The sequence below is a fragment of the Lonchura striata genome, chromosome 3 (genome assembly GCF_050655825.1).
Source record: "Lonchura striata isolate lonStrDom1 chromosome 3, ASM5065582v1, whole genome shotgun sequence".
Lineage (NCBI taxonomy): Eukaryota > Metazoa > Chordata > Aves > Passeriformes > Estrildidae > Lonchura > Lonchura striata.
The window spans coordinates 16,603,010-16,675,098 of NC_140705.1; the positions used below are offsets into that span (position 1 = coordinate 16,603,010).

The following is a 72,089-nucleotide window of genomic DNA, read 5'->3' on the forward strand; positions in this document are numbered from 1 at the left end:
ATCCTATCTGTAATGATGATTAGGTGGAAAATTCATTGTCTAAGTGCTGATTTCTGCTTACTAAAAAAAATTAGGGAAATCAGTAAACTTCTGCTGCTATTGCAGTCCAGTCATTGGTTTCCTACAGTAAATGGCAAATCTGTTTTCCTGCAAGTGGCAGCAGCAGTAGCTTGCTTTCTTCCTTTGTTCTTCCACAAGCTTTAATTGTTCACATGTTCTGACAATAGTAAGAACTCCACACTACTCAGCTGGATTAAACAGTTAAGGGTAATATCACATTTTTATAGTGAAACAGGTAAAAATTAACAAAGTATGCATGTGCTGCACCAGAATTTTACATCTGGGCTGTGTTTATTGAAACAGAAAATTTGTTTTAAACAGGTATTTACTACTCAGAAAATAGCATGAAAGTGAGGAATATTTTCAATCTGGAAATTCAAAAGTAGAATCAGGCAACTCCAAATGACATTAGCAAATCATGTCTCCAGAGAACTTCTGGTTGTTACCATATTTCACATCCATGGCCACACAACATGATAAGAGATAAATTTCTTCTAGCTTAAGTTGGAAGTGAATGGTTCTTACACCATTTAAAATGATGGCTGAGACTCTTTATATTATGTCAAACACAACAATCACACTAACAGTGAGAGCTTTGAGCATAATGTTGTATGTTCTCATGGAAGGCAGACAAGAAACAGAAATTCTTTCAACAACATGGTGTTGCCCTTGGACATTGGACATTGCCCTTTCTGACTGGTGCTCGGTCTTGGTTTGAATATTAATCAGGCAGGAGAGGAGGACAGCAAACAATATACAATTTATCCCTTGAAGAAAAATTACTTTAGTGGTATGTTGTGGCCTGTGACCACATGAGATTATATTTGCACGTTTCCAGTGGTTGTTTATATCTGTCTATGTTTCAGTGGTCTGTGTCCAAAGAACATTGAACAAGACAGATGGATGCCAATATGTGTTTCAATGAAGTCTTAGCATAATGTAGTTTCCTGCCTTTATGCAGGCAGTCCTAAATGTCCACTAATTTTTTCCCTTTTAAATAATGGCATTCAACCTGTCTATATTGCAAAAGACCTGTCTATTGCATAAGAACTGTATAAAAGAAGTACCGGCATTTACTTTGAAAATATAAAAATGTTTAAAAGCTAAGGAAAAGCTAACAAGGAATTTAACAGAATTAAAGCCAAAACCCAGAAATTTCTCTGACAAGGTGCAGCTAAGGAATATCACTCCAGTTTCCAAAATAAGTGAGATATTTTTTGTGGGTGAGGAAGCAGCATGAACTGGAATCTGCCTGTCTGCTAGCCAATCCCTCCCTAATAACTTCTGACTGTGCTACTAATCACAACCAAATTGCACAGAGGGACAGCTCTCTCAAGTGTCTGAAGTTCCTTCATGTTTCAGTGATGAACACCAGAGAAATTGTGGTCAGATAATAACGCTGTTGGAGTCCACAGAATCAAATCTCAGATCTGTAAGAGAACAGGACATGTTTGTTCAATTACATAAATTACAGAGAAACCGAAACATTTTATGTACTATACTACCAAATTATGTAGCAGAAATTAATTTGATATGAATTGAAATTCTGTAGGAAAGTAAAATAATTATAAAAGGGGTTTTTTTTTTTGTATTTTTGAGTCCCTTTCATCTGTTCATGATAATGTGACAGTGTAATGTGACAGCATTAAATTTGATGTCATTACTTCCTCCTTTTAAAATAATTTGTGGTGGAATAATTTTTGCACCTAGTGCATTGCAATACACTACTCACTAGTTTTTGTCACCAAAGAAGCAAGGATCAGAGAACAACAAAAAGTGTAAAACAATGTTTTTTCTACTTTTTATTCTGCCACCAATAAAATATCATTTCAACTCAAATGGGAACTTTGGCTTGAATTCTCCCAGTTTTGAGGAAAGTTCACTAGGAAGATTGATCAAGATAGAGAATTCATACTGATGGGACTATTAACCTAGGAGCCTATGAAAATAATGTTTTATGCTAAAGGCAAATTCAAACACTTGTTATTACCTGTTGACTGTCCTCTGGCTGATACATTAAACACATTGAAAAGACTCAGTTCTGCATCTTGCAGAAAAAAGGTACACTCAGAATTTTTACATTATTTATGAGATAGAGTTGTTCCTCTTTTTGTCCAGCTCTAATAATGATTCTGGCTTTAGGAAAAATTATTTGCTGTGAAGCTGCCATATGATGCTGCAGATGACCGACCATGTGGTATACAAAGGGCCTTAAAAAAATGTTGCTTAAAGTAAATTACCTTCTTTTTGAACCCTCTAAAATTCTATAAAGAAATTTAAGCTGAGGCATTGCAAGCAGCCTAAATCCACTCTTCCTATGAGCTCATGGTTCAAAGGACACTTTAATGTTTTGATATTAAGTACTTGGAATTTTTTGTATGCGAAAACTTGTGTAAAGATCTTCAGTTTTTAAAGAGAACCTTTCCAAGATTTCTGGGAGATTGCATAAGCAATATATCTAGTCCTCAGAACAATCCCATAAACAAAAATCTTTGACATACAAGAGTCTGTCACATCTTGAAAGTGTTTATCTTTTGAGAATGATTTGTAGAATCTTTTTTCCATCAATGTGTCAAATTTTACTATTAGACAAACTTGTGCAGCCCTCACAAAATAAAAATGAAAGTGTTTTGGAAGGTGAAACTTTAGTTCTGTATGTTTCCATTAGTCTGAAATCTGAGTTGAGGAGAAAAATCTGCTGAAACTCCAGCTAGGATAAAAAAAAAAAAAAAAAAAGACCTATGAGGCCCAAGAAGCTTGTATTTACTAAATAAGTGTTCCCAAATCACTATTCCTCTACTTCCAAATCTATATAGAAACACTAAGACAGAACACATATAACAAACAGAAAATTGCATTTACTTGCAATAGATAATGGATAACCTGAGACAAAAATGCTCTGTACAAATGTTATCCTTACAAAAATCAAGAAGCACCTATTTCGTGAAGGTGTGTGTTTTGCAAATGACTTTTGGTGGTCTTGAACCTTGTCTGAAACCCTGTCTTACCATGCTCAATCATGTCAATATTCTTGAGCCCCTGAGCCTGTTTCTCACATTGAGTGAGCATAATAGTCCACTTGTACTTTCTAATACTCCACAAGAGAGTTTGCCTTCATGGGGTCACAACTCTTTTTATCAAAGATATTTTCCAGAATCTAAATTTAATAAAGATCAGGCACTGGATAAGGTCAATGTGTGCTGAGAGCAAAAAGGGAGTACACCTGAGAAGTGCCTGGTTCCATACGCTCAGTGACTTTATTGTATAAAGCTGTTATACTTTATATTTTCATTTTCCTTTATACTGTGAGGCTCCTGGAGTGCTAAAGAAAGGTGCTTGAAGATATCAGCATTTTTATAGAATATAAACAATTGTTAAGATTGGAAAAGGTCTCTAAGAACATCAAGACCTCTAAGATTATCTACTTACTTGCAAAGAAAACAATACAGAAAGCAGTTATATAAATACATTATTTTCTTTATATTGCTCTTATTAATTCAGACTCACCGATTAAAAACCTATTGCACATTAAGATACTTAAACAATATTTTTAACTCTTCTGTCATGGAACATTCTGGCCATTTCAGACTTTTTGTTTTCATGGTGCTTTAAAACAAGTACTACATTTCTCACAAATGTGACTGCCCATCCAAGTGATCCCCATAAATATTACTTGCTTCAGGATGTATCTAAGAAATGTCATACAGTACCTTGCCCCAAAATAAAATGATTCACTAGTCATTTAAAGTTTTCTTAAACAATATAAGCATCTAATAATAAGTAGAATATCAAAGAGTAAACAAATAAACCACAAATTAATAAACGTCTAAGCACAGACTTCATATTCAATCTAGAAGTTTGTCAGAGCTCTTTTGCTGTATTAGTTACAGAGTGAACAAATTATTTGAACCAGTTGACCAATTAGGGACAGATTTTAGGTAATTCTATGCCTTTCTTTTCATGACAGTATAGTGTTACTAGGCCTGTGGCATTTCTCTAAACAACTCTTTTCCAAAATATAAATTTTATCTGAGCAGAAGTGACAATTCCTGATATTTTTCAAAGAAACTCCTATGTAACACAAGAGCCCAGCAGGGCAGAATTTATAAAACCACAGGCAGTGGATGGTAGGTGTTCAGGGTAGTTCTGCTGGACTTTTAGAGCCAGGAAGACATCAGGACAAGAAGCTGCCTATGTTCCATTGGCTGCTGAGATATTTATACAGTACCTGTATGACAAAATTGCCAATTCTGGGTGTGTAGGAATCATTGCACATCGCTGCGTAGCTGATGTGCCTGATGCATATGGAACACATTTGGATGCACAGAACAAACACAAGCCTCTTATGAAGCAATTCCCAGTGTGATAGATGAACCCAAACATGATTTGTGTGTGTGCACCTATCTCTAGCCAAGAAATTCTGACATAAATTTTCAAACCTCTTGTGTATACCAAATAAATGGCAGTCATGGTCACTGTAAATTTGACATCTATTGATGCATAGTATGGACTTCTGCTAAAGCAAGTAGTCTTTCTACATTTTACTTTTTTCCTCTTTTTATTTTTTTTCTGCACCTAGAGCACTTTATCTTATTTGTATTCCTATAGTTTTGCTTTTGTGTGAAATTTTATTATGAAATGTTTTCTCCACTCATAAAAACAAGGATCTGGATTCTGAGGTTTTATTTAACAATATTAAAAACCAATGAGAGATTAATAACCAAACCAAAGATTTTCTTAAGATGAACAATGAGAATGCAGAAAAGGAAATGATATTCTATACAAAAGGATGACTTAAAGTCAGTTGAAAAAAAATCCCCATAACAATTTGCTGTAAATGGAAGAAAATTCCCCAGCTGCCTGTACCAACTGTTACAAGTTTAAGAGAATAAACTAGTTGCAAGATGAGGGTCAAAAATGTAATAAGGATTCAAATGTCAAGGAGATGTACAAAAGGTCAAGAGTTGAAAATCAAGGTACCACTGAGTTTAAAGTAATATTTTTTTTATTCTATTTGTCTATGTCAGGAAAATGGTTTATGAAAACTATTAGATTCTAACATGATGGTCTTCAAAAGAATGAAAAAAACCCAAAACCAACCAAACAAACAAAAAACCACAAAAAAATCCCCCTATGAATTAGCTAATGTAACACATTTAACTATGATATAATTAAGTTTCTTTCCTCTAGGAAATCAACCAGAGATTTAAATTAAAAAAAAAAAAAAACTCCAAGAAATTTCCACGAGGCTCTGGCTATCTGTGACTATCAAGTGACAATTTACTCTGTGGGCTAAAGGAGTGAAATCTGCTTTATGGGATTCAGACTTTACCCTAAACTTTGATTTGCTTTAATCTTTCATCTCTGCTAGAAAAAAAAAAAAAAAATCAGAATAAAAAAGAAAAACACAAACTGGAGTCAGTTTTTGAACCACACCTCACTATAGATTGGAAATAAGTAGTAGGCATGAAATAGAGTTGTGCTCAGTTGGGCATGAAGACAGTATGGCTCCAATCAGAATCTCCCTAACTGTACAGTTGTCTCCTGAAATGGCCCCCATTTACTGTAGCATTTTCTCAAAGCAAACACCTTAAGACTAGAAATCTTTTCAGTGTTCAGTGACTTTTGTAGATTTTTCTGGTGTCACCCTCATTTAAGGCAGTATCCTTTTCTGAGTAACTGCCTTAGTAATATCAACAGTGTCTTTGAGGAGGTCTTAGTGTATTTAGGAGGTATCCAGAGCATGAGTAGCTTGCTATTTAACCCAGAAAATTTGTTCATACCTATTTATATATGATACAGAAGTTCAGGACCAATGTCTGGGAATAAAATGGACAGAATTCTGGGATACAAATTCCTCTGAGCCTTGGCAGCTGCATTTGATGCCAGCAAAAACACAACCTTATGTTCAGAGTTAGTAAAGGCATGTTTTGGGAATTCGATCAGGGACAAGCCAATATGTGGGATCCCTGTGGTCCTAGCTACTTCTGTGAACGGGGGATGGAGTTTGTCAGTAACTTGTAGAAGGAAAGGACTTTCTCATCAGACAGGCTACTAACTTCCAGGATTCATGAAAAGTCAATTGGACCCCAAGGATCCAAACTACTTTGAAGATTATAGGTTAGGAGGGAGTGGAAAGAGAAGGTTTTAAGCCTAAAGCAAAAGAAAAAAAATAAGTACAAAGCTCTGGGAAGTTGTTTTATGGCTAGAATTATTTTGTGGTTTTTTTTCCTCTATTTGATTTCTTTTGTTTTCATCCAGGGGCTAGTCTCTGACAAGATTTTTGGCTTCATTGTGATGAGATTAACTGGTTTGGAAAACAGGAGGTACATGAGGGTGTTACTGCCCTTCTCAGGGCAGCTAAAACTTCACACTTTGAGCCATCCTGTGTCAGCTCTGAACAAGGAGAGAAACAGCATGGATAAGCATGCTATCTGATAGATTGGGGTTTCCGGGAAAACATACACTCTGAAATACCTGGCTCAATGACAGTATTTCTAAGAATTCCATATGTATATAAAACCTCACTTCTCAGCCTAACAAAGCATTTCTACAGTGAACACAGGGAGGCCTGACATTACAAATAGGAACAAAATACTCCAAAATGAGACTATGGGATGGAATTTCCGCTGAAGCCTTTTGTCATTTATTTTGCATGGTCTAAATTAACCAATTAAACATTTCAGAAATAAAATCAGTTGGCCTGTAAATTGTGCAGAATAAAATGTTTGAATAGCTGGGTTCTATAAATCAACCTATGTAATATAAGACACTAGTCCTGTTTTTACCTACCCTTTCTAAGGATTAACAAGGAACTGGCAAGAAGAACAGTAATGTTGATATGAGCTTCCAGCTGGGATTGATTACAGGCTACAGCCTAATGCAGTAATGTTTTGTGCTAGCACAACAGTTTAACTGGAGAGTGCTCACAATACATATCCCCCACCTTCTGCCTCATAAGTGCTGATATAAAGAAACCAGCTAATTTTGTTGTGATTCTGACCTTTGGTCTGTTAAATCCTGAAATTAATTATCTACCATGCACGTGACCTTTTACTGCTTAAATTAGGGTATATTTGTAAAACATATCTCTCGTTAATTGCTTTCTTTTAGGCAAGTCTTTTTCCCAGCCCCCTTCCTTACCCAAGCCTGAAGTGGAGCCTGAAGTGGACAGTATGGGCATAAAGAGATTGTAGGTATTGCAGGAAGTAATGAGGCTACTCTTCTTAGAGATTGCCCAAAATAAATAGAGAAAATTAAATGGAAGCTAATATCAGAAATACAATTAATGGTTTGCTCAGTGCGCTGAAATATTTGACAGTGGTTTTCATCATCAGAGAAATTCCTGGGATGGAATCACAAGGCAAGAAGTGTGCTGTAAGATGTGTCAACAGAAATAGCAGTTTACGACAACTGATTCTTTTCTTATATAGTCATTAATATTTCTGGATGTATTTTTAATAGATATTTTCAAGTAGCTGAGCCTGAAATTATTTGTTTCTGAATATTTCTGATTTGGAGGAATTGCATGCTGTCCAGAGAATCACAGAATATGCAGAACTTACATGAAATTGCCAAAATAAAATTCTGCATATAAGCAACAAAGTACTTTTCACTATCATCACCAAATACATTGTGGAAATTAAAGGTCATATTAAGGCCAGTGCTAACCTGAAATTTTGGGTCACTGTAATTGAGTCTAGACCTAACAGCAGCAAAAATGAAGTGCAACCTTTTCTCCTGGAACTTAAGGTAGAAACAGAGTGCAGAAAAGGGTTGAAATCCCTATAGAAAAAATACAAAAAAATGTAATGCTTCACATTGATATCCTTTTGGATGCAAAATCCATTATTTTACCCTTAAAATTTCTCAAAAGACAGTCCTCATGGATTCCAGTTCTATCAATCCTGTCCATATATGTTAAATAAGTTTAAGAACACGTGTGGAATCAGGGCATTCAGGCAATAAGGATGGCTCAGCCCTGGGTTTATCTTTTCTTGAAGGGGCTGGAGCAGAGCTGAGACATGCAGAGATTTCTGGGGATGTGCGGAGGTGGAATTGCAATGCAAAGTGAAATATAGAAGTAGAAAACTGGAGTTAGACTATGGGTTGGACATTTTGGTCTTGGCTGTTTGATATCTGTTAAAGGGCTGCCTCATATAACTGAATCCACAGGATGCAATCCTACCTAAATAGAGCCATGAACAGTATTACAGAGACATTCTAACAATCAGATTTTTCCAGTCCATTAACAGACTTCGGCATTTACAAGAGATAACCATTAAAACTTTTTTGTGCAAACATGAAAGTTTGAATCTTTTGTGGAGGAGAGCAAAAGTTTAGCTATTAATACTTCCTACATTTCCTCACACATTTCTTCACACATTAATACCTCGCGCATTTCATACATTATTTAGATGTGATTATAGGATTTTTCTGCATATTGTCTATCAATAAAGCTGTGTTTACTCAGAAAAGTTTTATTTGCCAAGCTCATGACAGCTGACTTGAAATAGAAGAAACAGCTGAGAAAAAAATTCTAATGAAGATTTCTGTATTATCTCCAAGAAATGTTGAGGACCATCATCCTGTACAGAGATCCATTTATCCACAGAGATCCACTGTGACTACAGTGACACCGTTCTCTTAGTTGAATCTCTTAAGCTGAATTGCAAGTCAAAAGGATTTTGAACCTACTAGTTTTGAAATGTTGTGTATATGGGGACCTTCTTATCACAACTTGAACAAGCTCTGATATTGAACATTTATCAGCATGTGTAGTCATAACCTTTACAGATATGATTCCGCACAAATGGAAAAGACTGGTGCTCTCTTTGATAATGGTAAAAGAAAATTGAATGGATAAATATAATCTTTATAACTAATAATGAGTATTTGAGAGCACATGTTGATTGTTGCAAGTATAACCACTTGGAATAAGGAAACTATTCACATGATTAGGTACAGTTCTTCAGCTGAGACATTTTAAAACTGGAAGAAATTACTTGATACCCATTCTGACTTTCTACATGAAACACATTTTATGAACTTTTGAATTAATTCTTAATTCAATGCTGATAGCTGATACTGCACTGGAGACTATATGGGGAAAATGCAAGACAAAACCTTATAGGAAGGAGACCATGACGTGTGATAAATTTTTTAGCTGATTGTGCTTCTCATCAACATGACCAGATGGAAAGAGCTGCTTCTCTCTCCTCATTTCCTAATACTGCCTAATGCACCAGGACAGGGTATTGGTGAGGGCCTCAACTCACTTCCAGAATGCTAGAATACCAAACTCTAGCTTGCTTTTCCAAGGAAATTAAGGGTTTATAATGGTATTTTCTCATTGCTTGTCTTTCTTTTCCTGGAGGAACAGTTTCTTTCTTCACTTTCTGTAAATGAAGGAGCCTGTTAATTCAGTTTCAACCAGAACTGACATGGATCCAGCCCAACAGATGAGGAGAGGATTTAGGAGAAGGAGAAAGAAGAAATTTGCTGGGATACCCAAAAGAAGCCTGTAACAAATCAGGCTTCACTCATTGTTTTTCTTTTTTTTTTCTTTTTTTTTTTTTTCTGAAGTCATCTGTGGCCTCCTCATCCTTGAATCATATCAACATACTTGTCTGACAATAAGTGCTTTCTGTTTACTACAGCATCAGAGCCAAGATAGTTAAGGACAAGAAAATTGGATTTTATTCTTCCTTATGAGTCACTAGTAAAAATGCCAGCTATGTGACTGTACAATCTTTATTATCAAAGATAATATAATAGAAAGAAAACAACCACATTTTCACATTCCAGGCTGTGTATGTACTTCTGGAAATTGGAAAGTTTCTCTCCAGGGCCATAAACTGAACACATTTGTACATATAGGAAACAAATGGAATAAAATCCTCAGTATCTTTTCTTTCCCTGACACTTGAAAATGCATGAAGTAGAACATTTAGGTACGCATCTTAATGGCTGGACTGAATAGTCCTTTGGTGCTGTATAATAATGGAATAATAGTCTACCTTAATAGCAACTCGAATTGAGGAATATTGAAATAAGGGGGCTAGATGCCAGGTTAATATCAAGAGACTGCACAGTACTAGTGCCACATGGCTTGGTCGACCACTGCAGACATTGAGTTTTGCTGGCAGGAGCATAGCAAGACTGGGCAGTAAGATGGGACATTCCAAAGCTGAATCTGTTACTCTCTGAATGAATCATTACTTACAACTGGAAAGCTGTTAGAGAATAACTTAGCATCCATAGCTCATTAAAAGCATCTTCAAAGTGAATATTAATTACATCTTGGAAAATATCAGTTTTCAACAGTTGGAATGACAAAGTAGGCTAATTCGGTGGGGAGACTTATCTTGCCCATCAGCAACCAGCCTTCCGCTTATGTTCCTTTGGACATCTCTTGCTTTACTTTCTTGTTGTTGCCAAGAAAACACTTCCATATTGCTGTACATACTGTACTGGACACTGCATGGCCATGTGCTGTTTACTGAATAAGAAAACCAGCCAATATCAAAGTAATTTTCCATACCTCTCGATTTTTAAAAAAATTATTTAGAAGTTAGTTATTTGTTCAGTTGTTGAGTTTGGGTTGGCAGTATAGAATTAGAGCTCTGCTGGGAAAAATTGGGGACTATGTGACATTTCTTAAACAGTTCAGACTAAATTATAAGAACAGATTTTTCTTGCCTTAAAAATATGTCATTTTAATTTAATAATATTTATTAACCTCTGCTACATTATACTATGATATTCTGATCATGGGACATTGCTTCTATTTCATCCATATACAATTATCCAGTGTGGCAATGGAGAACAAAGAGACTTGTAGAAAAAAAACATGCTGTTGAATGATATTTACTATTTTGGGAAAAACTACTTTAGAGGAGTGTATCATGAGTTAAATTCAGTTCTTGTGGTTTGCATCTTAGATGGGATCATGTCAGGGCTGGCAGCAAAATGCAGGACAGAGACTGTTGGAAAAAAATTTTATTTTGTAGGCTCCAAGAGTAGAGATTTAGAAATTCAATGTTTTTGATTCATTTTATGACTTATAAAATATGGGTAATATAAGCATTTGTCTCTATATTCCTTTCACAGCCTCTCCTGCTCTCCTCTTCATGGCAAGCTGTTAGGACACCCTTTGTCTAACTTTTTTTCATACAAACCAACATAGCCACAAAGAAAAAAACACAGGTTCATTACTAGTTTATAGCAAATGTAGATTTGGCTTTTTTAGTACTTTTGTTTCACAGATCCACAGGAAAAAAAAAATAAAGTGAAGAGCAATGAAAGGGAAAAGTGCACTTTTCCTAACTCCTAAATGAGACAACAATGTTGCTGCTTTCACTCAGCTCCTATTTCTGTTGTATAGTCTCGATCCATCCTTGGTGTTAAAACTGCTCTGCTCTGCTCCATTCCAGACCTGTCCCATGTGAGGAAGTGTAACTGCAAAGAGTCCACTGGGATACTGTAGTATTTCTAGAGATTTCTGGCCACTGACTCGGTAAAAATAATTAAACCAACTAAAAAAGCCATGATCCCGTCTTGTCAAGGCCCCCTGAAGTTCCAGAATCCCTTGTCAAGAAAGAGGTGCTATGAGGGTACCAGCTGATGGAGTAACAAGTTCAAATTTGCTAATTTGCAAGGCATGGTGTGAAACACATTCACACCAGCACCTAACCCTTTTTAGTTAACAGGACGCATATATTCCACCTAGAATAGGATGGAATATATCTTTTCTCATACTAGCAATGACATATTCCTTACAGTTTATTTCACAGTATTCTCAAGGATTCTTTCACATTTCAGGACAACTAAATAAGTACTTTTAAGAAACAATGGCATTAGATTCCCAAGTCTTAAATAGTTCCAGTATGTTTAGTTTTATTAAACAATCTGTCTAAGAAAATATACAACTATTTCATTGTCCTAAATTGCTATGAAAAGATGATAATTTTCAAGTGGAAATGTTCAAAGAAATTTCCAAAGAAATATGTGCATTTTGTATGTATTAACATTTCTCTATTTTTCCTTCATAAGACTGTTCAAAATGCTTTATAATTTCTCATTGACTACACCTTATTTCAGCAGCATCAGCATACTAGAAAATCCAAAAATTCTAGGGAATACAGAAAAGAGCTCTTTGATGCAGTCTGCCTCTTGACAGCCTGTCTATGCTACCAAGGAATTTCTTGTTTCCTGTGCCCAGCAGCCCATCCTGGACTCAATGCTTTTAACCCCTGTTCAGATAGAGAAAATGTGTCAGAGGCAAAGAGATTTCCACAAATTACACACACAGCCCAGGAGTGATCCACCTCCTCAGACAGGAGCAGGACAGCTGGGGACAGTTGAGGGCAGCTCCTGCCCCAGGCATCAGCACCTCCTTGGGGGTGGGAACTTGAGTCCTTGGGTGCACAGGGCTTGGTGGGAAAGTGCAGATGCTCCAGGGTTGGGATGCAGTGAACAGGAGATCAGCCCTGCTGTGGCACCTCTGGGGCAGGGATTGACTGGCTCCAGGAGTCTGACGTGGCATCCTGGGACATGATCAGGTAGGGGAAACTTTGCAGGGGATGGTCTGGGACACTCAGTGTCACTTGTGTCCTCAGGGCCCTGGAACCTCTCAGGGAAAGGAGAGAGACCACTCTAATATCAGCTGCACAGAAAAAACAAAGACTGCAGTCACTATTTTCAATATATTTAAATCAATGAACAAGGCGATTTGTACCTAAATAGACAAAAGAACCCATAATAAACAATAAACTATTACTAAAGACACATATATTCCCAGTGTGGTTTTGTTTTTGCATTTTAATAACACAAAAATACAAGTGAGGTGTACAAAAGGAAACTAAATCCACTTTCTTGCTGACAAGACTTTTTGAATAATATGGCTGTGGTTGATAAACTATCAGTAAAAGAAATGTTTCTACTCATTGCAGCTGGTTTTTTTGGTTTGGTTTTTTGTTGTTGTTGTTGTTTTTTTGGGGTTTTTTTTTTGCAGCATTTTCTTAACATGCACAATGAAGCTGTTCATTTAAAAGCAAATCAACAACAATGAAAAACACTCATCAGCCTGAAACAGTGGAAATAGTTTCAAAATCATGGTTCTACACTGAAAATGTGAGTTCTTTTGAGATATGTGATGCTGCTGTTTCTCTGAAACTGCACAAGTTCAAAACTAGTTTCACTCAATTTAACTTCCTATTGATCCTTTGGAATTACAGATATTAAACATTTGGTTTCACAACAAACTTAATGAACAATTCTGAGTCTCTTTATGCACAACCACTGGAAATGCATGGACCAGTTGGAATCAGAGATTACAGCAATGTCCCATTGGTCCGTAATTTTCTGGCAGCTGAGCGTCATTGCCTGGATATATATAATGACTTGTGCTGCAAGTTTTTCTCCTGAGAGTTGAATCTAAATGGGAACATCCTGGCTTCAGAGGATAAACCTATTGAAATAAATAAATCTATTTCTGTGGGATGTGTAAAGCTGCAAAGAGGACTTCAGTCCAGAGGACAGGCATTATGTAAAGACCTTTGGGTATATTTATGCTCTGAAGAAGAAAGAGATGATGAAATAGAAGATTTAAAGAGGTGAGATTGAATGTATGTACAGTGTAAAAGAAAGAGAACACTAAAGGCAAAATGAGAGGTCCAGGCTTTTTAGAGCAACATGCTGATGATTTCTCTTAGGCTAGAAATTTCTGTGATCCTTTTCTTGAGTCCAAGCCTATGTCCCAGCTCACAATATACCCAAACTATTGAACTCTTAAACCAAATGTCTGTGGCCACTGCTATGGTCAGAGGACTGTGAGGATCAGGTGGCTGCTCATGGCTTGAGGGGTATACTGTTTGCTGGATAAAAACTGGCTGGATGGCCAAGCCCAAAGAGGGGTGGTGAGTGGTGTAACATTCCATTGGCCAGTGGTCACTATTGGTGTTCTGCAGAGCTTGGAACTGGAGACAGTCCTGTTTAAATCACTATCAGTCATCTGGGCAAGGGAATCAAGAGCACTCTCAATCAGTTTTCAGGTGACCAAAGCTGGTGCAAGTGTTGATTTACTGAATCATATTAAGGCTCTGCAGAGGATACTGGACAGGCTGGATTGATGGGCCAAAGCTGGATTTATGGGCATGAAGTTAAAGATAAACTGATGGGTCCTTGGGTCACAACAACCCCCTGAAGAACTACAGGCTTGCAGATTATTGTCTGAAAAGCTACCTGGTGGAAAAGGATTTGGGAGTGCTGGTTCAGAGCCAACTGAACATGAGCCAGTGTGTGCCCAGGTAGCCAAGAAGGCCAATGCAGTCCTGGCGTGTATCAGCAATAGCATGGCCAGCAGGACCAGGACAGTGATTTTCCCCCTGTACCCAGCACTGGTGAGGCCACACTTTGAGTTCTGTGTCCAGTTCTGGGCCCCTCACTTCAAGAAGGGTGTTGAGGGGCTGGAGCATGTCCAGAGAAGGGCAACAGAGCTGGGGCAGGGTCTAAGTGTAAGCCCTATGAGGAGTGGCTGAGGGAGCTGGGGTAATTTAGTCTGGAGAAAAGGAGGCTCAGAGGGGACCTTATCACTTTACAACTGCCTGCGAGGAGCTTGTAGCCAGGTGGGGTTTGGTCTCTTCTCTCAAGGAACAACTGACAGGAAAAGAGAAAATGAGCTCAGTTTCTGCCAGGGGAGGCTTAGGTTGGATATTAGGAAACATTTATTTGCAGAAAGGATGGCCAAACATTGGAACAACTGATGATGGAAGTGCATTAATTACCAGCCCTGGAGGCATTTAAAAGACAAGCAGATGTGGCACTTAGGGAAATGGTTTAGTGGTGGACTTTTCAGCATTAGTTTATCAGTTGGATTCAGCCATCTTAGAGGCCATTTCCAATCTAAATGATTCTATGATTCTCATTCATGTCTGAGATGGAGTGTGAATGAATGTGAGCTGCAGTTGAGGTTCTTCCACCCTTCTTCCACAAAATGACTCCAGATCCCAGTTTCAAGGAAGCTCTTCCTTTCCTCTGTTTCTAATAGTCAGTACAGGCAGCTCAGAAATGTATTACTAGTAACTGTGTTTTACTAAAAACTTTATTCAGCATGAGAAGCTCATCTATGTGCTACCTACCTCCCCCAAGGTCAGGTCCTTTCAGAAACATTTAACACACAGGCATCTGATCTTAGATGTGAGAACCTAGTTCTGCAGATGAGGCTGATTACTATGCAGGCCAGTCTGTTGAAGAAGATGTTCCAGTTTTGGCATGTATTCATTAAACATAGAATATTCATCACAGAAAAGGAAATGTAAGTTGAATATACTGATACACAGATGTGCTTTTATGATTACACTGCAGGAGGAGAACAACAGTGTAAGGCATGAGCTGTTGAAGCTCTTCTGTGGTCCTGGATGTGTATGTGGGTTACCTAAATCCCTGCTGATGAAGCATTGTTTCAGATTCTATTGGCAGTGTTGGACCTACCTTAGTTAAACCTTGCTTCCACAGTTTAAATGTGACTTGAGTTCAAGAAGAGATTATCTTTTTATATCAAAAAATAAAAATAAGTCAGTCATATTAGTCTAGTTTAAATGATCTAAACTACTTTGAAATTGTCTTGTAAAACTGGAAAATTTGAGAGTAACGAAAGAGCAGAAGATCATGATATAGCAGAACAAATTGTCACAAAAAAACCGACCAAAGTCCCGTCTCTAGAGGTTTTAAAAGGCAAACAATTTTCAGGAACAGTTCAGGTATAGCTCCTCCTGTTTTCAAATAGAGAAAAGTCTAGATAATATCTGAAGGTATTTTTTACCCCTGTCTTCTTAAATTCCAGTAAATGGCCACTATCAGAATAGTATGATACCTGTGTTGTCTGCTATTGCCTTCAATATAAGAAAACATGTTCGCACTGGGGGAAAACACATTACCCCAACTGATAAAAGTAGGCTTATTTTTGTGAGATTCCTTGGGTTTCTTTGTGTAATTGTTGTACACTTGTGTGTACTGTAATATAAAGGAAATGTTAATATTACACATTCACTATAGAAGTCCAGATTCCGTGATGAATTATCTGTGGTGAATGTGCAATTTAATAAACCAGCAATGACATCTCTAGTTTCCTTCATTGTAGAGGTGAAGGTTGGTGGCAGAAGATTGTGCTTTCAGAGTTCACTGGATGACGAGGAACTAAAATTCATAGATAATCCAAATAAGGACCTGTAGTGATGGTCTAAAAGAAAATTTATCCCAATTTAAGGTAATCTAACTTCACCTAGAATCTTATAGAAAATATATACACAAATCCTAAACATTAGGGACAGACATTTCTAGCATGATCTCATGATATACAAATTTATACTTCTGGTAAACTTAGCCGAAGACAGGACTAAAATTATTTGGGCAAATTCTAATACCCTCACCTGAAACGTCATGGTGCTTTTCTTCAAGCAGTTCTACTTAAATGCGAGGGGCAGCTGTGGATTTTATTGTACCTTAACTGCAATGAATAAAAAAAGGTGGGATTAAAATAGGCTCAAGGAGCAGCTGATTAGGAAACTATCTTTTTTTAAAGAAGAACCAATGATCAGAGAAGGGAGCGTGTTAACAGCAATCTTCCCTACCTGCACAAGCTGAAATGGGACTCAGCATCATTTATTATTCTGAAATAGCAGGTGCACCAACACCGACTAGAGAATACCTAGTATATGTACTGCTTTTCATGTACTTTTTGTATAAAGAACAGATTGTCTTTATTGCTCCTGACCTTACATTTCTTTGTCAAACATATCAATCACGCTCCCTAACCTTTAATAGGAAAGGCTAAAGTTGTTTACTGCAGCAGTTCCTATTCACCACAAGGACACCACCTCCATTCTGAACCAGGCATATTTGCATACCTACCACTGATTATCCAAAAAGATTGCTTCTTCCCCTAAAATATTTGTCCATTTTATAATTTTTTTTCCCAAGGAGGTCATTCATTGCCAGTGAGGTTAAATCTAAAAGTCAGCAGTATTTGGCAGAGATTTATGTGGGAATAGATATGAGTCTGTACAGCTCTCAGACTGATTAAATAAAGAATGTCATGGGAGTAGTGTGATAGTATATGCATACTCCAGTAAATGAAAGTAATGCATTAGAATGCAGCTTTAGGGTCTAATTTAAAAACATAATTCAGAGACAGGCAGAAGCCTTTAAAATATTGGCAGATGTCTTCATACTGTATTTCATATAGAGGACAAAGTGGATTAAAGATAAATGTAATCCAAATAATGGTGCTGTTTCATTTATTTTTTTCACTTATGTTTTATTTCTTTTAAAGAAATTCAATTTGCAGAGGATTGTTTTCTGGGTTTTCATATTTTTATGTAGATCTGCTTAAAAATATGAGCAGGGGAAAAAAACCCCATTCATTACAAATTGCTGTTATTCCTGAGACAGCCTATTGTAAGTCAGTTTTTACTCAGCCTAGGTGAAATAAATACTGTTGTTAAAAGGAGTATTTCAATAAGCAGGAACTTTGATTCCCCTCTTTCTGTCTGCCATGCCCTTTCAATCTCATTATATGTCAAGGTGATTAGACTTAAATGGTTATTCTCACTTAGGATTCTCAACTTTTATTGTAGCCCATTGCTGAAGGACAGACAGGCTATTATTATCTCTGCTCCATGTTATATTTTTCCCTAGTGACATTCTATCAGGTTGGTGCTTTTAGAAATTTTTTTCTTCCACCTTTCATGCACTTCTTTAGAAGTCATGAGAAAATGAATGAAATTTCAAATGTGACTCAAGCGTATTTTTAAATAAAGTAAAAGATTTGGGAAAAGTTGGCAGGGGGTTGTGACACATGTTTATGTTCTCCTATGGCTGAATAGGCAGACAGTTCATCCTAAGTGGACACTTTCTATTTTTCTCACTCATTTAAATGCTTTTAATTGATGGCTTTGATTTTTCACTTGGACATTGCAGCATCCTCTTCACTGAGCATTTTTTCTGCATCCAGAATTGTGAGGAGATGTGAGGGAAAGCAATCCGTGTTTGTTTTGAGCTTCAAACAGTTGGACAAGGTGAATACAAGTGTAATGTTAAAACAGACTGTATTCATAATTTCAATTCTATTTTGTGTTTGTCTGATCCCTTTAATATCAGCTTTGCTGTTAAAATCATGTAAATCTCTGAATCTTTTCAGTGGGAATAGGATTGGATTCTCCCATCTTTTCACACTCATTGCACAAGTGACTGCCTTGGTTTTTGGAGGTAATGAATGCTTTGGGCTTTCTTGGGATGCAATTCACCTGCCAATGCTCTCTATTTCAAAAGAACAAACCCACAGCTAACTTACAACTTAATTTTTACACACAGATGAAGACATTTTTTCTTTGAGAAAAGTTTGTTAGTGCTGCTTAAGTAACACTCTTCATATTCATTGCCCCTTATTAGGTCAGAATGATTTTGGAGGCATACCAGCATTCAGTGACACCAACTCTGGTAAACCACAAGAGATGAGAATTGCACTCATTGTTTCATGGCTTTGTTCAGTATTTACTATAAATGCTAATTAATGAAATCTTAGAATTTGCTGCAAATACGGTCAAACTTCATTCTTAACCATTCTTTCTTTCCAAGCTGTTATAAAGCATATACAAGATATCCAGAGGAGAGGAAACACAAGATTGGACACAACCCCTCAAAATCTGCTATAATTTGAACAAAAAATGGTTCACATAATATTTTGAACTGTGAGACAAACTAAATTTTAAAATAATTTTCTCTTTCAAAAAAGAATATATCTTTTCCAGATTTGCTTTAATAAGGATAGACTGGGATTTTTAGAAGATAAAGCCCAACTCAGGAAGACATTTGGGTATTAAATAAGGAAATTCTGCTTGAAGATTTCTGCTGCCTGTTCTGCAGAAGGTCCAGCAGAGAGCTCCTTGAATCTGAAAGTCATGGAAACATTGACTGGAAGGAAGTTTATCTAGTGCAGGTAAATTGCAGCCCAGCTGTTCCAAGTGCAGCTACCCAGGCACACCATGAGCATGCTGATACCCAGCTCTAGATGAGGTAACAGACAATTACAAAGCCCAGAAGGCTGGTCACAGAATTCCACTTAATCCAATCAGCTCTTGAACTCCATGCTTCAGAGAATATATTTAAATGTATGCACACACACATGTAAATGTACACAGAGATGTTAAGGCACACATCAGCCAATTGTCTGCTGAGAGACTGGGCTGACTTGCCAGAGCTCTAAAACCATTACACAGCTATGCAGAGCTTTGATCGAGTTGTTCTTGTGTTTTATTTCAGACAGGATGGATCACTACTGGCACTGAAATCCCTTGTTTGTCCCATTCATAGCACTGTGTCCAGGAATATAATTGGGGACATGAACTTTTTAGATATTTTTGAAAGCATAGCAATATTATTTATTTTAAAATCTAGAGAGGCAATATATTTTAGTAATAGTTTTGGAGTAGTACATATCACTAGTTCCTCTTGTTTTCCATGGTAGGTCTAGTTAGTCCCAATCTAAAACACCAACTTCAGGGAATATCTGGAAAAAACCCACATTTTTTAGGCAAAAATTCTACATTATATGTGCTCATGTTCTTCTGGTTTATAAATGCCCTCCTCCAATATATGTCTTATTTAACATTCACTTTCAAATTTTGAACATTTACATAGTATGATGTAAGCAATTTCAAGCACCTTTATCTATTCAGGGTCTATATGTGGAAAATACAGACCTTCTCTCTGAAGACTACTGGAGCCTTCATCAACATGTTTTCAGGAAGGACTTTCAGATATAATGTATGGAAAAATGTTACCTGACATGAAACTTCTGTGAACCACAAAACACTTCCTCAGGGTGTGTTTCAGCAATATGTTGACAGAGTAAGCACTTCAGTCCGCATTGACAACAAAGATGGCTCTATTATCAGAAGTGAAAAAGTATAAGGGATTCGACCTTGCAACAAAATAGCTGAATGTAATTCAGTTTGGCATTAACCTAACACAGAAATGACTTGGTAAATTCAGAAACTTGAATTTTGCTCCCTTTAGGACAAGAAAAGTAAAATAATTAGGGAACACTTTCACTTGCAAGAACATCAATTACCATAAACTACATGTGAAATGCTGCTGTGTTCAGATAAGAAGTTAATCTACTTTACTAAATAAATGTGTCATCCTCACATAGGTGAATAAAATTAAGCACTTAAATTATATGTTACCATATTATGGTGTAAGATTTACTTTCCTAAATGCTTTGGAATGTGAAAAGAGTGAATTTATATTTCTATTTATTGCTCAAGAGTTTATTTATATATAATTATATAATTATTTATATAGTTTATATATATTGTTCAAGCAGTTTAAAATTTAGTAAGTAAATGTAACACTGAACAAATCTTCCATACTTTAAAAAAAATTAGGTCAGTATTTACAGCTTGACCTTTGTGGATAAAGAAAAGATACCAGAAATTTTTCTGGTCTAGAATTTAATATAAACAGTGGATGAAGAGAACATATCCAATTCTAGGAAATGTAATAGGTCTAGTGATTAAACACAGGACAACTTTGTTTTTAGTTACGGAACTGGCAAGATGAGAGTGAGGATATGGCATACAGGTATGAAATCCCTTGTATTTACTAAGGCATTGAACATAAGGAGGAGGAAGTAGGACAGTGTTAGCAAAAACACACCCTTGGTAGTTTAGTGTGCAGGTTATTTGAAGAGCTTGTGTATCTTTTCAGGTTTTCACAAAAGTATGAATCTGATTCCAACATGATCTATAGTTCTGTATCTGAGGAGGTTCACAGGTATTAAAATATTTTAGACAGATGGTTTAGGGTACTTCAAAATTTATTTTGCCTGGACAAATTAATCTTTTAGTTAATTTCAAGTGCACACTGCAACATTTGAAAGCATCAGTCATGGCACTTATTTTTATAGCCTATACATAATTGTTTCAAATTTGACTTTAAAGTTATATAGCACTTTTAAGTGATATTTCTGCTCCTGTGCTGATGGTTAGATTAACAGAAAGGCTGATTTGTTTCCTTCAGATATGTAAGTAAATTTTTTGACTTTTGGCACATACATTTGGAAAAATTCTTGCTATGCTTTTTCACCTATTATCTTTATGGGAAAAATAGTGTAGTAATGTTCAGTATTTGAATGGGGCTTCAGAAACTACAGTGAACTTACTTAAAGAGCTTAAGGGAAGAGAAACCATGAGAAGCCATCGCGCAGTTTGGCTTGATCCTATAGTGTGACTTCCAATATACCTTGCAGAATCAATGGCATTTCGTTTTTTTGGATCCTAACACCTAGTCCTCAGCTGAAGCACTATTTGCATCTACTGAAAGTGTTCCTTGTGAGAAGATAGCCATCAGTCTTGGTGGGAGTACTTTGGGAAACAGGTGGGACAATTCATCATTATCTTCGGTGATTTGTTCCCAAAGTTAGCAATTTACACTGATAAAAAGTCAAATCTAATTTTAATGTCAATTCACATGCAATTCAGAAAACTGCTGGTTTTCTGCTGTGTTTTCCTAGCTCTCCAGTGCCTGGCATTTATCCTGATTTCCATTGTATTTGAAATTAATGTTTGTAAAATTAATGGTTCGTTCAGGTTGTCCTCTTATTTAGAGGCATGATTTTTAAGAAGGTTGGATTATTTCTGTAAGAAGGGACAGTTTTTGGGTTTTTTTCTTCAGCAAATAACATAGTAACCTAATTGTAGACTTTGGTCTCTCTGGCATTTATCACAGATACCCAGCACTCACCACTGATAGCAGAGAGACCTAACTTTGTAGTGGTGCCTAATTCAAGTACTGAAAACTATCTGGGGTGAACACACAACACACCAAAGATTGGTGCTGAAGGACTTCCTGACTGAGATACTTCACTTTGCATATGGCTATATATAAAAATTTTCTGAACAATCACTGTGGAGGATCCAAGGACACACTGTATTATTGCCTTGCCACCACATTCCTGTCAAGGTTTCAGGTATGGGAAAATTTTTATTGAATTATTTCTTCATTTGCTTCCAGACTGTTGATGAAATACATGTCCGACACTTTGCAGAGCTTTGTGAATGCTCACCAAAATATTTCACATGCACTGAAGCTTCTATGAACAGAATCTTGAAGTTGTAAGGAAACAGTTAAGTATTACTTTTTGAAGGAAAGGAAAACCTGTTCAAAAATCAATCTTATTTTTTGATTTGAGAATGCAATATATGAGTTCTTAAAGTTCCTCAGATTTGTTTTTAGAAATCATTTCTCCTGTAATCAGAATGAGTTTTTATTGCAAATTCTAAAGAGCACATTTAATGTGTGGGTGTTCAGCAAACCACACTGCAAGGGTGGTGTTTTTTGTTTTTCTTTCTTCTATAGTTAGGTCACATTAAATAGCATGTGCCAAGTATCTTAAGAAATCAAGAAAAAAAACAAATAGCAGCTCTCCACCTCCTTCCCTCATGTAAGTGATTAATCCTCTAGTATTTACTAAATTCTCAAAGGCATCAGCTTCCACAAAATAAACAAACAGCACAACCAAAAAGTCACAGCTGCCCACTTTCAGTGTCAGCTGTTTGAGAGATGAAGGGCTAAATGCAGTCCATTTTGTTATCTTGCAGCTGGGTTTCTTATGATGAAATATCCATTGATCCATTCCATTTTATTGGCTTTAGATGAGGTTTTTTTTTTGGTTTTTTTTTTTTTTTTTTCTGATATGGCAGTAGGAAACCTCTCGTACTATATAATTTAATCATTGTATTGGAAAAAAACCTCATACTTTGTAATTTTTTGTTCTTGATATTCTCCACATGTTTAGAGCATTGAACAGCTGGGGCCATAGAAAACATTTAGAAACCACATTCTTTTATGTAGATCAATCACTTTTGTATACATTGCACCAGGCAATAGAAAATTGTTCATTTCCATGTCAGTGGGAGTTTGATGTCTTAAAAGAATCTTTAGACATTAGTGTGGACCAGTGTATGTTTTCCTTTGGTGAAAAAAAAAAACAAACAAAGGGAACTATATGTTCAGGAATGAAATTCTAAAATTGATTGAGGATTGAGAAATGAAATACATAAACCAGTAATCTCTTCCCCCATAATGTTATTTCTGACTTTAGACTGAGAAGCATAAATTCCTTCATCTAATGTTATTTGGACAGACTTTAACAAGGTCAGAAAGAGCATGATATGCAATGCAGATTACAAATAAACTTTTATGAGTTAAGAAATATACAATAATTAGAAATTTGTGGAAATTATGAAATGCCTTATATAATGATTTTTTTCTGTCACCCTCATGGCCCCTTTTCTGGTAGAAGGACTTGTCATGAGTTGCTTTAAGTGGAGAAAACCTTCTTCTAAGTTATCTTATATTGCAGCAATACATCAGAAGTCACTTGAAGATTTTTATGTTGTGTAGCTGCAGTTCAAGGCACCATTGTACTGAATAAGTTCCTTAAATATCTTGCCAGAGCTGACTTACCAATGTCTTTTAGAAGCCATTTGGGGAGTTTAGCTACTCCTCCATTAAGCTGTGTACCTTGAAGATCACTAGTGACACATTCCCTGATAGCTCAAAAACTTCTGCAGACGACTATATCTGAAGATGTAACTTGCCTGGAATTATTAATTAATGTAGGAGACTTTGATTTCCCTCAGTTCCCTGTTTTAAAAAACAAGATTATTTTGACCAGACACTGGCAAGGTGAAGAAAAATGACAAAGATAGGAGAACCAAAAAAAAATACAAACAAAATGAAGGCTCTCCTAGTTTAACGGAATTTTCATGTCAACTGGCTTCTTCTTCAGTAGCACCCAGAAAATATCCTCCTCTTTCTTAAAAGGGAGACCACCAAGCTCTGTACATAATTGGGGTATCCTAGCAAACAGAATAGGAAAAGACAGGATATAAAAGGGATATGAAAAAGTATGGTGAAACAAAAATAGGTAGACACGGTTGGTTTTAAGACCAATTATATTCAGAGCAATTGATATGGTGAATATATAGAGAAGGTCAGGTCAGAAGTACATATGTTTTATTTACAGCTATTAGGGACGTAGGGAAAGAGCATTGTGTTCTGAGATGGTTTTATTGACCACATGAAAAGGCTAATGGAAACACAAACCCTAAAATCCACAGTGAAGAATAAGTGCTTTCTAACACCTAATAAGTGTTAGAAATCTGAGGCAAAAGATATTTCATTGCAATTGAAATATATTCTGTTTGTTGTATATCTAGGCACTGTACAGACAAGTGCCAGCAGTGGAAATGAATTGGTTTAGTTTTCAGAGTAATGGATTGTGAAAACTAGAAGTGTCAACAATCAGGGTTATTGACTCAGGATAAAACTGTGAAAATATTCTCACCCTGTCATCATATTAATTTCCCCTGAGCTGACCCTGCTTTATCTGTGAAATCAAAAGAAATTAATTTTCCTGATTTCTAGCCTGACAGTGTGACATAAGAATGGAGATTTCAAAGCCTTCTTTCCTTTTGCTAAAAAAAAATTGAGTCCTATATTTTAGGTGAGAAGAAACCCTTCTGTCCATCTAACCTGATCTCCTGCACAACTGCAGTCTAATTGCTGGGTCACATCTGCATTTTCTTTGTAAAATCTATTAAAATTAACCTGTCTGAAATCTGAGTGTTGCAATGTGTGTCAGTGATGAGTGATATTTTGGCATTGTGTAAAAGCTCCAAGCAAAAGAACCTGCAGTCAGTCATGTAGAGGAGGTAGTTTTCATTTTGAGTGAAATATTTGAAGGGACTTTGAGAATGCACAGATATTCTTTTCCTTTGCATGGATGAAGATTTGGTGCTACTCAGGCTTGAGCAAAATCTGAATGATATTCATGGTATCACTGGTGGTAGGTTTCTAGATTTTCTTCACAGTTCAATGTCCTCTGCACATTCAGAATATAAATGTAGGTATCCAGATATTTGTAGTCCTGGGAAGAATATGAATGGTTTATCAAACACTCAGAATGGGTTCATGGAAACTGAAACCAAATTTAGGTGCAAAAAGCTTTTACAGCATTTTTAACTACCCAAATCTATGTGGACAGGTACAGAGAGGTCCACTCTACACTGCTTGTGTCCCGCATGAGCTAAGCAAGAAAGAACTTCAGGCCAGAAGAAACATACCAATGTTAAGAAAATACTATGCTTAAGCTGCCATGTCCTCCTAATAGGGTTTAGAGAGCTGAAAAGCCATGAGAAGTTGTTCAGCAGAGTAATGCAAGGGAGGGCATATATGCCAGGTGGATAGCATGGCTGTGTGGAATCCAGACTGGAACCAGCATCTGCCTGGACTGATTGCAGCAGAGGAGATCAGGCTTGTCTGCAGTAGTCTGGACAAATATTTCCACAGTTGTATTGCTTTTGAGAGGCAATTGGTGCTCTCACAACTGCAAACAGAACGTTTGTATGTAACACTGCCCTGTGGCATTAAACTGACACCAAAATTTGGGCAGAATACTATAATTCTCTGACTCCTATTTTGTAGACACTCCTGATTTCCTCTGCTGTTTATGCTTAACTCTTGTGAGTTGGTACTATCTCAAACCTCATGCATCTACAATCCCAACAAAAGAGGGAACAGTGGGAATATGGATTGAGGTTTGAAGAACATGCCTAATGAACAATGGTATATGATAATGAGATGCTACTTCTTGAACTAGTTGAAAACAGAGTTTAAGCAATCCCTGCCTTTAAAAAAAACTCAATACTCAGGGTAGAAATGTTTATATTTTCAAGAAATAAAACTATGTTAATTGACCTCAAGACTAAATGTGAAATCATGTCTTGCCTGACACCAAATCATTAAGCTCTTTCTGATCCCAGACTATTGATGAGAATATTTATTTTCCTCAGCCCATAAAAGCTAGCAAAATATTGCAAGGAGAACATTTGAGCTGGTTTAAAAGAAGACTGAATGACATCAAGGTCTTTGCAATTTCTAATCACTATAATTCTATTATTTGATTTAAGATCAGTTGCCCCATAAATACCGAGCAGCTTACTATTTTTTCCCATTTTGGTACTTCATAAAAAACATTTTCTTTTATTACCTATGTAACCATTGATTTTTTACAGATGTCTTAGAAGTTGTATAATACATACAGTAGCTACAAATTAGCATATTGTGCATACGTTGCTTTGTGTGCTTTCTGGAAGGGGTCCAAGGATGACTTACTAACACATGGGATGTTTCCTCTTCACAACATTAATGCGAAGTCAACACCTGCAGTGATGTAAGCCCATGACTCACCTGCCTGAATGGAGGTCTCTTTAGGATCAACTGTTGTGTGCAGAATACATCTGCAACATCCAAATAAATGAGCCCTTCTAAAGTAAGTCAGCACTACCCCTATTTAGAATGCAAGGCCCTTGTGAAGGCTGAGGTGAAGCAGCTGTCTAGCAGCTTTTGTGAGTCATTTTAAAAAGCCACTCTCACAGCTGGAGAGAAAATAGCCCTGGCAGCACTGGCAATCCATTATGAAATGCAAAAAGTCGTTCTCTGGGCGGAAGGAGAACTTCACCCAGCTGTCAAGTGTTTGAAAGGTTGGGGGGAAAGTGTGCACACACACGCACATGGCCCTCTTGCAATGCAAGGCATACAGGGGCCACATTACATAAAATTTAATCTCCCCCAAGGATGAAAAAAAAGCATGGGCATGAGTTTACTTTTTAGACATGAGCAAGGATTTTGATTAATGGACGTATCAAGCACTTTCTATAATCCAGGAAGGACTGGTCTGCAAGTGTCTTTTCTGATTTAAATTCTTCTTTTCAGAATACCTGTACCAAAAAGACACTTGACCTCTGTTTACATTTTGTCCAGTTGCATCGATCTGAAAGCTTCATATTGCAGAGAAAGGAAAATTTAAGTGGAAGAATAATCAATCTCTAATCTCATCTTTTTCCATTTGGCAAATGTGAAATGTAGTTAGTGAATGGCTTCTAAATGTAAATCAATTGAAACCAAAAGTTGCTGATGCTGCATATTTGCAGCATAATAAAAGACTAATTTAGAAGAGTCCAGAGAATGAAACAATGATGTATTCAAGTAGAAAGATGTGAAAAAAGATGTCTTGCATAGCTGTGAAGCCTGAAGGGATTCCATGGGGATGTAATTTGCAGAGCAATGAGAAAGGGGATCTTTAAAAGTGGGGCACAAACAGGTTTTCGAGCTTCTTTATGGAGTTCACCTTATTTACTGCCATACAAAAGGCAGTCTGGGAAGTATTTTCATGGATCAGTAGTGACATCTAGTGTCAATTCAGACTGATCCTGCCCACCGGGAAGCCGAAATAACCCGCCCCTGGCAGCAGTCCTGAATATGGTCCCATCCTATGATTAGACACCAACACCACACCACTTCACTTATGCACACCAGTGATGCCAAATTTAGGCCCAAGTGAGGTCTCAAAACTTGTAAAAATTACTTGGAATTTTCTAGAAACAATTTTTAAATTTCTTGTGTCTTTCTGTTTGAGAAGTATTAGCACATAAAGGCAGCAAGGACTCTCAATTTTAATTTAAGGTACAAGTTATACATAAGGAAATGTAGCTGTTGTATTACATGTGGCCAGAGATGATTACCACATCACTGTGTTTAAGTGGGAACTAATGCATAGAACAGCTTTATTAACTGTATAACTGGAAGTGCTGTATGATTGTTTCTGAAAAAAAAATAAGTTAATTTCAGGTTTTTACTATTCCAGAAGGGTGATAAGCTGCCGGAGATATAGAGAAGAATTTCTGTCAAGACAAAGCACTGAAAAACAGGTCTTGTACTGAAAGATCTAGAGACCAATCTGTTTCCTTTAATAAAGGGAGAGAAGAAGTCCAAGTATAGACTATATATATATATGTACAGATTTCTTTAAACTGCTAGACAGAAATATACAAAGATGTAGTGACTGGCAACTAAAAGGAAAAAACTCAGAGTTGAAATGAAGCAGAACTTTTTTTTGGTCATAAAAAAAATCAACACTTGAAGAACAGATGAAGGCCTGTGATAGAGTTTGAATTTCTGGGGCATTTTAATTCAGAATAGAATTTTTTTCTAAGATAAAACATTCCTTGAAAATGGAAAAGCAACCATAAGAACTATTGGGGCAGATTGTGTCCATTCTTGGAGGTTTTCAAGCCCTGTGGAACTTTGCTTGATCTCATAGATTGCTTTGCTTTGAGCAGGTAGTTAGACTAGAAATCTCCTTAGGACTCTTCCAACCTGATTTAGTCTTCAATGCAATGACCTCATGATGTAAATTAGGGAAGTCTGGGATTCTATGACAAGTCATTCTAGATAACTTTAAGATTATAATCTCTTTAGTCTATGAAATTATCAAGGAAGGAAATACTGCATCACAAAAAATTCTCATTAACATTTTCCAAATGCATGGTTTTTAATTTAATTTTTGTTGTTTTTTTTTCTTCTTAACAGAAAAAGATGGGCATAAGGGGAATATTGTAATTTCTTAGTGCATATTCAAAATCAAAGAGAACTCATCAAGATAGAGATTACCAATGCAGTCACAGAATCACACGATGGTTGAGCTTGGAAGGGACCTCTGTGAGATCAGAAGGGACCAGAAGTCACCTGTTTCAACACTTCTGCTCAAGGAGGGCCACTTCAGGCCAGTTGCCCATATCTGTATCCAGAAAGTTCTTGGCTCTGTCTGGGGATGGAGCCTCCACCACCTCTTTGGAAAACCTGTATTGGTGCTCAGTCACCATCATAGTAACAAAATGTTGGCTGGTGTTAAGCCCCTAATATTGCTGGAGAGGGTTTCCAGAATTAGAAACTCCGTCACCATCCCAGCGATTGAGGTGGTGTTGACCAGCCTGTCATTCCCTGGGTCCTTCTTCCTGCCCTTTTTAATACAGCAGTGACATTAACTTGTGTTTATATTGAAGTGCAGGGAAAGAAGACATTTCCATTGGTCTTGCAGCAGGAGGGCTAAAAGACCATTACTATTGCAGCAAACCACAGCAAAAAATGAGTCTCCAGAGACAAGAAAAAAAGAACAAATTAAAGGCTTCATTTAAACACCATCAAAAAAAAAGGAAAGTTGTATGAAGTGATAGGCAAAGAAATATCTCATGAAGACCCCACAGGCAGGTTCAGTCCAATCAAATACCTTCTCTGTGTTGCTGGGACTTGAGATAGATGGGAGTATGCTGTAGTTTGCAGTGGGACAGGAGGTCTTCAAACAGGACATTTTTAAGTGGGTTTTTTGTGGATGGGATACCCAAAATTTAGTCCAAGAAGGACTAAATAAAAGGAAATGAACCTTTTTTTTTTAGGATGCTGGCTAATGAAAAGTTGTGGTATAAATCTGAATTGGCATATGAGCTGTAGATTTAGCATGACAGAGCAGGTTATCTAAGTTTTGTTCTGTGGATCAAACATGACAGGACTGTAGGCTGAGGCAAGGGAAGAAAAGGAAGTAGAAAAAGAGCAACATGAGCACCATTTTTTTGTTTTTTTTTTTTCTTCACAAAGCCCAGTTGCTCGTACTTTTTCTATGTCAGGGATTGCACTTATATATATATATATATGTGTGTGAGCAAAAATAAGACATTTAGAAATGAGTAAACAATAAATATGCTATCATTATATTAAATATTAAATATTTACTTTTTTTTTTAAAGGAAATAGTGTCTCTTAACAGCAGATGCCATCTCAAACTACAAGGAAGAGGTTTGCCATTTCAGCCTGGAAGAAGCCCTACACAGCTACACCACATCCATTCATTCCCCTTGAACAGGTAAGGAAAATAATACTCTACCAACCTTGACCAGCAGCGGATAATGTAATTCTTTACAACAAAGGAACTCCAGTAAGTGTCTGCCCATGATCATCCTTGCCCATATATGTTAACCACCTGTTTTAAGGTCTCATACTTCTGCTGTGTAATATAAATACTAATTTTTCATCTATATCATTCTATATACAAGCAAGCTAACCAGCAAATAGTACAGGATCAAAGAAGAGAAAAAATGCAGTTTAAGAGAAGCTCCATTTATTATTTTTTGCTAGCAGGTGTATTAAAAACTTTAATCCATGAGCCTTAATCCATGAAGTCTTGAACAAATGGAGTAAATATTAAGTAACAACTTCAACCATATTTCCCTGACACCTTTACACACTCTTCAACAATGTTATTAGAAGAGTTAAATACACAAGTGCATTTATGTCTATGATTTCATTTGTACTTAAAGCTATGTAGAGATTTGATAGTGCCAGCTGCAAAATCATCCTAGTAAATCATTGTGCTTCTGGCCCTTCATTCTCTCCCTTGCATTTTCATTCTAAAACTATATTGCTTTATTCTGTCACTCTGTTCTTTTCTACTTTGTTTTCTTCTTGATCAATTTGATTCAATAGATTATTACTACATACAATTTTCCATCCTGCTTATTTGATTAAGCAGATTGCAGATGCTTCAGAAGACAAGAAAAATGTCAGTTCTAAAAAATAATTCCTTTGGCTGTATTACTCATAGGTTGACCAATACTGGAAGCCAAAATGAAGATATTTCCAAACTTAGTTATGGTAAATATATATTTTTTTAATGGTAGATGTTTTTGTTACTGAACTGATACTTCCATTTCCAAATCCAGATAACCTCTTCAATGCCATCTGTCAGAGAGTTTCACAGGCTCTACATATTCTGTGAGAAAAGGTTATTTCTTATTCTCTTCCTTTCTTGTGCTACCTGTGAAAGTGACACAATATTTGCCTGCTATTTCAAAATGAGACAAGAAAAAAATCCTAATTACACCATTTCTATATCCTTAATTATTTTTTTGCTTTATAGTGAGATCAGCTATTCCTCTTCTCAAAGATAAACACTGTCAATACAATCATTCAAAGCATCATGTGGATGGATAAAAATATAGAAATACTTCATTTTATTTTTTTTCCTTCTCATCGTGAAACACATTCAAATTCATTGCCTTTCTCCTAATGCCACTGGCACACGTGCACTGACAGAAAATACACTGCAGAACAATGAAGTATGTTCTCTACAGTATTCTGTTGACAGAGGTGATTTTGGTGCCTCTAAATACCATCATGAAACTGATGAAACAAATGTTTTCCTTATCACAGAATAATGTAATTATTTAGGTTGGAAAAGACTTCTAGGATCATCAGCACTGCCAAGTCCAGGGCGAAACCATGTCCCTGAGAGGCACATCTACATAATTTTCAAATACCTCCAGGGTGGTGACTCAACTACTTCCCTAGGCAGCCTGTTGCAGGGCTTGACGATCTTTTCTGTGAAGAAGTTCTTCTGAATATCCAATTCTAAGGCTCCTCTTGCACAAGCTAAGACTTCCTCTTTTTCTATCACTTGTTACCTGGGAGAAGAGACCAACCCCCTCGTTTTCACAACCTTCTTCTGGGTACTTGTAGGGTACAATTCAAGGCCACAGAGAAGCATGACCCATCAACATAAAGGCATGCTTGATTTCTGTTATTAAATAAAAAGAAAAATAAACATACACCTACAAATTCAAAGGTAGAAGCTCTTCTAAAAAACTGGTTGCACCTGTATAACTATATTTCTGAGAATAATTTTATAACTGATTCTTTATAACTGAGAATAATTTCATCATGTGAAGAGGTGCTAGACCAAAATAGCTTTGTCCATCCTTGATGACAGTCGATGTCAAAATTATAATAATGATGTGATGTAGCTAAAATTGTATCTCTGTGTACAGAAAAACTGAAGTAGTCACAGTGGGCAGTGCTACTCTGCCAGAAGAAAATAAGCCTGAAGTATAAACCAGACAAAAGGATGTGAAATCAGGATTGCCTGGCTGCTAAGTTAGGAACAGCCTGAAGATACATTAGGACAGGGAAAATATCCTCTGGCTGTCTTCTGTAAATCTGACTTAACTGCAATTGTTTAACTTGCTCCAGTTATCATTGATGGTGTTTTATAATACCAGCTAGACAAGTGGGCTGTTGATTATAAAGGAATAGTTAAAAAGTGAGTAGTAGTCATTTTATAGAAGATGGAAATGGTTGTGATAAACATGAGGCAGAGAATTTTTTCTCATTTCTCTCAAAATGGAGAGATAGAACCTTTATATAACAAAAGAGGCACCATCTGGGCAGGGCTGGATCATTTGAAATCCCAAGAAGTCCCAATAGTTGCCGTTTCTTGTCATTTTGGGTTGAGATTGTTGTTGGGTTATATTCAGGTGGGTTCTTTCATGGACATACCAGCACTAGAACAGATGCTCATGGACCTGCTGGGCCTGGGAGTCCCATCACAGCGTGAGCGAGAGCAGCATCACCTGACCAGCACTGTCTCCTGTGGGCAAGGGAGAAGGACAACTTCATCTCACCTTGTTTCTTTTTCAGGCAGCTTTTGGACACAGCTGAATGCCACAGGGTGTGCCAGGACAGCATGGACCAGCAGCAGTACCAGTGACAGCCCCAGCCCTGGGCACTGGGACAAGGATAGGATGAGGCTCAGTGAGGCCATGGCCAGGATAGACCAGGCAGAACCGCCTTAGACTGCCTTAGGGCCCTGAAACAGAAATCACCTGAAGGAGCAAGAGTGACAGACAAGCTTGGGGAACAGGACTAGTGAAGATCATATGGCTATGCTGACTTGTACAGGGAGCAAAGTTTTAGCAGAACCTGCAGAAGATTTTCTAGCTACGCAAGTTGCTGCTGACCTCACTCAGTTTATCTTTCTTACATTGTATTATTTTATTTTATTTTATTTTATTTTATTTTATTTTATTTTATTTTATTTTATTTTATTTTATTTTATATTTTATTTTATTTTATTTTATTTTTATTTTACTCCTATTTCAAGAACAAATATCAGTGACCAATTTAGATCTTATCACTTCTCTGAACATCCTTGGGGTCACTAGGAATACAGGACCTCTCAGGAGCCTGCAAAGTTGAGCTGTGGCAGGGAAAGGACTCAGAAAATAGCAGCACAGGACTAAATAGTTATCTAGTTTCTTCTTTAAAATGATATTTTTTTAAATTTTATTTTTATTTGGCATGTTTCCTGTGACTTGAGGTCTAGATGGGGAAATCATAGAAGAAAAGAGAAAATATGAAAACAAAGTCAACTTCCAAGATTGGAAGAGAAAGATTGCAACAGCTCTTGGAAAGAGACTGGAAATATCTTTTTGAAATATTAAATCTTATTTGTCTGAAAAGATTGGCATAGAGAATGGAAATAAAACCAAAATGAAAGACTTTGTACATGTCCTATTATTACATATATTTAGCTGCAAGACTTCAGAAATTAAATAGCCCAAAGAAAATATGTTGGTAGAGTATTTCATACAGTTCAACAGAAACAGAAAGAATCTGAATGATTCAAAAAGCTTATATAACTGTTTTGTTTTATTCATTTACATAAATCACATTTACCGTAGGTGTTTTATTCAAAATAAAGTTTTGGGAAAATAAATTGAACAGATGAACCTAGGCAAACCTGGTGATTTTTTCATGAGTAGTGTTTGATGATAAAAGCATAAAAGCATAATGTGATATCATTTCACCAAGGCACAATATGGATCATCCATATGGAGCAGAAGTTGATAACACTGTAAAGAAGCAAAAATAAACAGAACATATGTACTTGTAAAATCAAGTCTGCACCCACCCTGAGTACCTGTTTCTTTGTGCAGAAACTTCTTCTGCAAGTTTGTCCCACAGAGTTGCTGGAACAGGAAATCACTCCTGGATGCAGCACTGAGCGCTTGGCTTCATGTATGACCATTTTGGAGAACAGAGTATTCACAGCCCCAGTGAGGGGACTTGGATCCTCATGGTGCTAAGCAAGATGATGAGGGAAAACATTTTATTTTCTATCATTCCTCTGCAGCCTTCTTGAAAAAGTACATCCTGTATCAAATTCAAACTTCCTTAGAGCTGCATTGGTTGTGTAGAAAGTAATCTCTCAAAACGCACTGAGTGTTATGGAGTCATGAGGAAACTCCTGGGGTACAAGAAGCTCTGCTGCTTAGACTTGGTTTGGTTCTTTGGAAATACTACAAGTTTTCAAACCTTTGCTTTTTATATCTTAGAGAAAATACAACAGTTTCCATTCACTTGTGCCACAGGGAGTGCCAGGACACAGCACAGACACTGGAACATCCACCTGTTTTTTCATGTCAGCAAATAAAACAGCAATTACTTGAACAACATAACTCCAGCCCGCAGTGTATTTCCCATGCACCTAAGCAGACAGAGCAGTCCTGTTGAGCTCTCCATGTACTGAGCAAGGATAACCAAAGCATCTGTGCAAGACTGTTTTGGTTTGCTCAGGTCTTATCATGAATCAATATTGGCTTTGTAGTTATGGAAGTCCAATCACTAATGTCTCCTAGCTGATATTCAGGTTTATTCCTCCACTATATATCAGCTGCATTACTAATAGCTGTTTACTCTTCTATATCCTTTGCTTAATACAGAGTTGAAAATGTCTTCTTCCATTTTCTTCCACACACCCATATTGCTTCTCCTTTAAAAGTTAATGTATTTATAAGCATGCTGTGACATTGAAGCATACAGCACAGTACTTGAAATAAAGTGACTGCAAGTTCTGTTGTATGTTTATAAATGCATCAGAAAGTACTTAAAATTATATGAAAAGCTCTCAGTTGTTGTTTTCTTCTTTTTTAAAGCCTATATACCTTATTCCATCAGTAAAACAAGACAGATGTGAATCAGCAGCTCAGCAATTTGGTAGAATGAGTACTTATGAACCAGAATTTTAAAAAGTGGGCACACAGGAATAAGTTCTTCATGACCTAGCTAGGCAGACCATGTGGTCAACATCTGGGAGATACCATACATGGACTCTGATTTAATAAAGTACTTTCCCATCTGCTTTTTTCTCAGAGTGAGGAGAATAAATAGCATGCCACATCCCACACACTCCAGCTGTCCCCAGCATCCAGTGCTCTGCAGTTCTTCTAAAAATAAAAAAGAAACTTTACTGTATTTCAACAAAGATTGCTAGTCAAAAAAGAGAGGGACACAGTGCACAGTAAAGAGAGCTGTTTAAGAGTGCCTGTAAGCACTTCAGAGTGAAGAAGAGAGTTGTCTTCTCTTATTAGGGCTCTATATGAGGGAATACTGTGGTGCTGCAGCAAATAAAGCCAACAGAACACTGGCTTACATCAACAAGGGCATCTCCAGCAGAGATAATGTTGTTGTCTCACTCTACTCAATGACTGTCAGACCACACCTGGAACACCATGCTCAGTTTTGGTCCTTGTCATTAAAAAAAAAGTTTGTGGATGGGCTGCAGAGGGTCCAGAGGAGGGTCACAAAGATGATCAAAGGAATGGGAAGGATGACATATAAGAAAAGGCTGAGAAAACTGGGTTTGTTCAGTCTTGAGAAAAGAAGGCTTACAGGAGACATTACCACCATGTTCCAATATTAAAAGGATGGTTGCAAAGAAGATGGAGATTTCATTTTTCCAATGAGTCACAAGGAAAAGACAAGGGGTAATTGGATACAAGTTACTTCTGAGGATATTCCAACCGGACATAAAAGAAAAAATTTCCATAATGTAAATAATCAGTCATTGCAATAATCTTCCTATAAAAGGGAAAAAAAAAAAAAAAACCACACAAAATTTAAAATGGAAACCTTTCAAAACATTCCTCCTCCCACCACACAACTCAAATAAATCACAGCGAGACATATTTGGACCCTTAATCAAGTCTTCACCCTTCCACATAATCAATACTGAGTCCATCAGGGGAAAGAGGAGTCTCCCTTGCACCATAGAACCCCAGGAAACACAGCTGCCACCTCTTGTGTTTCCATGTCACACATGGCACTGCCCAGACACACCGGCCAGTGTGACACTCTCCTCTCCATGTCACCGTGCTCTCACCACCGTGCATGGACAGAGACTGCTTATAGGGCTCCTTTAAGGATGCTTTGCCAAGGACCAACAGGAACAACAGTCCAGTGTCTCATTTTGGGACTACAGTCCCCCCATTTTCCCCTGGGGCCAAGGGTCCAAGAACAGAGATCGTCTTCTTCTCTGAAGACAGAGGACATCATCACACCCTCCTCATCTTCTCTCTGTTTGTTCCTGAATTGGTAGTTGCTGAAGGAGTTTCTTGGCTCACCATTGCATCCCCCTAAAATGCAGTGTCCCTTGGAGGAAGGATTGGTTCAGTCTATGGCTAACAAGAAGAGTCCAGCCAACAGCCACTCCATCATCTCCCCGGAACCTTCTTTCCCTAACATCTGAGGTCCCAGGCTGTCTCTCTTTCCTTCAATTTCAGAAGGAGTAATATTTCACAAAGCCTTCATTTCCCAGAAAGTGTTAAAATTCCTGGACTCCCCGGACAGCTGAAATCTCAGCCCAGGACTCAGTCTCCCGTCTCCCACGCTGGGCATCTTCCCCCACACTTCTCCTTCTCCTCTGCTGGCAAACTCCCAGGTGTCTGCAGGCTCTCTATCTCTTTCCCTCTAGGTTGGGGTGGGGGCAACAAAGACATCTCAGACGTTCTCCACCCTTCCATCCACAGGAGCTGGCCCAGCTCAGTTCCTGATCCTTCACCCCCTGGCCTACCTCCCCAGGCCACATGGCTTTTCCCCTCCCCACCCAGCTCATGGCTGGGCAGGGGAGGTTTGCACCCTCCAATGACCAGAACCAAAGAGAGCGAGTTCTCCTGGGAATTCTGCTTTTAACCCCTCTGTGTTCTCAGAGGCGTGTCCACCTTCAATTGGTCACCCCAGGTGTCGGTATCCAAACCTGACCCCTGACTGGACTGACCTCTTCCTTCCGAGAAAATTCTTTTCCCATGTCAAACCACAACACAAGTATATTTCTAAAACACACTTTGGATCTGCATTGCTTTCAGAACAAATACCATAAAGCTGACATTATCATCTTCCTGGTGCAGCACAATGTCTTGGTGAGTGACCTATTGCTTTTCAAGGTCTATCCACTCTGCAGTCAAGCATGTAGTTGCAGCCCACACAATACTTACATCAGCTTGCTTAGCTCAGAGGTGAAAAGCCTAAAAAGCAACACAGGTTCAGCCCCTGAGACCCCATCCCTGATAGCCTTGTGCTGTCAGATCTGAAGATTGTTCTGTTGTGCTTTCAGTATTACTGGTGTCAGGAGGAGTTTAAATGAAATACATATTCTTTATATTTTCTAATAATAGTGTAGATGTAACCAGAGTAATTTGCTTATTTTCTCCTTTACTGAAATGTGTTCTTAGATATTAATATTAAAACCTGTTTCTACGTATTTTCTGGCTTTTTCAATCTGAATCATACAAAGTTCAAAATAATGCTAGACTACTGTAGCACACTACACCAGTTTGGAACTGAAAACAACCTAATTATGATAGCATGGTGCTATCTGGAACTCGTGAGCCTTTCTGATGCCTCTTAACTGAGTCTGGACACCCACTGTGCAAAAACTTTGGGGCTACATGGAGAGAGAAAATGAAAAATGTCACATGATGCAGAAGGGGGAAGGTGCACAAAACCACTATTCAGTGATCATAAGGATGTCTAAACTGTATCATTCCTTTAGAAGCTTAGCACCAAAATTTCTCCAGCAAGTTTTCCTGTAATTATCCACTTATCTATTTTTATATTTTATCCAACAATGTATGTGTTTTACATTAGATCATTATTAACTCACACTAGTTTTCCAGGAAGTTAGTGTGCAAAGTAATTTTGTCAGCTGACTGCATGCCTCATCATTTCAGCTGCAGTAAAAAACTTCCTGAGAGATAGCAAGGGTGTCGCTAGCTCACACCACTGCATAACTGCAATGCAGACTCCAACACATTCAGAATGAAGAGAACTCAGACATGATGGCCTATTGTTTCCTAGATAAATACTTTAGCTACTAACCTATGCATGATAAGTAGGTAGTGTCTCTGAAAAACAATATCCCATGAAGCTGATAATAACCCTATATGTTAATTCCCTTTGCAGCTTTACTAGAGTTGGACTTCAGATTCCCAGGTGGTTTTATCTACATCCCTATGAAACATTGCTTGGATATTTTTGCTTTATTTCCTAGAAGAGGTGCTTTGGTCAAATTCAAGCAATTAAACTTAAACACATCAGGAAGAGTCAAGCTAAAGATAAGTGTATGCATTAAATTCTGTATAAATGCATAAAGTAGATGTCCTGGAGTTCTGCACAGACTTAAGTGAGAACCTAAATCTAAAGCAAGTGGAATCCTAGAAATCTGTCCCCAAGCTCACACTCTAAAGTTATGATGATGTAATGGAAAATAGGGTGGCATTATCCAAGACAACAAGTAATTGCACTAAAGGATTTTACTCTAGTGGAAGAAAAACAGCTAAACTTCTGACAGATGTTTAAAGGATTCTCAGCCTTATACAAACAAGTTATTATTGGCATTTGTCTAAATGTACTCATATGACACCCTTGAAGTGTGAAAATCCTTGCTAGAATTAACAATGCATTACTCTGCAGCATAAACATGAGGGTGCTTAAGAGGTCCAATTTATTAAAAGTCTTATTCACCTTTGAGTCTTTCTTAACAGGTCATTTATTGTTTTCTCCAGTTCTATTCAACATCAGACATATAAAAAGTATCATCTGAACTTTGTACATTCCCTGTCTTCAAGGATTTCTTCTTGCAGCAAAGATATTTGCCATCTGGTGAACCTCTACACACACAAAATTATAATTAAATTGCCCCTGGTCCCTTGCATTCTGTTTGTCAGAATGTTCTCTGAAACAGTCATGGAGTGTGTTATAAAGTTGGATTATATTAAAGCAATTGGTTTTGTGTAAGGCTTTTTGTTTTCTACACTTCTGCTAAAGAAGAAGCACTATGAACAACATTCTAGCCTTTTTTTAAGTTCACAAGACTTAAATGCTACATTTGTATAAAATTCTTTTGCAATTATTCCATTAATTTGGGTTCTATTAATCTTATTGCTAATTCTCTGTCTTGAACCTTAGCCCTGCACCAACTTCTTGCAGAGATACATAGAAGGGCACTACACTGCTGGAAGCAGGACATTTTTGAAAGTAATTTTCTGCCTTGAGGAAACCTGAAACTTCTTGATGAATTATCATTACATAATTTTGTGTGGCCTTGAAATGTAAAGTAGATTATATAATGGTACCTGATGTAGAGACCTCAATCCTGGCTATGAATGCTGAATGAAGAGTTCATAGCAAAAGGTTTATGCAATTTTAAGGCATTCCATCTCTGCTCAGAGAATACAAAAGAGTAGAGAAGTATTGATTTCCCATTGTCTTTTTGTACTTTGGAGACTGATTGTGATCAGAATGAGATAACTGTTTTTTACTTAATATTTGAAATCAGACTCATGCTGGCTTTATCAGAAAAATCATAATGCATTGTTTCTTTCCTCCCTGAATGAATGCTGCTCTTATAACCTAGAGGGCATCATAATGAAACCATTTTTCTTTCCTCCGGCAAGTAAATATAACAGCTAAGATATTTTAGATTAATTCTATGAGTTTTCCTTTTGAATGCAGAGCTCTCTTGATGTGACTATAAGCTGCCTCTTGCTCTGAACCATAATGAACTTCTGCATCATTGGTATGTCTAGGGAGGCAAGACAGGGGAAAAAATGTTCATCCCTATCACTTTTCTCACATTACCTCAAAATAATTGCGCCTGTGTAGTCTTGGTTGGAGCCTTTGTGATTGCACCCATGTCACAGCTGTGATAAGAAGGAATGAGAACCTCATTCCCCTGATTTGCTTAAGTATCAATTTCTACAAAATGAAATAATTGCCTTTATAGATCACTGCCACAGACAGGGAAGTAGTTTCAGCAGTAAATTGAGAGATTTTCCTGTCAGGCAGATTTCTGTGCCCCAGGTTTTGCAAAGGACTAACCCTAACATCAACATTAATATATTTTCCTCATTGCAACCCAAGAGATAATCTTAGGTGAAAACTCCACAAATAGTCAGTTTTTAGATCTTGGTTGTGTCCATCACACAAAAATATATGCTATATGTCATCTCTATGCCAGGATAGCTACTGAGTGCATGAATGGGCACTATCCTTGCTGAGAACAGTGTGGCCTTTGCCAAGGTCATATTCCTGGTTCTGCACTAAGAAAAACTTTTCCTCCTATTTCCACTTTCAGGCCCAGACTGCATCCTTGGGACCAGCACCCTTTGCATTTTTTCTTATCACATTGTTTGTTGCTTCTTTACCATGGAATAACTTCTGCAATCAGCACTGCCATCCTGGGCCTCCCACTCTGGACAGACCTTCAGCTTGACCCTCTCACTCTGCTCTGTCCAAACAGCATCCTTTAATGTCTATAATGAAAATGCTTTAACCAGCCCATGGCTAGGCTTTCATGGAGTTGAAACCTTGGAATTTTGTCAAAATTTGTGGTTTATATCATGTAAGCATTGGTATTTCTTTGTAACATTAAAGGATTTTCTGGAGACTCTGCAGCATAGACGTTGCTGCCTAAAGGCCCTCAAATGCTGTGAAGAGCAGATTCTCAAAACCTTTCTCTGTTCTGCAGAATGGGAAAGAGCACAAGGAGCTGCACACCCATTGCTGGAATAATTTCCCCTATTTAAAGGAAGACTAAAGAATACAGAACTGTGCATACACAGGACTTTACCTCTTGTTCTAAGAAATGCAAAAACAAAAGCTGTCCTTGTATTTTTCTCACTGCCATTAATGTACCTACCACACTAATACTGGTTTTGTGCCTAGGAATTAGCAACACTTTTCATGCACATTTAAAAAATTAGGAAAAAATATCTTGCATACACGACTTTTGCATGAATATCCTACACTTCAGTTGCCTCAATACAGTAGAGGTTTATTGACTTACTGCAAGCTACATTTGAATGATTGCTTCATATATTATGATATGCAACATTACATCCTGTTTCTTTTCTATTTCTATAGCCCAAAGACTTATTGGAATTGGTGTGTCTCAGTCTCATAAAAAATACATGACTTTAAAAAAAGATTATTATATAAAAATCCACTAACCTTGAGAAACTGCAGAGGTGGGGGATTTTTGTGCTGGAATTCATTTCAGTTTGCTAACATTATCCCTGTGTATCTTCAGTTTGAAAGTACAATCTGGCAATTTATAATAAAGAGCCATGAAACAGCTTTCCAGAAAGAAATTAAAAAATCCTATAAATTAAAAACTCCCAGAAATCTGGATACTTGATTGCAAGTGAGAATAATATACTTCAGAGCTGGTGAAGAAAGAATTCAAATAATAATCTCTGGTATATAAGGACTCTGCTACTTAGTCAATAAAAGATGGGTAATCTTCTCCCAAGAGCTTTGCAATATGAACAGAAAATAACCAAAGTAAAATATTTTACATTATGTTATTGTGTGATTATTTAGTGAACCAGAGAGGTAGATGAGAAGCAGCACTCCAAAAGGGAAATATTGTCACTAAGGGAGATCTGTCAAACTAATGAAATGGATGTTTCTTCCCAGTAGCTGAGTGGTAGGGTACTAAAAAACTGGAGGACAGAGGAAGGGCTTAGCCAGAGCAATAATCAGAAGCAGCAGTAAGGCAAAACACTGTTGCATTACAATGTGAGATTCCCCCATCCCAAAGCATTAGTATGTGATATTTTAACCTAAAATTTTACAGCCAAGGAAAAAACGATGTATTTATTTTACAAATATATATATATATAAGCACAGGTATTGGATTTAGAAGATAAAAACAATCTGAAATAGCTGCCTGAGAATCAGCATTCCAAAATAAAATCTCTGCACTAAACTAAAATATTTCACAGGTTTTAAGTTCAAAACTTTCATTTTGACAGCTCTGTAAGAAAGTGATCTCTAGGGCTCATATTCTTTATCAAAACCTGTTCCGAAATAATTCTAGTAAAGTATCAAAGCTGGGTCCGTACAATTAGATGTTTATAGAGAAGGTTGAAGCTGTCAAAATAAGAAATGGATCACTGCCTAATTTCATTCATTTAAACTTTTTCAAGAACTTCTAAAAATCTTTGAAGGAAGTATGGGTTGTATTTAATCTTGTATTACTCTTAAGTAATAGACATATCAAGGCAAAGTTGCGGTACACCTATGGCTTGCCATGTCTCAAACAGCCTTGCTCCCTCTTTATGTTACTGACCCATTCTGTTGGGTCAGCAGCTTATGAAAATCACACTAAATTCAAGTTAGACCAAATTAACACAATTGAATTAAACACTGTGAGAAAGAAACCTTTTCTAAAACAATGTGATTGAAAGGATGTGAGTTAAGGTGCACACACAATAACCCTCAAAAGAGCTTTATGAGTCAAAATAGATAGGAGCCAAAAGATATGTGACCATATCCCATAATGCCAGTTTTCTGGAGTAGACACACTCAAAGTGCATCCTGTCGAAACTGGGCTACTGTGCAATAAAGTCACCTACTGAGAGAACAACTTTAAGAACCATAACTTTGGGCTTGTGATACACATAGTAAGAAGGGCCACAGGTGGTTCCAGTCATTTGTTATTAGGTTTGCCTCATGTTTAAAGTTATCTATTTCAAAGACAAGAGACCAGAACACAGATTGGAAGTGCAGGAAGTGCCTCTGCTTTAACTGTTTGTTCCTTATCCATCAAAATGAGACACTATAATCTGAACATCTTGAAATTGTAGAAGGAGGATAGTTGCCTAATGCTTAGACATGGATAGTAGCAGAACAGTAGGGGACTTAATTGGTGCTGTAGTATTGAAAAGATGATAGCTTTTGGGCAGTTAGGAAATTTGGTAAAATGTGCAACTTACTCTGTTTGATTGAAAGGCAATATTCAAAAAGGCAGGTGAGTCCATTAGAGACTTCATTCACACTACTCAAAATGTCAGTATTTTAACAATATTTTTAATTCAACTGAGAAAATTAATGAAAATCAATGAATCATTTCTCATTAAAAAGCTGTGAAAAAAGTTTAGTAACAGGTTGTCGTGGCTTCATCTCAGTGAGAAATTAAGCCCCACACAGCCTCTCAGTCACTCCCCAGCAGTGGGATCAGGAAGAGATTCAAAAGGGTAAAAGGTAAAAAAACCTGTGGGTTGAGATAAACACAGTTCAACTGGGAAAGCAAAGTCACACACATAAGCAAAGCAAAACAAGGGATGAAATCACATCTCCCAAGGGTCAGGCAGCTGTTCAGCCATCTCCAGGAGAGCAGGTCCCCATCACATGTAACAGTGACTTGGGAAGACAAACACCTTCCCTCTGAATGTCATCTCCTTCCTCCTTCTTACTACCATTTTATATACTGACCATGGTGTCATCTAGTATGGAATATCACTCTGACTACTTTGGGTCACCTGTCCCAGCTGTCTCCTCCCAACATCTCATGCACTTTCAACTTCTTCACCAGCATGGAGTACAAAACCAGAGCAGCCCTTGTCTCTGTACAAGCCTTACTCAGGAATAACGAAAACATCACAATATTATGAACCCTGTGTTCAGCACAAATCTAAAACACAGGCCCATACCTGCCACTGTGAGGACAATTCTACCACCTTCAAATCCAGACCACAGGTGTTTCATAGTTGGTGTCTTATATTACTCAAGACCCAAATACTTCCCCAAAACTGAATTAAACAAAGCTTAAGACTCTCAAAAGTGTTAGAAAATAGCTTAGCTTTCTTAACATGGAAACATTTTTATGCCATAAAATTGCTCACATGTATAAACCCACATAGATTAAGTACAAGAGCAAAATATCCAACCAATATAACTGCACAAATTTGGTATCTGTCAAGAAGACATCATTTTCTTGCCAAAAAAGCTGAACTTGCAGTCTAACTATTCCTCTCAGGGTTGGTATATAATGAAGTACAAACTCCTTTGGGAGCTGCTTTTGCTGCTGAAATTCAAACTAGAACAAGCAGACGCTACGGTGAGATAAGGAATACTCCTGCTATGCTCCACAGCTGCATTGTATGTCTGCAGTGTGCAATGTGAAATAGTCTTTGGCCTCCCAAGCACAGGCAATGAGCCAACAAAGCTCCTGCATCTATCTCTGTGCCTTTGCAGTCTAAAGAATGTGGTTATGTGCTTCGTTGAAGAAACAGAACCTTGAGGGAATGGAACTGATTATGGGGAGCTAGAGGTAAGGAGGAGAAAGGAAAGTGTGCTGCAGTCATTTAATCTGCCTAGTCCTAAAAATAGAATGAGCACACAAACAGGTTGGAAAATTCTACATATGATGCTGAAAACCTCTGAACCTGAGCCTTACACTTACCCATATTTAGCTATTTATCTGCAATGCTTTTGATAGCTCAAAATTTACTTTTTGTTCATACAACAACAACTGTAAATGAAGATACTTCACTTTTCTATCTCAGGAAAGCAGATATTATAAGAACTGTAGCAGTAAATGCAAACTGTAATAACTGATGCATTTAAAAAAAAAAGTTGCTTTTCTTTATGTCTCTGAATTTTAATAAAGTTTGATTAGAATTTTATTTATGCTATTTACATTATTTCAGTTTCTCTAATATAGAATCCTTTGCAATATTTTAAGGGGATGAGGGAATTCTACAGTCAGAGAACTCTATTTCCTGTTGTTTCAGAGCTAGACCTAACAGTATGGAAAAGTGATACAGAGTAGGCTTACTTAAAAATATCAGACTTGTTTGTGGTAAAGAGTGTCTGCATTAAACACCAAAATGTTTTCTAGAAGGAAATCAACTATCTTAAACACCTGTTGGAGTGCTTTTATCTTGGAGCCAGCACCCATGGAGGTGGATTAGGGAAGCCTATACCAGTAACAAAATTTACTGACTGAGTACTAGTTCACCAGTTATAAGCAAAAACCTAGTTTCAATCTACATTGCAGCTTGCATAATTTGAGTAGTCATTTATAAGCTACTGATTATTACATTTGGTCTTCCACAAAAAAACAAAAAAACAAAAAAAAAAAAAAAAAAAGAAAAAGAAATTACAGGAAGAGTTAAGTATGTCATGGAATGAAGAAACATAGCTGCATTAAACAGTAATACCTTACCTATGAGACAGCAGTAATTCACTTCAAATATAATCATGTTTCTGTCAGAAGTCAAGGTCTTAAGAAAAGTGTTTTCTAAGATAAAAAATCTTAGAAATCTTACCAGCTAGTATTCCATTACAACTATAAACTGAATTTTTTTTTGTTCTCTTTATAACACAGTCTTACCACTCTGTAATTGTAATCTAATCATCAATGTTGTAATATTTATTCCTTTTTATAAACTTATTATTTCTGCAAAGTACACAGAGCAGATAATGAGTCAAGTTCTTACTGAGTGGCAAAGAGAAGTTTAACTAAGTCCATTTTGGACTGAATTAAGTAATAGAAAATGTAAATAATAGACAGTGATTTTAAAGAGAAATCAGATCAAGAAAAGTTTGTGAAGAACAAAGACATAGGGAATATACTGAATAATGAATGGAAGAAAAATAAATATAGGGAAATTTAAGAAAAAATGAGAACATGAAAATAGAAGTCATACTTTTTAGATTTAAATTCACCAAGAGGATCTAGGAGACCTAATTTTTGAAGTTTATTCTGAAGCAACTTATAATTACAACTCCTTTTAAGAAAACTGTTGAGGACTAACATTAGAAATAGGTGTTTTCCAAATCACTCAGAAAGACATCCCTATAAAACAAAGGAATGAAATTTGTTATTTAGCAGATACTATCTTCAACTGAGAAGTGATCTACAGAGAAAACTGGAAAGTAAAATATCCAAACTAATATTTTAAGGCTTACAGTAGATTCAAAACAATATTGAAATACAATGACATAAGAACAATAGATTACAAATTATATAGAGGATAGTAGAGAACATTGCTGCTAAAGTTTAGCTTTGTTCAGCTCTGTATCTGAGAAGGTAACATGTCAGTTGGGAAAACTGTGTGTGAGGAAAAATTGTCAAGTTAATCAAATTCATTGGATTAATGTATCTAAATTTTGGAAAAGCCTTATGTGTCTTAAGTATTTCCTGAAGCATTTGCTTAATTTATCCATGGAAAGAATTACTCACTTTTAATAACCTTCAGTAAAAGAACCAGAGAGATCAAGCTTAAACATCTAAATTAGATAACAGGTTTTCTTTCTGGAAGTTTTAGATTAACCTAATTATTTTTACTGACAAGGAAAAAAATTAGCCAAACATTTATGAAAAAATGCTTTTTGAGGCTTTTGAACTTATACATGAATCAGAGTATGATTTCACTTTAGATTTATGTTACACTGGTAAAAATTCTGGTGTTATTAGACTTCTCAAACTTATTTACATGCACAATTGAGACAAAATTACACCAAAGACAAAATTTTTGACCATAAACAAGTGATAAAAGTGGAAGATATAGTATAATCCAAAAACAGAGCAGTATTTAACAGTGAAGTAGAACAGTTCCCTCAGTTCATGTAGCTATCTTTTTTTTTTTCTAAGCAAATGCTGATTTGTGGGGTCCAAATGCAGTCTTAAACAAGTACATTTCAAATCAAGTAAACAGTAAATAATGGCTATATTATTTGGCTATATTATTTGGCTATAATATTGGAACCCCAGCCAAGTATCTGGTAATGATTTTTTTCAGGAGATACCAACATGTAGCATTTTGCATCGTATATTCAAAGGTATATGAGCTCATGAAGGTGATTTTATCAAAGAAATTGGACTGTCAAGGTATGCTAGTTTCTCAGTAAGTTCACTGTGCCAAGCTTCCTAGAGGAATTTTTAATGGCACCAGCAGGAGGAAGTGTTTCTTTTTGTCAATCCTTCCTTTTCACTGTGAACTTCAAAACTCCCTAGTGAAACTAGAACACAAGAAAAAAATTCATCATATTCCTTAAAATGTTTTAAACTATCAATAAACCATCAGAACATGAGTAGGCTGCTGATTACATAATCAAACTTGCAAAGTATGCATTAAATCTGTTTTTAAAAAGCCCTGTTCACTGACAAATTGTAACTTTTTTTTTTCAAAAATGTAAAATAAAGAGTTACATTAGGACCCAGATAAATTTCTACTCTGTAACAGAGTAATACAGTGGTTATCTTTAGTAAACTGAAGTAATATTGTGTCTCAAAAATGTCAGTATTTTTAGTACATATTACACCAAAAGCATATCTGGAGACTAGAAGTAGTTTAGGGTAAAATATATTCTGATAACTAGTGTGTGGCAAAGCTAACAAATAATGTTAAGCCTTTTATATAATACATCTCACAGTATCCATGTGGCGATGCATAGTTATATTGGTTATTCCAAATGAGATTTAACTGATTATTACAGGCAAGTTAAATTTACTTTTCCACACATTTTCCTAGCCATTGTTCTTTTGTTCTAAGAATACAATGGTGTCACCAGCTGGATTAGGTGTTCCTGGTCTGCTGTTCTCAAAAGAATACACTTTATGTTTTTAATTAGATTATTTTGGGATCAGGATGCCCTAAAGCTTTGAGATGGAAAACAAGGAGATGAAAATAAAACAAAGGTACACATGAAAATAAAACAGAGGTATGCATCATAAAAAAAAAAAAAAAAAAAAAAGGTGAGAAGAAAGACCATCTTCTGATACTTAATGAGAGGCTGGGTTAAGATATGCCAAGATGAGCAGATATAGTAGCTGTGAGGACTGGATCAATAGAAGAGACTTTATTGAACAAGGGTCTTAAACAGAAGTCTAAGGTAGCTTTGAAAAATAACAGAAGAAAATTTGGACTCTGCAGATTGGAAGTTGCAAATTGTTCTGAGTCTATTTTGGTACAGAATTCCCATTGCCCTAGGAGTTCCACACAAGGAACAGAATGGCTCTCTGGGCTCAAACACAGCCTTGCTCAATTTATTGTCTATGAAAGAGCATTTGTGCAAAGACTCTCGAAGTCTGTAATCTAAGAAAAAACAAACACACTTTTACTGCAGCAGCTTAGAATTTTTTTGAACATACTTTGTGCAATTTAAGTTGAAAATTTTAAGATGAGGCTGTTGCAATTTAGTTTGTTTCCCTTAAAAAGAACCCTAAAAGTAAAATATATTGCTTAAGCAGCAGGCACCTTCTCCTTTTCAAGCTGCTTCTTATGCCTCAAGCAGGATGCTTATAGTCTGAGCATTTTTATTATACCAAAAAAATTCCAGAACAATGCCAGAGACTCCAGCAGCTGTGAGTCAAAACTAAATATTACATGGGTGGAATTGCCATAGTAACTAACTCAAATAAAACAGATAGAAAAGAAATGAGTCCACTATTCAGTTTATCTTTCACCTGAAGTTTAAGTTGTGATCACTTTCTCTGTTAAAGCTTACTAAAGAATATTATTTATATTATATTATTATTGATCTATTATCCAATAATATAATAATTTCTCTGTTTATAGGCATTTAATATTCCACAGCTATAAATTATATTGTACCAAGAAAGAAGAGACGAACTGGTGTCTGAAAATAAAGAGGCACAAAAAAGTATCACGAGGTCCCTGCTTCACTTCAGAACAGGGTTAAATTCCTCTTCTGTTTGCAGAAGGCAATACACCCTTTGTGGCTTCTGCTAGTCAAGATGGAAAAGCAAGCTAACCACCTTCAACAGCAGGTCCTGGGAAAGCATTGGAAGAGTAGCAGATTGCAAACAGCACAGCTCTGGACCTTCTCATGAGACAACCTTTGAAGTGTGTTGGCTCAGTCAGCAAAGATGTCCTCAGCCAACCTGGACCTCCTCTCCCCAGTGCTCAGGACCCTGTTTCAGACCCCCAGGGCCACTAGTCCCTGTTCTGCCAGCACTACAGCAGTACTGGTCTCCACCCCATCTTTTCTCATCTCCTTTTGCCAAACTTCATCACTTGCTGCACTGGGGGCTGTTGAAGGACCCTGTGCCCCATGGGTGAGGACATGGCCAGTCCTGGGACACCCTCAAGCCTGGCTGCCCAGCCCAGGGGAATTTGCTGGTTCATAACATTCTGAAAAGATTCTGTCCCAGAGAAGGTGAACAACAGGGTGGATCATCATGTCCAGCAAGTAATTAACAATAATTCAGTTCAGAAATGGAAGGTGGTTTTTAATGCAGGGTTTTCATTTGGTTTAATTTTGTTCAATGTTTTCACTAATAATCTGGTGAATGTAATAAAAGGTGTGATTATTAAAAATTTACTGGGGCTTACCTAGGGGGAAGGACTACATGTTGGTTGGAAAGCAGCATTATTAATGAAAAGGGTCATAACTGCATTTTACTAAAATTCATTACAAAAAAATGAAAGGATCTGTGCTTAAGTGAAAACGATCAGATAAAGAAAAGGATATGGAACATCAGTCCTTTGGAAAAGAATCTAAAGGCAAGGGTGAAAGAGAGTTGCATTGACCCACATCCAGGTGTAATGTTACTCAGAAGAAGGTAATCATGACACAGGAGTATGTCTGGCAAGACACACAAATGAACATTTTCTGCTTCATCTGGCAGAGTAGAAGACTCGAGATGGGCTGTGGCTACAACACAGGCAGTCTAAAGGAGAGTAATGCAAATGACCAGAGATTTAGAAAACATTAGCTATGAGGAATGTTTTAAAGAGTAGAAATTTCTTCCCCTTTAGAAGACCTGAGGGAGATAATGATAAAAAAACGTAGAGTATGAAAGTCTGTTTTAAAAAAGGGAGAAGGTATTCTATGTCTGTAGGATAAATTGTGACAAGAAACAATGAAGCTGAAAATTTAAACTGTGAAAAGTTAAGAAAAACAGAGTGCTGAGTATTTTGTTTTGAGTCTCTCTGCCACTGAGGTCTTTAGAAATACGCTAGACAGCCATCTGTCAGCAATGATAACATGTATAGTTAATCTTGTCTTCTGGGATGGACTGTCTCTTAGAGACCCTTCCAACAGTTTTTTAACATAGTTATTGCCAAATCCCAGCAGATCTTTAATGGGAACATTGGCAAGATAGTATGTACTGAAGGAGCTGTAAAAGAAATACACAACATCTAGAAATATGGTCTACTGAATTTTCAGATTAATTGTGTAGGACTCTGCACTTAGTTCTTCTTGCTGCTACACTTTGTGAGGAAAAATAAGGCACAGCATGTTATTGGTTTACAATGGTAGCTTTAGGTTTTCTGGAGAAACAGAAATTCAAGCACATTTGAAGGACAAAGAATGTCAGATAAAATGTTTGTTACTGCTACAAACCCCATGACAGAATTTATTTGGAAGTATCAAAGACAACTTCAACGATGCACCGTGAAATCTGAAGGCAGGTTCATACCTACTCTATGTTGAATACAGCATTTCTGGGATGAAGGATTTTTAGGGTGTTTTTTTGAACAGTAAAAAAAGAAAAATTTGTGGAAGGAACAGTATTAGAAAATAAACTAAACTTAAAGAAAGGTAAAGCATACAACACAGGAGAGCTGAGTGTTAGTTTTTTGAAGCAACTGGCCATTGAGAGGTCTCTTTCCTTTTTATGTCAAAGGTAAGAAGGCAGATGTCTAAAGTTGGATACCTGCTTCTGCTCTTCTGGTCCTCTGATGAAAGATTTATTAAGTTCTGCAAAACAAAACTAGTACTTTGTTCTGTTTTTTGTTTGTTTGGCTGGTTTTTTTTTTGGGGGGGTGGGTAAAGGGAGTAGATAATACAGAACTGGAACTGGTTTTGGCATATATATGACTACTTAACTGTGTCCTGTTGAAGTTAAGCTCAAGGGAAGATCTCAATTTGAGAAGGCCAGTGTGAGTCCCACACCAGCTAAATGTTTTACAGGACTGTTTTAACCACATTTGGCAAAGTGAGGTAATGTCATAATGTAGAATAGTGTAGCAATTTACCTAAAAGAACATTTGGTGCCACACTGAAGGACAAATGGACAAGTTACTGTTTAAGTGGCATTGGACAATTTACACAGATTTCTACATCAAAAACTAATTCACCCTGCAACTTGCAAAATTACTTTGAAGGCATTGGTTCAATCAGAAAGCACAGCTACAACAGCAGTGCACAACTGTAATGGTGCTTTATAAATGGCAGAACTGTTGAAAACTCCCATACACGTTGGTCTTAAGGCAAGGGATGGGACACTGGGCAGCAGTTTTTCAGTGTATCAAAAGACCAAATGACACAGCCTATAAGGTTCAGGCATAAAGAGTGCAGAAGGAAATAGCTGGGTTAAAAAAGGCAAAAGCAACAGCCCATGTGTATGGTAAATCTCATTGGAATCAGCAACGTGGCACACAGCCAATGGCAGGACTAAGAATGCTCTGGATACGTGCATCTGATCTGGACAGGTTGTGATTCCAGATGGCCAAAAGACAAATCACATCCAGTTTCAACATTTTAAATGTTTAATTTTATTTAAAAGTCCTAACGGAGCTTTTCTGAGCAGGAAATGGCATGATCACTGCTATGCACAGCTCCAGGTGGGAATGAGTGCATTATTGTCATTTTTATTTTGAGCGAAGTCCTCCTGGTGTGGAGCAGCTGCATGGTCCCTAGGCATCCTGAAAGGTGGCACTCCAACAGGATGTCTGGAAGCACGGCTGGCGTGTCCCAGAAGGGGCTGCTCAAACCAGTTCTGCACAGACGGCTGGGAAAGTGCGAGTTCCCCTGTCGGTCACTAGCGTTCAGAGCGCCAGCTTGGACGCCAGTCTGTCAGAATTTAAACTGCCTTCACAAACGGCATGAACTTTATACATGAGAGGAGTAGGCAGCCTACAAGGGACCCAGCAGGGATGCTTTCCAAAATGATCTAAGGCATTGGAAAAAAAATAAAAGTAAAAAAGGTTTTTATTGTTAACATGAAGTACAGTTTGAAAATGCAAAATATAAAAACTTCATCATTGGATAAGTTTTCTCAAAGCAACTTCCTACCATTCACAGGAGGCACGACCGAGAGTGTAGCAGATATTTAAATTAGTATCATGATCTTAAAAAACCTTAGGGATTTCTTAAAGGGAAAAAGTTATTGAGAAAAACTTATTTGGACTTTGTTCCATACCTTCCTAAATTCTCTAATCATATTCTTCTTCCTACTAATTAAAGGCCAATATACTGCAGTTTAATAACTGTCCACGATTCACTGAGAAAGAGAATGAGCTGTCTTGTTCTACATAAAATCATCCATGAACCTCCATCCCATCATCATTTATTTTTAGAAGTAGGCTTGGCAGCTCCTCTTCTGGGCCTTGCTGGCAGCATTTTATATTTTGCCCCTCTGTGCATTGCACCTTGGACAACACCAGCACAGCGGATGCAGAGCACAGGACATCAGGGCAAAAAAAGGCTTAGAGTCCAAACTATTAAACCTCACCAACTGGCTATGTGTGCCCAAGGAGATTTCTAGAATTATCTTTAATTAGTGGTAACAATACTGTTGTCAGAAAGGAGAGATGGATATGGGTTTTGAAGCCCTTAGCCCCAGATGTGCTTTGCAGCTGGCAGGCAGGTTGAGCACAAAACTCTTTCTTTGAAAGCCAATAGCTGCTTGTGGAAGGGCTTTGACTTCTCTCTTCATGAGACCTTGGGAGTTTTAAGGCAGCAGGGAATACAGGCTTCAGCTTTCTTGTAGAGGTTTGCTTTAGTGGTTTTATCAGTCTCTAACTTAAGCAGAAGGACATGTCAGAAGGTTACTAGGTCAGAGGAAGAACATTGCTCTTACATATAATCACAGTATCTCTGTCTGCCTGTGACATAACATTATAGACCCTTTTTTATCTAAGCTAGTCATTGGTAGTTCATTAAATAAAACCAAACTATTCATACCACAGGTTAGAATATTCACTGCCAATGCTGCATAAATACAAACCCACAGGACTGCTTTGAGTACATGGGTCAACCATTCAGTCATATCTGCTAAAGAGCTGTGAAGTAGCAGCAGTGATTTGCCTGCATCCCCTCAGTTACATAAACATAAGCCATGAAAGTCTTACTAGAAGCTCTTTTGCAACAAGTCAACTTCTAAATTAGCTTGTAGATCCATTAGACCCAAAACTTTGTTTATATTAGAACTGCCAGAGAGGTTGTAATTTGCTCTTCTTTTTAGTTATGAATACCATGGATTGCAAGACTAAATAGAACAACACTGAACAATAAATGAAATTAGGGAACAGTTAACATCGATCGGTTCATGTCTGTTGCCAAGGGCAGTCTTGGTGAGCCTAATTTTAAATTCTATTGAACAAATTAATGTGTAATTTCCTTATCACAAACAGTGTCTGATCAGAAGAAGCTTCAAGAGGTAAGGATTGCTAATGGATTATGAAATTGGATCCTAGCCATGGCAATCAGCCTGGAGCTTTGCATCACCATTAATGGATGGTCTATAAGTACAGTGTGAAGAGATAGAACATTGGTCATAGACAATTCTTCATGCTGGGTTTTCTTCATCAATGTTTCTTGTCTTTAGACCATCTCTGCCTTCTTTCAAGACCTTTTTTAAAATGGCTTCAGGATTATTTATTTTCTTTACCTCTGGTTTGTTTTTTTTTATTCCCTTGCACTCTTCATCCTTTGGTTTATTTTTAAAGGCACCTAAAATAAATTTGAAGAATTTTATGAATCAGCTGTGTCAGCTTCTGTAGCAGCAGCAAACACAACTACAATTTTTGTGTGACCAGACAAGCATTTGGGTAGGTTTGTGTTCAGGCATGCACACAAAGCTACCCAAATGCTGAACCACCTTATTGTAGCTTATTTGCGATTTAGTGAAGGGAATAGAGCAAATAGGTAAAAAGGGAAGATGCTATTGATTACAGCCTCTTGATACAAAATCAAAATCACCTCTTCATCTTTTTTTTAATTTTAAATATGGGACAGAAAAACAATTTTACCAGAAATGTACCTTAAACTGCATGTTGTTATTTTTGTAGTCTATTTGGTTCAACTTGGTTTGTAACTGAAAATTACTTTTGTTCTACTGGCAACCTAAAGGGCTTTAAAATTTCACATGGAAGTTGGACTTTTCATAAACCCTTCAAAATAGTCAATTACATATAACAATTTCTTCAAAGAAACTGATAAACAGGAGTGAGTTCCACATTTTTTTTTTTAGCAGCGTGGTTTTACAAGCACATTTTCACAATATCACCATAAATGTTTATCTTACTACAAAAAGTTAGAGCAATTTTGTTCTCGTTCTGGAGATGTTTGTTGGTTTGTTTCTTTAGTGAGGGCAAAATGCCTTTCTAAATTTCTCAACAGAATCTTAGAAATGGCAGAAGTTTCAGCTCCAATAGAATCCAAACAGAATTATTTGATAAACTGGATACACAAACCCACCTACAAAGAGCAAACTAGGAGGACAAATGGCAATTTTGACAGAAGCAATCATGGACAGTTATTAAGCTGCAGTATATTGGCCTTTAATTTTAAAAATTGACTCACATAAATCCCTATAAGCAGCATATATCACAGGGCATAACTGTAGGATGAAGGGAAAAAAGGAGAGAGAATACACATGCACAAATGTGAATGTTGAGGGCTGAGGAGGGAAAGAGCTGTAGAGCACAGAAATGGCTTTGATGTACAATGCAATGATTTGCTTTGATTTTCCTTGTGCTGTATGTTTTCTCTGATCACACTGTAGAACTTGTTCAAGTATCAATATATCTGTTTTGTATTGAGACAATGACCCTATCAGCCAAGCGTGATTCACAGTTCTTATTGAGAAATTAATTTTTGACTTCTCCAGAGAAGGTAGTTTTTGTGATAACATTTTGCTGTGGTGTTATTTTACAAATGCTACATATAATTTACAATTGACCAAATATCTTCTTTACCACTGGTAAATGCTCACTGCCATCCATCAGTATCAAAGGTGTTTTATATACAGTCATAGCTGAGATGCTGAGCAGTATTCTTTGTTAGTAATTCTAAATAACCATATTTTTGATATATGCTTTAAACATATCCCAGAGAGGTATATTGTGTTTAAATAGTATGTGAGATCTGTTCCATGAAGAAAGGAAAAGTATACAAAAGAAATCTTGAAAATTTTCTTACCTGAAAATTATGCCTTCTCAATCCTTCCATCCTCTACAAGTTTAATTTTTCATTGGCTATTATTTCCAGTAATTATTCCTTCAGCTTTCTCTCTAGGACCTCTTTTTTTTTCCCTGATATCTCAACATCCAGCTTTGCCAAAAGTTTTGCTTCCTTAATAAACTATTCATTTCTATATATTCTCTCTAAAGTCCTGGTTGTTCTCAATTAATCAAAATTAAATTTCTGGTGATGCATTCTTTGGTTGATTACAGATTAACATCCTTTGGTTCAAGTTAAAAAATCCAAAATGATAGAAGAGAAAACCCCCCACATAGCTAATATGGAAGGATGATGTCCTGTTGAAAGCAAATATCTCATAGTTGGAGAAACTGAAGGTCCCTGAGGCAGAACAGCACAATTATGCATGGAACAAACTCTTTGAGGGAATGGAAAGTACACTAAAATAATTTGTGTAGACATTTGCTAAACATCAAGGTTTGTATTCCTAGTTTCCTAGAATTTCTAAAATAATTCATATCTAGTTGTTCAATAAACAGCTCCTGAATTCACTTAAAAAATTTTGTCTTCACAGAATCACAGAATTCACAGAATAAGCTGAGTTGGATGGGATTTACAAGGATCATCAAGTCTACCTCCTGGCCATTCAGAAGATGACCCCCAAGAGTTACCCAAGAGCATTGTCCAAATGCTGAATAATGTTAGTCTGTTAAGATGGTGTCCAAATGCTTTTTTAACTCCCTGGGGAGCCTGTTCCAGAGCCCAGCCACCCTCTGAGTGAAGAACCATCCAGCTTAAACCTTCCCTGACAAAACTGCAGGCCATTCTCTCAGGTCCTGTCCCTGGTCACCACAGAGATCAGTGCCCATCCATCCTCCTCCCCTCTCAAGGAAGTTGTAACTGCAGTGAGATCTGCCCTCAATCTCCTCCAGGCTGAACAGACCAAGTGACTTCAGCTGCTCCTCACATGGCTTCTCCTCAAGGCCCTTCATCTTTGTTGTCTTCCTTTGAACACTCTCTAATAATTTAATTACTTTTGTATATTGTGGCACCCAAACCTGCCCTCAGCACTCGAGGTGAGGCCGTCCCAGTGCAGAGCAGAGCAGGACAATCCCTCCCTTGCTGATGCTGGGTCTGATGTCCCCCAGGGCACGCTGGCCCCCCTGGCTGCCAGGGCACTGCTGGCTCATACCCAGCCACCAACCAGGACCCCATCTCCCTTTCCATGGCTCTGCTTTCCAGAATCTCATTCCTCAGTCTGTCCATATGTCCAGGGTTGCCCCATCCCAGGTGCAGAATCAAATGCATGTTCCCTTGTTCAACTTCTTCTGGTTGGTGATTGCCCAGCTCTCTAATTTGTCTCTCTGTAGGGCATTCCTGCCTTCATGGGAGTCAATGGCTCTTCCCAGTTTTGTATAATCTGCAAACTTCCTTGGTATCCCTTCCAGGCCTGCATTGAAATTATTTATGAAGATTTTGAAGAGGATAGGGCCAAAGATGGAGCCCTGTGGAACCCCACTAGTGACAGGTCACTAGTCTGATGTCACTCCATTCACTTTAACCCTTTGTGACCAACCCATGATCCAGTTGCTCCCCCACCCCATGATGTCTTTATCCAGCAGTGTGCTGGACATTTTGTCTGAAAGGATGCTGTGAGAGACAGTGACAACAGTTTTGCTGAAATCCAGAAACATTACATGAACTGGCTTCCCTTGATCAACTAGGTGAGGTTTTCTTATTGCATAAACCAAAATCAGACTTGATAAGCAGGATCTTCTTCTCATGGAGCTCTGCTGGCTATGACCAGTTACTATGTTGACTGGATAAGGGAAACATTAAAGTCTTAACAAAACCTAGAACAAGGTTCGATCTCAGACAAAATGCAAACTTACCTGGAGCAACCAGTAGTCAGAATACTAAAGACAGAAAAATAATCTGAGCTAATGTACTGTTTTTATACCTTTCCTGCCACACTAAATGCAATGTTTTACAACTGACACAAACACAGCAATTACAATGGTTCTCCCTGCATAAGAATTCAAATTGAAATTGATTATGGATTCCTGAAATTCTTCTAACAAATTTGCACACAACATTTCAGAACAGTTTGGGAAAAATGGAGTACAAATGTATCATTCTTTGCTCCACTAGTACTTAGAAAAAATGTGGTGGGCAAAATTATTAGATCTACTATATGTATTTGTGGAATTTAGCAGTGCACAGAATTCTTATTTCTCTCCACAATAACAGCCTTTGCTGTTGTGTTGGAGTATGAGATGCTCTGATGAACTTGGCAACTTTGCTTGCACAAATGTTCATGTAGAACATATTTATCTATCACAGGGCCACTAATCACAGGTAACAACTTCTACATGTAATCTTACTGAAGTGTTAATACTCAAAATATAACATTCCCAAGTCTATGCTTAGGCAACTCTACATAGCAAAGCTATTACTCAACATCTGTCGTGAGTTTACTGGTTAATTTAAAACAAAAGGAAAAAAAAGCTGTTTGTGGATAACTGATCAGTTTGGAACCAACAACTTGCCACCTGTCCTGTACAAACAGGTCTCAGTAATCTAAGCCACCTTAATGCTACATTGAGACTATCAAAGAAAAAAAAAAAAAAACACGCTTAAGGGCTAGTTCCTCAGAGGGACAGCATTATAAAGGTCTGAAGTTTCCACAAATTGCTAGCTTAAATTTTCCATACAATGGAAACAAATTAAGTATCAATAATGGGACGTACAGATGCCGCAACATAGCATCTGTACATGCTACATGCTGCTACTTACAGTAATTAATTGAAAATGCTGAGGACAAGTGGCGGGACTAAAAGTTGTTATTTGCCAGGACCAGAGCAAAAAAAGTGCTCTAGCTGATAACTCAGCCACCAGAAATTACAGTCCTAACTTGGATTGTGGTGTTTTAACAGGCATCCAAAGAAAACAGTAGAATTGTTCCTTTGAGCATCTTCTTCACCGGCCTAACTTGATGTGTGGTCATGTCCACCACTTCCCCATATTGCTCGGTCTCAAGTTATTTTGAGATGATACACCCAGAAAACTTCTCTTTAGAGAAAATGCTTCAACACTTCAGTTATTCTCAAGAATTGCAACCCACATCTGCTGTTAGCCTTTGCAGTGTTCCCCACTGGCCCCTTAAACTGCAAAACCATACAATATTTCTGAACAATGAAACTATAGTGACAGAGTGTGCAGGTGAAAAGGTTTGAATCATTACACACAGGACATAAAATCCTGACCTGAGTAGCACCACCATTAGCTTGGTATATTCCCAGCATTGTAAGGCTGAAAAGTTAATTTTGGCAGGTTAAGATTACCCAGCAATTGAGCAGAGATGTTGATAATTTCAGCAGAATGGTTGCAGATTAAAATACTTCGAGAAATAAAATATTAGGACCTTTGGGTCCTATGAACTTGTCAAAATATACTCATTGAAGGACTTTAACTGGTTGGCCACCATTCCTCTTCTGAGGACCCAGGCAGAAGAGCGACCACAAGTGTATGATTCCACCCATCACTACAGGAACCCTCATATTTTGGTTGAAAAGAAGATATATACCATAGTCCCTGGCAAAATGGCAATTCTTTTCATTTTATGCTATTTCTAATCTCTAGCAATACTGTCTGAACATTACAAAAGAAATAATCAGAGACTGAAAAATTCTTGCTGTGTGCTTTCCAAATATGGAAAACTTAACTGAGAAACATAAAACATAAAACATACTAAGCAATTGTTAACTTGCTGGTTTTAACCAGTTTCTTCTGTCATTTCCAGGGTCTTGACAGTATGAATCCCATTCCTGGAGAACAATTTCATTATTATTATGCTCATTATTTTCCTTTATTTTACAGCTGATTCCCATACATCTACAGAGCAATGCAGTTCCTCTAAAATTGTCTTTTGATGTGTATAATAGTTAATGAGTTCTCAAATAAAAACACAGGTGCATTAACCAAGGAGTTTACAAATGCTTTTAATTATATGAACTGGATGCAGAGCACTCAACAACTGTGACCTTTGGTTCAGGCTCTGAGAATCTCATTACAATAGAAATGTTCCAGCAGCAGCAGCAAACAAGGATCAGCTTTGTGAAAGATACCTATCAGCAGCTGCTGTCAACAAGTCAAGGCAGAATTAAGTACAGCAGCTAGAGTTTTAGGGTTGGTCTGACCTTGTACTCCTATCTGCATTGTCGCAGGATAAAAAAAGTTGATAATACAAGCATTAAATGATCAGATGCTTCCCTCTAAGCCAGATAGTCCTCTATGCAAACAGGAATAAAATGTGTTATTTACTAAGGTTTCACTAACATTTAATTGGAAGAAAATTCAAACTATACCTTCATAATGAGGTGAATTTTAAGTTCATATATATATATATGCCATGATCAAAATTTACATCTCATTATCTTCTCTAAGTTGAGTTTTAGATTGGTTGTATTTTTAGTATGTATCAGGCAGTGCTTGACAGAAGGTGCCATGATGGAGGTGGACATTAAAAGATTGTTTATTATGAAGTGTTCACTTTATTGGACAGAAAAGCTTTATAGTTTGCTGGCGGTGAGGTTCTAATGGAACTAAACCTTCTGGAAGATATGGAAATACAGCAACACAAGCTTAATTGAGTAAATTCTAGTATTTTTAGCTTGAGATAAATCTGGATGAAGTCTGGGAAAAAATGAGACAATCCTCCAGAAGGTCAGAAGTTTGTAACTTCATTATTTGATGTAGATCTGAATGCAAAAGGGCTCCTCTCTCAGGAGAACAAGAGCTCTTGGTTCCAGTTTGTCCTAGGATGGGACAATTGCCAGCAGATGCCTTCCTGGCAGCTGTTGTACTGTGCTGGTTCTTATGAGCCTGATGGTTTCAGTGCAAGCAGCACGCTGGAAATGGAGAGCCTGGGCTTATGAGCACCAAAACTTCCAGTGCATGGTAAGGTCTGAGCATGTTTACAAACTCCAGGATATTGCAGGCTGCTGCCCTGCAGACACCTGAATCCTGCTCTCCTCAGCTCCTGGGTGAGCTCCTGAGGTGTGGGAGCAACCAGCAGCCAGTGGGGCTCACAGACATGGAACAAGTACAGCACTTGCTGTGCAACTTGGTGTGCACCCTGGTGAGTGATCCAGGGAATTCCTTCTTCTTTTGAAGCTCTGACTTCATGCTTAGCCCTGAACAACGTTTATTTAACCTCTATATGACTCAATTTCTCTGACTGTAGTATGACTATACAATAATACTTCCCCAGCTTTAAAGACTGTTGTTCACACAAATCTCTGGAGCACGTGGATTATTATTATTATTATTATTATTATTATTATTATTATTCAGATTTGGAAATCCAATAGCCCCCTCATCTGTGTTATCTTTTGTGGACATATGTATTCCATTTTACCTGTGTCCTGAAGCAGCCCTATCATTCCATGATGATTGCTTAAACAAGCATTTCTTTATTTTAAATTTATATATCTGTAAACTCATATAGTTTACTGATGCTTGAAATACTAGCTTGATTTCTGTTCTTATATCATACATAACATTTTTTTTTGCTAATTCATACATCATTGTCAATAAATGCATTTGACATACATTACCCTGATGCATTTTAAAAAGACATTACATAGAAACGTAGTCCAAGACCTGTATTTGACAAAGCAGAAGCACACAGGAACTAACTTTAAGGGATTTCTAGTTCTTTCCATTCTATGGAACAAAAAGAATAATGAGGAGGCTACACATGGATACAAATATGTTTAGCACCCAAAATCTGAGTCCTTAAATAGGAATGGGGTTTAGATCAGAAGATTGCATGCTAACTTTTGCAACAGTATTACAAATTTCCCACCTGACATTCATTGAAAATAGATAAATATTAAAATCATAGCAAATGTCTTGAGGATGATAAAGCTAAGATGCTGATACCTTTTCTTTCACATGTCTGTCACCAAGTTTACATGCAGCAGTGTCAGTGCTGGGTGGACAGTCTTTCATACTGTCTGGAAGAATTCAGTCCCTTAACCCTTAATCAAGATTTTTTTTTTTACTAGGATGAGATTAGCTGCGCCCAACTCATTCAATACATTAATAACATACACTACAATGTAAATTACACATCAGTAGATAGTTGCTTAGGTTTCTCACCAAAACACAATCTGTATAATCACAGACCATTTCATGAGTTCTTTCATTTGATTCCTCATTTGATGTAAATAATTTTGCAACAGTGTTTTGAAAAAGTGGCCTAGAACTTTGTACCCACTATGTTTGCTCTCTTTTGGTACATAACTAAAGCTTTATGTATCTCTCTCTATATTAAATAATCTGATCTTTGAGTATTCTGTGCTTCATTTATGCATAAAAAGCAACCAAAAGACAGTGATAGTGAATCCGTGGTCACTTTTCATCATAGTATAAGGTTAGCTGATGGGTCTAAAGGTTCTGTATGAGGATCACTCTTTAATATGTTTACAATTATCTACAAACTGCAGAGTAACAAGTTTAAAAAAATGTGTGAATAACCCAAACCATAGTCTCCTTTGGTTAAATCTGGAGAACCAGTACATCAAAAGGACTGAATCAAGTTACAAAAATCATCAAAACTATATAACAAAACATCCCTGCCGATATCTGGAAATCCACTTGAAGAAAATATAGTGTTGTAAATAATGTTACATATATGATCTTGTTGCTAACAATGGGTTAAGCAGTATTCTGTGTTACTGATCCATAATGCAAAAATACAGACTGCTCAAATGTTTCTTGGCAGAGGGAGAAAGGAAAATTTATGGGCTGCTTACTATGAACTTTCACTCCATGTACAACTGTTCTGAAAGGAAGCGAATAAGTTCCTGCAGTACATAAAAATGGGATGGTAAGTAACACAGAAAATGTCTTTTCTATTGTCACTGATACTTCTTGCTTTAGACTGGTATCTTATCAGAGAAAACATACTGCAAAAATAGACAGATTGAGTGAAGATAGATAAGAGCAAGTTATTGGTATGGGAAAAAGTCTCTACTTCAAAGACTAAAAAATTATTATGCTAAAAGATTAAAGGAAAGCATGATAAAAGTGAATTAAGTAAGACTGAACTGAGAAAGTAGACTTTACAGGAAATCATCTATCAACACACTGAAAGTAACTATTTCTAATCAATAAACATTATTTCTACTTGACTTGTGATTGAATAAGGGAAGCTGTTTCAAGAGCATGGCTTTGACTAAGGAAATTGAGAAAGCTTGAAAGTGTTTGGATGAACAGGTGATGAATGGCACAGTAATAGCACTTGTACCTGTTCACTCTCACATTTCAGGCTTCTTATTTTCTATGATATTTGAGGTTTGATTCAGTCACCTGGGTCTAAGCATCCATATACCCTTAGTGCAATTTGAGATCTTGCAGGATATGCTATGTATTATTGACCATGGGATAATGACTTGGTTACAGTGTGGAGTCTCAGATGACTCTAGACACTCTGGACATTTACCGACCTTAAAATTTGTCACTGTCAAAGGAAAGTATGATCTACAGCAGCCACAGGTCTACTGTAGTGTGAAAAATCGCAAGTTTCTACGTAGTATTTCCACAAGAATGAACAACAACTTTGTGAAGAAAAAATATTCTTCACCGAATGAACACCAAATAGAAAATGACTGAAAACCAACATGTAGTCAAACCATTATTTTCAGCAATAGACTCAACAGAGAACCCAGATTCTGCAAGACAATCTTCAAAGGAACAGGAAGATAGAAATTGTTAAATTCTCCTCTTGGTCTCTTCTATCCACCTTACAGTAGGTCATGCAGCTGTGAAGGGTAGTGACAAACTGACTGCCTGCTGGCTTGCAGGTGTATAAGATTACACCAGGTACCCGAGAATTATTTTTCTGAACATACTTCTAGGAAAAGCTATTCTTTTCTGGCCTGAGGGGGCATAATCTGCTCACTTCAAACCATTTTCTTTATGGGTAAATTTATTCCTTAATTTACGTTTAACTACTATAAGCCTGTAAGGACCAGTTTGTCTCATTTTCCAATGAAGGTGATGCTGAAAAAGAAGGGAATATAAAATATTGTTTTACCTCAATATGGAAATCTGATTTCTGCCAAACACATGAAGAAAGTGTTAAACTTATTTAGAACATAAGCATACTATCAGGAACATAAACACACTGCTTCAGGAAAGTTACAGTTTTATGTATAAACAAAGATTGTTTTTATTTGAAGGAAGTATCTTATTAACTTATTCATTTAATTAAAAACTCAAGAGACCCTACATCCTAACAAGCGCAAACAGTGGCATTCATCATAAAAAATGGAAATATTTGAAATTTGCAAGAACATAAACAGATTTCCTTTAAATTGGTAAGTTTTTTTCCAAACCTTCTGTCATGTATAGAAGGTTTAATGGCCATGTTACCTGAAAATGCACATCTATAACGAGGAAACAGACAACTTGTGTAGCGTCTGTTCTGAGGTAATTTTCTATCCCATTGTCATTAAGTAGAAGATGAATCCTTTAATTATACTTTAAAATTCAGTCATGCTGTTATCCCACTAGTTAATTCAATTAAAATGAACACTTGTTAATTCAATCAAAAGGAATCAAACCAACTCTTGAACTGTTTTTCTTCCTTGTGTTTTTCTTTTGGAGGAGGTCTGAAGGGATAAAGGGAAGAAGGATGAACTAACACCAGAGTGCTTGTCCCTGAACCCTGACAAAGCAAACCTTACACCCTTTCATGCATATACAGCAGCTCCCTGTAGGAAGGGACCCTTTTTCTCAATTTCACTATTTCAGTAGCTTTTCCACATGCTCAGAGTTTTGTCTGTCCCTTTGTTCATGTGCAAGCAATAAAGATATCATCAAATTATTAGATATGAGGTTAAAAATGGTGATGGAAATGGGGGATTATTTATTTTATATGACGTGCATTTTTGTTTATGCATTCATGAAGGCCATGTCTGCAAGATCTGTAATGCCAGCTTGCACACACTGCACAAATATGAATAAATGAATAATTGTTTTGATAATATTAAACAGCATGTGTGATGTAGCAGAGCAACATCTGTTATTAACGGTATAAACAAAAGGAGTTTTTACTGATTGTGTGTCACTCTGCATACGAGAACAATGTAATAGGCCCAATTTGGTAACTCGTTGCAGACAGCAGGAGGGATTGTGTAGGCCTGCTGTGAAAAACAGGAACAAGATTAGAGCAACAGTTCTTTCCAATATGGAAAGCAAAAAAGCTCTATAAAAGTGCTAGAGGAGGAAAGAATAAAACGTATACAGAATTGGTTGAGCTCATAGAAACCATTTCTCTTTTTGAATGCTGCGATGTTCCCTTTACTTTTTCCTGTGTCCTGCAGTGAGTTGTAGAGCAGTAGCTAAGTAACCTGGATTTCAGAGGCATCTGTCATTGTTAAATATTTTTAGGCACCACCTAAGATAGTAACCATATAGTTATGATATCCTTTATGATACCAGAAACAAGGAAGGAGAAAAACAAGTTTTCCTGTTCTAAATGTATCAATAAATCTTGATTCAAAGAATGATAATGTGTACTGAGGATTACACAAAAATGCAGAATGTAGTTTTGGCTACATAGTTGAGCAGAAATAGTATCTGACTGATGCTTAGAGAATGGTGTGACTAAATACATCCACCACTTCCTCATTGAGGCCATAATTGGCAGTTTTCTGATCACAAAATAAGCTTTTTCAAGAAAATAAGCCAAGAGAAAAGACACTTCTAAGGTTACATTTCTATTGGTTAAGATCTGTGAGCCACTTTTCTCTGGGGAGGAATGAACACAGGAGTTAATACAAGGGAAGTCAATGGAATACACAGATGAAGTTGCCTGTTCTGGATGCTGCTTGCTGTATAATGAACTATATGGTCAAATTGGACCTTCTGTCCATCCTCCAAAATGATTTCTAAATCAGTATGTCACAGTGCCTGTCTGGATATTTCCTCACTGGTTTTACTGCATATCACTCTTTAGCAACTACTTTAGTTTGATTATTTATTTCCAGCTATTGATTGGAAGCCCCCAGGTGTCTCTGAAATTAATCCTGTTCTGAATCCATACCTGAGCTCCTCACTCAGCACCACCCAGCTGCAGTATTTTTACCTGACTTATCTACTGCTACCTCATCGCTTGATCTTTATGTCTATCATGTATTTAAAACCATACACAAAATTAAATCTCCCTTCTTAGCTAAACATATCAAATGGCTGCCCTTCAATATTTTTCTGAAAAATTAGAGTGGCAAGGAGCAAAGTACTTAGGAGAAAGAGTAGTACAAGCTATGTAAAAATGGGGGACCTCACCCCCTCTGCCATGGCCAGCACTTACTCCTTTTCACAGAGGACAGCAAGAGTTCTGCTCCTTTCATCCCACTTCCTGATGGTATGGACTCATCCTGAGCTTGCCTTCTTTAGAATGCAATCATGAAGAGGTTTCAGCTGCACAGTGTGTCTGAGACAACAATTAAATGCTTATGTTCTCTGACTTGTAAAATTCTTTGCTTTCATTCAAATATTTAGTTGTTTGGGTTTTTCTAACATGCATAGAAATGTAAATGCCTCTTTCAATTATTTCATGTATAACAGAAACTTGGAAATTTTTTATATTTTCACTTCTGAACAAGGCAAAAAAATGCATCCCATGCCCATCATTTGTCTTTTCATTTCACTTTTGAATTATTTGTGTACAAAACTGAGAAGATCATTCTGAGCTCGTGACATCACTGTAAATATAAGCAAACTTTTCTAGTGAACATTCTGAGAGTTGTAGCAAACTGACAAGTGTGAGTCTTGCACGAGTATGAATATGAATGCTTCCTTTTATTCCTTCTTGATGAGCCAGAGTGGTTTCTAGACAAAGGTATAGGACATTTTCCTTAATATTCCACTATGGTAAACATAATCAGTAAAAGATATAGCAACCCCAGAGAGGGGTACCTTCAATAAATATCAGGTAATATTTTACCTGAATCAGCAGTGAATCTTAGCAGTCTTCCTAGAGAAGACATAAATAAATATTTTCATCTACTGCTTAATCCAGCATTCAGTACAGAAGTGACAGGTCAAACAGAAAGCATACAGATTGCAGGACTGGGACAGCAATCTCATTCTTGAAGCAAATCCAAAAGAATTTGAAAGAATAGTGGGGGTGAAAGAGGGATGTTTGTAATTTTGTAAGCAATTAAAACCTGTCTCTACCTGATGCCAAAAGGACAGAGTAATAAATCTTATACGGTCAATCAGAATTAAGCTAGCATGTACAATGGGAAGATTTTTAAATTATCACAGGTTTTCATTTTAGTCTTGCCTACTGATTGTTAATACACCTTCTCTCTCAAAGATTCAGTATTAGAAACAATACCCTGTACTCCATCCATTCCACAACAAATAAAAACTAAAACACCATAGAGAGATCCTAAAATCCCCACAGATACCAAGGAGAAAACTTCTTTGGAACAACAGAAAAAATGGAAAATCTGACCACTAGCTTTTCAGAAGTTCATTCACACCCTTCAAAGCAGAGTTTTAATATGTCTTCTATGGACCTGAGAGAAAATAGAACAAGACCAGTGATAGCAGACATAAATTTTGTGGAAGGTAAAAACCAAAATGACAGTCTGCTCTGCTTTATGAATCAGGGTGCCAGACAATCAGTGTTGCTAAAAGGGCGGTCTTCCTATAAAGCAGAATCTTAATTTCTGAGAAAGGCAATACAATCCCAGTGATCATTCTCCTCTCCTGGCATTAAGGAGAAACATAAGATATCCCCTGATACATCTATTTCTGTGTCATTAAATGTCTTTTCAGGACATAGAGTCAAAGCATGACCTCTTTACACCTACCATAGAAAAGAAGACATTTTAACATCTGAGATAAGTGACACAAAATATTATTTTCATTAGGATGTGTCATAAAGCTGGGGACAGTTCAATGCTACAATACTGATATATCCTAATCTATAAATTGATCCTTAAGAATTATTTTCTAAATTGTTGTTTAAGACAACTATGCAACACTATAGTCACACAATTGGTACAAAGTAAATATAGCTTCAGAAAGGAGTCACAGTCCACACTTTCTAGTCTGAATAATATTAAAAGAGAGGAATAAATAAATAGAATATGACTTATGAAATCAAGCAAACAAAAACTCCCTCAGAAAGTATTTTCAAGGTCCAATATCTAGAAAGAGAAATTTTTCAGATAAAGCACCAAATGCAAAAATCAAGCACAATTATTTTCATGCAGGTTTCGAGAAATACGTTTGGCCAACTATTGTATAAAAAAATTTACACCATTTTCAGTGACATAAATATCTGTGACTTGATTGCATAAAAGAGAAGGAAACCAGGAGTTGTTATGGCAGCAAAGAGCAGGAACACAGTTGCAAATCTTTCTTCCATCCTATGTTAATTAAATTTACCACAGTGTGTGAAGTAGCTCTCAGCAAACTTGTATTTTAAAATTCTTGAGTGTAATTGAAAAACTCACTGCAAAGAATGCAAACGGCTGCTGGACAGATCAAAGAGCAGATGAAGAGTTATTTAGCAGGTTTGCTAATGGAAAGATAATGGCTTTTATGAAGATGATGGAACAAAAATAAAGCAGCAGACCTGAGGATAAATTAAAAGATGGAAAGAGGCCTTGTAAAATGAAGCAGTAACACAAATCCATTAGCTGTAAACACTGGGTAATATTAATCCTGTAAATGGTACTCCATGTCCATTTTGTACATCATCTTGGGTGAAAGGTGGTAACTGGTAGCAGAAAATAGGTGCTCTTTTATTTTAATGGTCTTGAATAAGGCTGCATGGCATATTGACAGCTGTGCTGAGTAGCAGTTGGTAGCTAGGCAAAGTTGTTTAATGTTTATAACAATGAATAATAGATTTGTATGGTTTAGAACTAAAAGCTTTTTTAAATAAGTATGTAGAATAAATATTCTAAAATGTTGGAAAAATATTAATTCAAATGTAATTTTCTATAAAAATGAAGATTTATTGAAAAAAAAGACAGAAAAAGGATGAAGGCAATTTTCCACACCACACACTCAGATTCCTTAATCAAATGCTCACTAAGAGCCATAAAGTAAAGTTTAAAAAAATAAAGAAAAATAAATATTTTTATTTACATTAGTTATATTAAATTAGGGAAATACAAAGGAAGAGGGTATGAGGCTTGATCTGGCTCCCAGATGTTTTCAGTAAGAACTGGTCTGAATCAACAGTTTGTTAAAAACCTATTAAACCTTATTGAAGGCAGTGGAGTCCATTACTTTACTATGAAAAGTACTTTATTATGAAATGTTATGGGGTTAGGTTTTTGTTCTACAATCATTTAAAAGAATCTTAAGAAATTAACCTTCCCTTCCCTTCCCTTCCCTTCCCTTCCCTTCCCTTCCCTTCCCTTCCCTTCCCTTCCCTTCCCTTCCCTTCCCTTCCCTTCCCTTCCCTTCCCTTCCCTTCCCTTCCCTTCCCTTCCCTTCCCTTCCCTTCCCTTCCCTTCCCTTCCCTTCCCTTCCCTTCCCTTCCCTTCCCTTCCCTTCCCTTCCCTTCCCTTCCCTTCCCTTCCCTTCCCTTCCATTTGATGGACACATGAGAACACTAGGTGCTTAAAGGTAGGAAGAGAGAGATAATCAACTGTTCTGATATATTTTTAATACATTAATTTATTACATCAATATAATTTCATGGTGCGTGAAGTTATTACAACAGCATTAAAAAAATAATAGCTTTTTCAACAAAAAACTTATTACTAATGGTTCAGAGGTGGACTTAAAAGTTTTAATGCATCATTTGACTTGAGTTCAGTCCTGTAGACAGTACATAATCAGTTTTTAGAACCTGCTGTGCTCTTTCAGTTTCTGAAATGCATATAACAGGTCACAGACTGAATTTATTTTTATAGGCATTTGCTACTCTCAGTGCCTTATTTTGTCAAAAACTTTAACTCATGAGGGAAGAAAACCCATTCATGCATTGTGTTCTGTAATGCTGAGAAGAAGCAAAAAAATTCTGCAAAAATCTTAGAAAAGCTTTTAGCTATTTCTTTTTGTGTAAGAGTGTTTCATCCACCTGACTCATCAAAGGTCCCTGGGCAAAAGGAACTGGGCACTGAGGAGCCACCTCTGTAAGAGAGGGGTTCAGTATTCAGTAAGATAGACATCCCACTGGAACTGACAATATACCAACTACCTGGTGCATTGACAATTCCTATTTTCTGTTTTTCAAAGGCCTTTTTAGACAGGTGCCTCTCCACAGGTTGATTTTTATGTTCATACATGGACGCTCTCAGTGGATTAACATTGCATTTGGGTGATCTGCCAAACCTGTGTCTTTGGGAAGGCCAACTCCGCCAGAAAAACATCTCTCATCATTCTTCCTAGAACCCAGTCAGTAATCTAGAGAAGCACATCTTAAAAAAATCCTGTTTTGCCCCCAAGTTTGTTCCACTGTAAGCTGCAAAGTCTGGTCTGAAATGGTGTACAAAAGAACTATTTCATGCTGCAAAATTCAAGAAATAGAAACAGGTGAAAGTGGTTGGGTCACTTGCAATCTCCATGTCTTTTAGAGCATGTCATTGCATGAAGTTAATAATATGATGTAACATCTTGGCAATATCTTATCCAGTTCTCAAAAGAAGTTCGATAAAATAAGCTCTTCTCTAAATGAGAGATAGAACAAGGTCTGGAAAAAGAAATAATGTGTTTCTCTTTAAATAAACTCTTTACTGGGAGTAGGAAAGGAAATCTCTTAAAATACTAAAATAGGTTTTCTAGTTTTAAAAGACTATAATTATGAAATTAATTTCGAAAGAGCAGAATTATTCTGTCAAAAACTAGGATTTTAAATTACTTTGAATTAAATGAAACCTCAGCAGAGATCACCCTGTGTTTCACAAAACTGATTTTGTGGTATTTCATAAAATTTTGTCATGCTCAGACAAGTTAATAAAGAAAACTGCTTATCCAATGATGGCCAACCACAGATACGTGATGTGCTATGTAGAGCTGCCAACAGTTCCAGAGTTCTCTCAAACATCACCTGGGTTTTCTATGTTGTCAAGCTATGACATGCAAAGGCATTGTAAGTGCTGTGGGTAATGAACTTTCTAATTGTGGCTCTGAAAGTGCCATCAGTCTCTAAATTTTCAATGCATGGTGGGGAAAAAAAGATACAAAACAAAAAAACACAGAGTAGTTTTTCCCTTTATAAAATTAGAAAGAATGTTAAATTATAAGGCAAAAGAAAAATGCACCATTTTTCTGGAAGTAATCTCTGCTGATAGAAGTAAGTGAGAATAATTATTACTGCAGTTTTTAATAAATATAAATACTTTTCACATATTTGTATGGACTTTTCTGATGTTCAGGTATGGAATGGAGCTGAAAGGACCTGTCATTTTATTGTGCATTGGAAAAAATGGAAATTTATATAGTATTCTGTGATCTCCAAGGTATTTTTTTCACTAAAGAAAAATTGGGAAAAATAATGGGGAACTGTTGAGTTTCATTTCTGTCAGGGAAATATTTGATTTTCTGGAAAGTTTTTATTTTTTTTAATTAAAAAAAGAAAACCACATATATTAATTTCCATCAATATTGATTGAATGCATGCCAGAGAAGTTTAATTATTAGGGAAAGCATACCTGTCAGATTGATAATTATTAAAATTATATATATACAGGTTTGTTTATAAATATATATATATATATATATAATACATATAGTTATATAACTATATACCTATAGATATAGATATAGATATAGATATATAACTATATTATATATAGTTATTAACATAATATGAATGTATGACATTAGGGGGCAGATTCAGAGAGCAGAGACATTCAGAGATTGGACAGAGAGCTGGCCTGCACCAGTTCACAGCCAAAGACAGTCTCTGCTACCCAGGGACTTCACCCAGCCTTGAGGGACACTTATGGTTTCACTGTCCTGTACACTTCATAAACAAGAGATAATCCTTTCCTAATACCACAATACTTCTCAGCTTTACTGTCTGTCATTGCAGGCCCCCAGCCAGGTAATAATTAGCATTGACTCCATGATTCTCAGAAGGCTGATCAATCACTTTATTATGCTAGATTCATTAAGGAACCTGTCACCCTCACACACAGTCACAATACAGGTGGACCCAATTGGTCCTTGAATCCAAACACCATCACCACTGGCCACTTAAGAAACCCCCCTTTGGAAACAAATCTCCATTACACATTCCAAATGTTCTGAACAGGTGCAGCAAGTGAAGATAAGAATTGTTTATCATTCTTTTCTCTGATCTTCTCACAGGACAATGCCTGGGAAAGTTATGCGGTGCTCTCTGTGGCCAGAGCGCTGCTGTCACAAATGTCTATGTCCAACCTGGGCTATTTTCATTTCCTAGTATTGGCACCACACCATACCTACAATAAAAAATTAGTTTATTTCAAAGACATGGCAAATCATCAGTGTGAAATGTTAAGTCATGGCCATTCTCTAACATTCTTTGAAGGGGCACAGAAATCTAAGACTTCTGACTTAATAAACTCGTAGAAATTCATGTGAAGTTTAGTACTTACTAGTTAGGTAGTATTTATCTGCACTCATAGTAATCAAACTCATAGAAAACATGAAAATATCTGGATAGGTAATAAAGAAAAAAGTAGACATTGTCTTGTCTCTCTAAGGGAAGGACATGCAGAGCAACATAGTTTTCACCCACTCAGTGGGTGATAGCCCAAGGGCCCACCAGCATTCATGGACGTGCCATGCACGTAACTCAGTACACTGCCCCACAGTCCTTGCTCTCCTGGACCCTGCCTCTGTCACAGCAAGTCTTGGAAGAGGCTGCTTCTCTCATGGAGGGTGCAGTGGTTTCGGGCAAGAATCCAATGGAAACAAAGGTATATGAGTGATACCAAAACAGATCATTTTACTAA

The 72,089-nt window shown here is 37.0% G+C and overlaps 1 long non-coding RNA gene across 1 annotated transcript; it reads left to right on the top strand.

The window, feature by feature from the left end:
* The first annotated feature begins 16,068 nt into the window (after positions 1 to 16,068).
* LOC110467982 (uncharacterized) lies at positions 16,069 to 37,053 on the top strand. The gene is made up of 3 exons (XR_014954213.1): positions 16,069 to 22,090; positions 29,769 to 29,884; positions 32,494 to 37,053. It is a non-coding gene; the product is annotated as an uncharacterized LOC110467982 (long non-coding RNA).
* The last annotated feature ends 35,036 nt before the right edge of the window (positions 37,054 to 72,089 follow it).